The sequence below is a fragment of the Colletotrichum lupini genome, chromosome 10 (assembly GCF_023278565.1).
Source record: "Colletotrichum lupini chromosome 10, complete sequence".
In the NCBI taxonomy this organism is placed as follows: domain Eukaryota; kingdom Fungi; phylum Ascomycota; class Sordariomycetes; order Glomerellales; family Glomerellaceae; genus Colletotrichum; species Colletotrichum lupini.
Window position 1 is genome coordinate 3,971,576 of NC_064673.1, and position 72,089 is coordinate 4,043,664.

General features: G+C 35.0%; 10 protein-coding genes across 10 annotated transcripts; 6 read left to right on the forward strand and 4 right to left on the reverse strand.

Annotated features, from left to right (window-relative positions):
- Window positions 1-263: 263 nt before the first annotated feature.
- CLUP02_18322 (RHO protein GDP dissociation inhibitor) lies at window positions 264-1,829 on the forward strand (the record flags this gene model as incomplete). The annotated part of the gene is made up of 4 exons (XM_049297224.1): window positions 264-360; window positions 1,060-1,532; window positions 1,592-1,640; window positions 1,699-1,829. The coding sequence occupies 4 exons, from the start codon at window positions 264-266 to the stop codon at window positions 1,827-1,829; spliced, it is 750 nt and encodes a 249-aa protein (XP_049138448.1).
- A 756-nt stretch (window positions 1,830-2,585) lies between these two features.
- Window positions 2,586-3,749, reverse strand: CLUP02_18323 (calcineurin-like phosphoesterase; the record flags this gene model as incomplete). The annotated part of the gene is made up of 4 exons (XM_049297225.1): window positions 2,586-3,046; window positions 3,127-3,381; window positions 3,439-3,672; window positions 3,734-3,749. The coding sequence occupies 4 exons, from the start codon at window positions 3,747-3,749 to the stop codon at window positions 2,586-2,588; spliced, it is 966 nt and encodes a 321-aa protein (XP_049138449.1).
- Window positions 3,750-6,854: 3,105 nt separating this feature from the next.
- CLUP02_18324 (zinc knuckle) lies at window positions 6,855-9,454 on the forward strand (the record flags this gene model as incomplete). Its single annotated transcript, XM_049297226.1, has 3 exons — window positions 6,855-6,970; window positions 7,101-9,077; window positions 9,352-9,454. 3 exons carry the CDS (start codon window positions 6,855-6,857, stop codon window positions 9,452-9,454), a joined length of 2,196 nt encoding a protein of 731 aa, XP_049138450.1.
- Window positions 9,455-10,128: 674 nt separating this feature from the next.
- Window positions 10,129-11,574, reverse strand: CLUP02_18325 (cell surface protein; the record flags this gene model as incomplete). Its single annotated transcript, XM_049297227.1, has 5 exons — window positions 10,129-10,901; window positions 10,985-11,122; window positions 11,180-11,242; window positions 11,319-11,367; window positions 11,431-11,574. The coding sequence occupies 5 exons, from the start codon at window positions 11,572-11,574 to the stop codon at window positions 10,129-10,131; spliced, it is 1,167 nt and encodes a 388-aa protein (XP_049138451.1).
- A 133-nt stretch (window positions 11,575-11,707) lies between these two features.
- CLUP02_18326 (uncharacterized protein) lies at window positions 11,708-13,407 on the forward strand (the record flags this gene model as incomplete). Its single annotated transcript, XM_049297228.1, has 9 exons — window positions 11,708-11,802; window positions 11,921-12,189; window positions 12,269-12,402; window positions 12,464-12,520; window positions 12,583-12,686; window positions 12,740-12,766; window positions 12,830-12,858; window positions 12,913-13,152; window positions 13,235-13,407. The coding sequence occupies 9 exons, from the start codon at window positions 11,708-11,710 to the stop codon at window positions 13,405-13,407; spliced, it is 1,128 nt and encodes a 375-aa protein (XP_049138452.1).
- Window positions 13,408-19,160: 5,753 nt separating this feature from the next.
- CLUP02_18327 (uncharacterized protein) lies at window positions 19,161-19,406 on the forward strand (the record flags this gene model as incomplete). Its single annotated transcript, XM_049297229.1, has 2 exons — window positions 19,161-19,240; window positions 19,289-19,406. Coding segments are annotated over 2 exons (198 nt in total), but the record flags the coding sequence as incomplete, so codon positions are not given.
- A 3,275-nt stretch (window positions 19,407-22,681) lies between these two features.
- On the reverse strand, window positions 22,682-22,861 carry CLUP02_18328 (uncharacterized protein; the record flags this gene model as incomplete). The annotated part of the gene is made up of 1 exon (XM_049297230.1): window positions 22,682-22,861. A coding segment is annotated over one exon (180 nt), but the record flags the coding sequence as incomplete, so codon positions are not given.
- Window positions 22,862-31,018: 8,157 nt separating this feature from the next.
- On the forward strand, window positions 31,019-31,309 carry CLUP02_18329 (FluG domain-containing protein; the record flags this gene model as incomplete). The annotated part of the gene is made up of 2 exons (XM_049297231.1): window positions 31,019-31,164; window positions 31,228-31,309. Coding segments are annotated over 2 exons (228 nt in total), but the record flags the coding sequence as incomplete, so codon positions are not given.
- A 4,168-nt stretch (window positions 31,310-35,477) lies between these two features.
- On the forward strand, window positions 35,478-35,639 carry CLUP02_18330 (uncharacterized protein; the record flags this gene model as incomplete). Its single annotated transcript, XM_049297232.1, has 1 exon — window positions 35,478-35,639. A coding segment is annotated over one exon (162 nt), but the record flags the coding sequence as incomplete, so codon positions are not given.
- Window positions 35,640-42,251: 6,612 nt separating this feature from the next.
- Window positions 42,252-42,371, reverse strand: CLUP02_18331 (uncharacterized protein; the record flags this gene model as incomplete). Its single annotated transcript, XM_049297233.1, has 1 exon — window positions 42,252-42,371. The coding sequence occupies one exon, from the start codon at window positions 42,369-42,371 to the stop codon at window positions 42,252-42,254; it is 120 nt and encodes a 39-aa protein (XP_049138457.1).
- Between the last annotated feature and the right edge of the window lie 29,718 nt (window positions 42,372-72,089).

Sequence of the window (72,089 nt, forward strand, 5' to 3'; positions counted from 1 at the left end):
CTGGCCGGGGACAAGGCCATGGCCTTACCTCAACTCCATTCGCCCTGACCTTACTACCATCCTACCTTACCTGATCCTCAACTTCTCTCCTCCAGAGTAAACATTGTCACAGCCTTCCAATTTACGGCATCATCACACACCTGTGCTACTTTCCTCCCAAAGCCTCCGATACACCCGCTCCCAAACCAAGCCTCCACAGCTCAAGCTTCAGCTCCAGCTCCAGCTCCAGCTCCCACATTTACCCCACCATCACCATCATCACCATGGCTTCCCACGAGCAAGAGGACACCATGCCCGAGGAGACTCAGGGCTACAAGCTCTCCCAGCCCAAGCAGAGTCTGGCTGAGTACCAGAAGATGGGTAAGTCTTTGACTCTGTATTGATTCTTGATCCCCATTTGGTTTCTTTCCGTTCTGGGTGCTGCTGTTTGGGGGCGAGACAGCTCCAGCTGGGTCCCTTCAGAAATGCCCCTCACACCTTTCTTCACCTTGCCTTGGGATCGGTGTGTGCAAGATGTGAGCCTCTCTCATCTCTGCACTCACCTCGGTGACAGGAGGTGGCATGCTCGACATCCATCTCATGGCACAGTTCACCAAAGAGCCAGCAGGAGAGGGAAGGCACCCAGCTGCTTGCACCTTCCTCACCCACGCCCACACCCATTCTCACACTCACTCTCGCACTTCACTCACCCTCACCTTCACCCTTGCTGTCTTTCAACCACCTTTTTCATGATCCCCATCACCGTTGCCATCACCAATCTCAATTTTCACTTTCTCCTTATTATCACTACGATATCAATACCACAGACACCTTACATGTAATACCCTCTCATTACCATGGAGGCGTTATATAAGGGTATGCGTCGCATGATGCAGAGGCGCAACCGTAATAACGCCCTCGCCAACCGGAACTCCATTGAGGTTCCCCCTGTTCCTCTCTCGACTCCCTCGGGATCGCGTCCTCAGTCATTTAAGATGATGGAGGAGAGACACCTTCACCGAGCAAGAGCTCTATCATACCCTGTTCCTCCCAATCCTCCTAACTCACCCCGCCTCCAAGAAAACATGCTCACCCAAGATCTGAACCTGATTCGGGACTTTTATATGTCTCCCCTTGTCGTTAGCGCAGCACATGGTCTGGCTGTTCTTGAGCCCTTGGACCTGGAACAATACGAGATGAGAGACGACCGGCCGACTAACAGCACCACAGACGAGAACGATGAGTCTCTCCAGCGCTACAAGGAGTCTCTCGGCCTTGGCGGCGGCAAGGACCTCTCTGACGCTTCCGACCCCCGTGTCTGCATCATCCTCTCCCTGACCATGGAGTCTCCCGGTCGCGACCCCGTCACCATTGACCTGGCTGCTCCTGGCTCTGAGGCGACCCTCAAGGACAAGCCCTTCAAGATCAAGGAGGGCGCCAAGTTCACCATGGTTGCCAAGTTCAAGGTCCAGCACGAGATTCTCAGCGGTCTGCAGTACGTCCAGGTCGTCAAGCGCAAGGGAATCAAGGTCAGCAAGGACTCTGAGATGCTGGTAAGTCTTCCCTCCCCTCACTTTCATCTCATCACAGTGATGCTGACCGTTATCTCTAGGGCAGCTACGCTCCCAACACCGACAAGCAGACCACTTACACCAAGCGCTGTAAGTTTCGCGCCTGAATCAGTGTCGGTTGATGTGGTAATACTGACCCTTTGCACAGTCCAAGAGGAGGACGCTCCCTCCGGCATGCTCGCCAGAGGTCACTACAACGCCATCTCCAGCTTCGTCGATGATGACAAGAAGACTCACTTGACCTTTGAGTGGTCTTTCGACATCGCCAAGGACTGGTAGAGTGGACGAGGCCCCGATGGTTGAATTGCACTCTCGCCCTGTCATCCTCATCCTCATCGACCCGAAAAGCTGTCCTGTCTCTCTCGTCTTACAACTTCGTCTTCCGAGTTCGATCCCTTTCCCAGAAGGAGAACGCATGCATCGGCAGAATCGAACTCGATCGCGGGTAGGAGGACATACGTGGTGGAACTCGAGGCAGGCATGCAGGACCAACATCTCACTCGCTCACTCCCAACACGAAGAGAATTCAAGAAGGTCAAATTAGGTCGCGGCCAACACGCAGGAAACATGGGTGATGGGCGAGGCCGATGGAAATTCCCTTTTTGTTCTCTTGCTATACAACAACACACACTCACACAAATTTTGCTCTCAACCTCATACACTGGTTATTGCACATGAAGTCACGATTACAAAAAACAAAACAAAAATTGGACGGTTTAGATGGCAGATACTTTTTTCGTTCTGCTGGGCCATCATCTCTTGTGCCCAAGCTACAAAAAATACAGATCCCTTTGGATCCTCATCAAATGTTCGTCTATGGATCGTCCCGTGGCGTAAGGCGTAAGACGTGACACCTTTTCAATGTACTCTAATTGTGGTGGTCTCGTCCACCTCGCCATTCTGATAATGACCTTTCATAAGGACAGCTCGGTGATGCACCTGAATCGAGGCTCAGACCACACACCATTTTCTTGCTCTTGTATAAATCATCCCCTTCTAATATCGTCTAGGCATCGAATGCAGACTCCAGCCGCGTTACAGAAAGTAATCGGGAAGGGAGTTGCCATCTGCCTGCTTCTCTCCACCACCCAGCTGCATGTCTTTATGCTGGTCATTCTCTGGTGCTGCAGCAAAGACGTTGAAAAACCTCTCGCCGGTATCGCTGACCTCCAGAACACTAGCCATATTTCCACATCGGTAGCAGTAGTTAGGCGCACTCCATACTGTACTCAAGCGATCGTCGTATAGAACTTGGAAGCCCTCCTGGCATAGCTGGTGTGCTCTCAGAATGTGGTCCATATTGTTTACAGCCAAGAATTTCTTGACCACTTGTGCGCCAAAGGTATAGCCAGCTCCACGTGGACTGAGAGAGAACTCGTCGCGCTCGGGATCGGGATCAGACCAGACTAGGTCGGCCATGGGGCCTTCGTGAGGAATCTCGCGGAAACGGTCGATGATTACGATTTGGTCGATGGAGTGAATGGATGGGGAGAGGCCTGGAGCATACAAATTAGCAAACTGTCGATACGGGTAGGTAACGGCGTAGGCGCGCGCGTAGAGATGTAGGCTGTCTTACCGCCGTGGACGCAGAAGATCTTGTCGTTGATGACCACGCTCAAAGTCAGAAAGTCGAACATGTCGGTAAAGTAGTGCCATACGTTGGCGTTTCCGTATTTTCTTGAACATTCGGTATAGAAGCCATAGGACTGGGTGACGCCGCGAGACTCATGGTTGCCTCGAATCAAATGCACGCGATTGGGGTAACGAAGTTTCAAGCACACAAGCAAAGATATCGTTTCGACACTGAACATACCGCGGTCGACGTAGTCTCCTGTTGGGCAGCCAGTCAGTCAGGCTTTGTATTACCAACTTTTGATCCAAAGCGTACCCAGAAACAAGTAGTTGGTGTCTGGACACCAGCCACCAATCTTGAAGATCTCGATCAGGTCGTAGAATTGACCATGGATATCGCCGACGACGGTGACGGGGGCGCGAACGTGAACGACGTTGCTCTCGCGCATCAGAAGCTCTTTCGTTTTGGCGCAAATGGCCTCGATGACGGATTCGGCGAGAAGTTCCCTCTTATATAAGCGCGAGATGCACTCGTCGAGGTCGACGGAAGCTGTAGCAGCACATCGTGGTCAGGGAAACTGCACAACCTGGGGGACAAGAGCCATTCCTACCTGGGAGCCCGGGCATCTTTCACGTAGTGTTATGCGACAGTAGCTGTGAGGCCGGTGGTATCTAGTTGATTTTGGGGTGGAAAAGGTGTAGCAGGACTACAGCGAAGGGTTGTCGCAAAGGTCGGCGGTTCAAGAAGCAGGTCGTCGGAGACCACTTCTACTCAAGAGGCGGGCGATGTGTATTGGGGAGCTTCGTGGTTGTAGTAACATGATCGAGGACGACGTGTCTTTACATGCGAGCTGGAAGCGCGCGGCGGCAGAATGGACAAAGTGGACGAGTTGAAGCGCAGGCTGAATCGACGAAAGATGGGGGAGAAGGGGGGGGGGGGGGGGGGGGAAAAGGGGGCGGGCGGGTGGGGGGGGGGTTTGGGGGGGAAAAAAGGGGGGGGGGTGAGCCGACCCCGGCGTCTAGGGGCAGGGGGGGGGGGAGGGGGGGGGGGGGGGGGGGGGGTAAATAGTGCACGCCTGTGTTGGGTGGGCTTTGAGTCGTCAAAAAGGACTGGTGGCTCAAGATACCCAGTCGCTCATGGCACAAGAGAGGAAGAGAACGAAGGGAAGCCGTGGCGATGCCCTCGGAAAGAGAGCGTGGTGAGGTAAGCTACCTAAGGCAAGGTAAGGTAAGGGACCTTATTCTTCAGTCGCAGTTGAACATTCTTTTCTGGAATGGTATGGGTGGTAGCTCTGACGGCGGGCAGCGAGGGACGTCATGCTGCAATGGACAGACGACGCCCATCTCAAATTGGAAGCAGCCGGGGGACAAGCTCGGGCCCGGCTGAGAAATCCCATCCGAACATCAGACACTTCACCTGCTCACGTACCTGACCGCATGCTTACCTAAGGCAGAATGACATGGAAGATGGGATGTGATTGGGCTTGGTCACATGCTATGGCCCCGCATTCAAACCTGGCAGTTGGCAGACACGGCAGGCTCAAGGCGCTACGTACACATCAATAATTTAGGGGGTTCTTGTTCGCTACAAAGCCCCTACCTTAGCAAAAACGCCGCAGAAGCGCTGGGACTGCACCACGGCGCAAGGTGATTAATGGGCAGGAGGGCCACTACTGGCCAAGGAAGCCCCAGACTTGCCAGGTCAGCAGGGGGGGGGGGGGGGGCGCGTCCATCAACGGCTGCCCTGGGCTCATATAAAGTCACCTTCCCACCCCCCCGTCAGGTTTGTCATGCCGGGTGCGCCCTTTTCTTTTCCTCACCTCACGCAGTTGCGTCTGTACAAATCACCTGCACTACCATTCTGATGGTACTCGTCCCATTTTCACCGGCCCGACGAGCTTCCCCGTTCATTGTCACTTCTTCCCGCCAGCGGCAGCTTTGGGTCTGCGATTTCCAGAGAGACAACAGAATCTTGGTTGCTATTGCGAGCCCCGGCAGTGGACTGTAGTTCGATACTTTATTTCCTTGGTTGTTTTCAGACGCGTCTATCATTCACACACTGAGAGATGCTGGGCTGCCGACCCCGTCCGTTCAGATCAATTCCTCACCGTCTCCAGGGTTCAAACAGCACCTGATATCCGGATCGTCATAGAAGAGCAGCCACACTCTCCCTTCACCTTGGTTTTCCCTCAAGTTCTCAGGCACCGATATCTCTCTGGTCTGCCAGCTGGTCTTCTTGGATGTCGCGCCCGTCTATCTACCTTGGTCTCCGTTTGAATCTAGAATACCTAGCCTTTCTTTCATTTTTTGTCTTGACCGTTTCATCTTGCTCCTGGTTGAACTCAGATGCCCTGCGCCTCCGTATGCGCGATGGAACAGCATCTAGATGGTCCCAGTTGAGGTATTCGGATCTCTACCTTTTCAAGCCTCGCTCGAACAGCTCCAAATTGCCCTTGAGCGTGGCATAGCATCATAGTCTGCCAATCTAGCCCAATGACAGCAGATGCGAGCTCCTCAACATCTGGCTCATGACAACCTCGAGACTTGAAGACAAAACCAGTCCCAGATGTCCCATGAGATTTGTCATGCAGTCAGATATTGCCCCTCTAGATCCTAGTTTCTCAGATGATCTGGATGCACAAAGACAGTGCTTATTTGCTTCACTACTTATGCATGACATACCAGCAGTGTGTTCTTTGATGCTGCAGGCTGCACGTCGAAGTCTGCCTCCCTCAAGGCACAAGGCATGCATCCGTACGACATGCAGCAAATCAAGCTACATTGTCTGTCAGCTACTTACTGCCTCTTCCCAATGTTCTCGAGTCTAAGCCTGGCTGGACCGTGTCTCCTGCTGTCCTGTCCTGCCCTGAGGCGCCTGCCTTGCGAAAAAAGAAAGCATGCCCCATCCGGCCCGATGAATTTCCGGCCCCTTTCAGCCTTCTGCGCGGAAGGAGTTGCCGTGGGTGTTCAGCTGTGCCTCACTGGGCAGGTGCATTTGCCCCACTTTACGCCTGAGCCTGGGCGCGCAACCTCCGTCCTTTGGTCAACTTCGTCGCGCTTTCCCACAACCTCATCCCAGTTGCCCTCTCTGGAATGAGACAAAGCCCACGATAGTCGCCTGGTTCGGGCCTCGCCATCAGAATCCCTCACTTTGGAGGTTGGACTACGGCTTTCATTACCAGCCCATCTCACCTTTCCCTCCATACTTCGGCCATCAGCAGGCGATGCGCCACTCCAGACTGCCTAGGCGCATTCACTAGAGACCTTTGAAGGCTTCGAGGCATCGTCACCTTGATCAATAGACTGCCTGCCATCTCGTGTCTCAGTCAAATCAAGAGACCATCTCATATCCGCCACTACCTGTTCTGGGTTCGCCCATTATCAAGCATCTCCTTCACCTGCTGTAAGCGCAGCCCGAACACCAAGGTTTGCGTCTCTGACTCTCCTTCTCCTTCTTTGCCGAGCACCTTCTGATATATCAAGTCTTCTCTTATCCAGCTCGTGTTGGCAACCTCATCCGAATCATTTCTGCTGCTAGTATACGAATACTTTCACCCTTCTCTACTTCTTGTTTTCTTACCGGGCCACTCCCAGCTCATAGATGCTATCCAGTTTCTCGTTACCTTGGTTACGGTAACACTCCCTACACCCTCATTGATCTCCCCTTTCGGGCTTGGGCTTGGGCCAAAGCTGTACGTCGATCCAAGAGCCAAGACACGACCATCATCAACCATGGCCGACCACGCCCCAGGAATGGGGCCGTCCATGAAAGAGCCAAGCTGCATCAATTGTGGCGGCGTTGGCCATTGGGCTGTGGCTTGCCCGGAACCTGTCAGAGCGAAGCCCGCGTAAGTTTCGTGATGCAGAGTCTTGTCGGACGTGACAACAACTATCCCTTGCTTCAAGTTTGAATCATGGCTGACTCGACCAAAGTGGACTGTCCCGGAAAAATATTTCGAGTGGCCATGATCATCATAGCCGGGGTGGTGAATATCAACCCGGCGGACGCCGGCCGGGTGCTGTTGTGACCAAGTACTCGGCCCCACCAAGCGGCAATCCGATCGTCACTCGCTACGCTCCGCCCCCGGGTCAACCCCATGCTCCTCCGTACCCCGGCCCCCTGCCTTCATATCCTTCATATCCTCCACCTCCGAATGGCTACCCTCCCCCGCCAACAGGGAACTACCCCGGCTATCCCCAATACTCCCCGCCGCCGCCGCCTCCCCCGGGTGCCCACCCACCACCTCCCGCTCCTCCTGCACCATACCATTATCCACCATCTGGCCAGTATGGCGCGCCTCCGCCTCCCGGTCCGTCTGGACTGCCGCCTCCTCCTTATCAACCACCACCACAATACGCTGGCAGTGCTCCTTACCCTCCTCCTCCTCCTCCATCTTACTCTTCTGGGCCTGGATATCATTCCGGTCCTCCACCTTCAGGCGGCCAGTACCCGCCCTCATATAATTCCACACCTCCGGGAGGCTATCCTCAGCCGCACTATGGGTCTCAACCGCCCCCAACACCGAATACTTACCCTCCCTCATGGGCGCCGCCACCTCCAGGATATGGTCACCCGCCTCCTTTGCCTGGCCCTCCACGTGCTACACCACCGGGGCTCCCGCCAATTCCTCCTCAGAGGAACCAGCCGCCAAGAGACCGAAATGGGCGACATCGCCAAGGGCATAATAATCGAGATCGTTCTCGCCGAAATAAACAAGGCAATCAGTCGAAACGAGATCCTTCGCAGCCTAGACCAAAGTCGGAAAATAAAGCCAGACCAGTGCCAACACTGCCACAGCTCGAAGCCGTATCAAAGGCCGTCGAGGCGCCATCAGTCGCGAGCGACACACCTAAAAGCGTAAACATCAACAGTGCTTCAGAACAGGAAGCTGATGAAGAGTACGATTGGGACTGGGAAGAAGAGATGATCTTCAAAGAACTAGAGAAAACCCACCAGCCAGACCCAATTGCTAAGCCGTTACCGGGGCCTGAGGAATACCACGATAATATTGTGTTGCCTCCGGCGTGGAACGCCACTTGGATTCAGTCTCGATTTGCAACAGAAGGCAACCTCATGGAATTTTCGCGGCCGATACGAGAAACCGAGTTCTTCGTCACGTTGCAGTACGATCCAGCATTCTGGAAGTGCCCTGAGGGAAGTGCTCCTCAACAACCCCCTGAGCCACGAGAGAGGCCCAGCACGTTCAAGTCCAGTCGCCTTCCAGGTTTTCCGTCTCTCCCTCCGAAACCTCCTACTCCAGAGAACCGTGAATACCGTCTGGTCAATAATCGAAAGCGGACTTTGGACGATTCAACATACAAGAACCCTCGAGCCAGGGCCGTCCCAGAAGGTGGCGAATGGGCGGATCATCGTCACAAGAGGCACAAGGTTGACTCGCTTCCCGGCTATAATGCCGCCTCACCGCACAATCGGAGATCTAGGGAGGATTCGAGACCGACGGATCGCTATCGTCACCAAAGACCAGAACGCACTGATTCCGATCCAGGCCAGACGCTCCTCTTGTCCTTGGACGAGTCTCAAGACGCCGGCCCATCAAGGCGATTTGAAGACGCGGGACTCCAGGATTCTGGATACTACAGCTCTCGGAACGTTCGCAGACAGACATCGACCAACAATTTCCAGGAAAGGGGGGCATCACCACCTATGCTTCATCGCGGAGCATCACGACCAGACAGTCGGCCACATAGTCGACAGGCGTCTCGGTCCCGATCTCGTTCTCGCCATTCCCGCCGCCGTGGATCTCACAGCAGCCATGATGAATCACGTCCAGCTTCCAGGCAATCTGTAGCGTCCTTTGGTTCTGATGCATCGGAACTATCTGCACTAGAGGCCGAGCTCCTCGGCATTGCTCCCAAGTCCAAGGGAGACCGAGATGGCAAGCCGGATGGAATGAAGATGCGTAAGCGCGTCACTAAAGTTGATTCGGCTTACAGGTAAGTTTTTTTCAATGGCTATCGTTTTTTCTTTCTTTTGTTCTTCTCACTAACCCGGCATCGAAGTCGCCGATGGTGATTTTCTCCTTAGCTTCCATCCACAGGGGCGCACTTTCATGATTCAGCAAAAGCATAACATCTGGGTGTATCATCAATGCTCTACCCGTAAACAACGCAGACAGTTTCTGCGCAATTGTTCGCATCGTTACACTCTAAATGGCAGCAGCCTAGACATAGAGGCACCGCTATAATACATGACAGTCTGGCGGCATAGCATCAAAATCCGGCGTTGGGATGGAGTGAACCTGGCGGCCGAGGATTGGATCTTCGGCCTGGGGAAGGGCGTCATGTGGGTAGAATACTCGTTGAATGGTTGACTATCATCTCGTTTCTTGCAATAGACACCTCCCGTCCATCTCTTTTTCTCTCAGTACATGTATGGCCGAGAGAGGCATGCGAATGGCCAGGCCAAAATCAAATTCACAAGAGAACCACAACGTTTCCTCCACCGCTATTGGTCAAAAGTGTTTAGTTTCCTGTCCGCCTGACACAAGTCCGGTGTCAAGTCATTGCAAGACCGAGCAGAAGGGATATGGCCTGTGCATCAGAAGTCTATTCAGCTTCGGACGAGGGCAGTGATTGCCTCAAAGCGTTGCCTGATTAGTGTCCTCGGGTCATTTTGTCTGTTCGACTTTAAGCATCTGCCTTGCCGGGTGATGGAAGTATCGGTGAAGAGGTCTGACTGTCAGGTTGACGAATTATGATGTTTGTTATGCTGACATTATCACACAGGATCACATCACAGCGAGCGTGTAGAAGAGGTTTTTCAAACTCCGATCGGCGTCAATTGCCTATGGAAAAATGACGACCTAATAAGAAAAGTAGTATGTAGGAAATAAAGAACGGCCGTTTCCAAAAAGCTCTATACCCAAGTCTGGAATCCACCAAGCCTCAGAAGTCCCTGACTTCCTGCAGCGTCGATCGAGTCCTCCAAACTCCCAGGTTTGACACACCGAGAAGATCCTCATCAAAGAATCGCTGGACGAGTCGCTTATGCGCGGTTGTTGAGCTCCATGCGCTTCTTGAGACGGTAGGCAATGGCGCGCTTGCGGCCGGCGGCGGACTGGGTGAAGGCAGCAGAGCCACCGAAGGGACCGGCACCAGCACCGTTGCGGACACGTACGACGCAGACGTTGGAGGCCATGCCGACCGTGCCGTCGCAGGTCATGCCAGCGGGCATCTGGACCTTGATGGGGAAGTCGGTGTTGGTGGCAAGGGACAGACCCTGGACGCCGAGGCCCGGGACGTCAGTGGTGACCTGGGCGCTCTGGAATGCCTCCTCCTTGGTGCCGCCGGAGGTGCCGTCGACATCGGCGGTCATAGGACCGGCGCCATCCTGGTTGATCTGGCGGAAGGTCATGGAAATGGTGCCATCATCGGCGGCGGTGGGCATGCCCTGGGAGGCACCCATGCCGGCAGTGGCGGCGACGCGGGCCTCGGGGGGACCGCTCTGCTTGTTGCCCTTGTTCTTGCCACCGCCACCGAAGAGGCCGGCGAGACCCTGGCGAGCGTAGAGCTCGGCGCGCTTCATGTTGGGGATGTTGTCCTCGACACCAGTGCCAGATGCGGCGCCGTTGTTCTTGGGGGCGGCAGCACCACCCATGAAGTTGTTGACCATCACGGAGGCGTCAACGGGGCCGTTGCCCTGAGTGCGGCCAAGAGGGCCAACCTCACCGGAGGCGATCTCGCGGTCACGGATGATGGCAGTGTCGGCCTGAGAGCCGCAGCCGTTGGAGGAGCAGTCACGGGGGGTTCCATCAGCGACTGAAAGGTGAGTGAGTTAGTTATTCATGTGTAGGTGTGTGGAAGAGCAAACCATGTTGCTCAGGAAAGTGGTGAAGGCTTACTGGTGAGACCGGGCATGGTGACGCCGTTGGCGCCCTCGACGGACATCAGCGTGCCGTGGGCAGAGACGGTAGCAGCCAGGGCGGCGACGAGGAGCAATTGGGAGCGCATTTTGAATGAGAGATTCGAGCTTGAGGGAACTAGGTTGAATCGGAGTTGGTTTTAGAGATTAAGAGATCCTATTCGTGAAGAGCCACCGGGGCTGAGATAGGTAAGGAAAGTGGAAAGGGTGAAGAAGTGAAAGGCTTGCTTTGTTGATGCTGTGTGATGAGGTAGGAAAAAAGGTTAGACGTGATGGTGTGGACGGGACTGTTATATAGAAGGTCTCGACTGGACTTGCTTGGCATTCCATATCATAGTCAGGGGAGACGAATTTGACAAATTCCTTGGGTTGAGATGGGACGGATTTTGGGTGGGAGGTTCGGAATCAGATCGTTCCATGCTGGACCACCGTCGTAGCAAGCAAAGCAACGAAGCAGTGCGGTGCAGGCAGAGACAAGGCAAGGCCAGGCGGGTGGGCAAGCAAGCATGTAGACGATGAGGTTCCAGGGTCTGTTCTCAGCTGAACCTCACCTCCTTCTCCTCCTCCCATACACGCGCGCTCATACGTACACAGAGGTACATTAGCGGCAAGGAGAGACATAGACTCGCCCTTGCCGGCCTACCTTGCATCCCCGATCAGACCTTGCACCCTGCAACCCTTCGTCAGTGTCAGTGTGTTCCCAATGGCTAGGACCTTGAAGCCGTCAGTCGAAGTCAACCTCAAGCATGGCTCGGTATCGCGTCGGCTCGAGCAGCATAGGGAAACAAGAGGAGGGGCGTGAGTGGGCTGGCTGGGGGCGTGTGAACCTCGGATTCTGTCCTTTGATTGACTTCATAGCTGAACGCGAGGAAATTGGAATTGTGAAAACCCTTCACCGTGATTCAACCAGGTGAAGTTGGGACGACAAGACCATCGCGACGTCGGAGGCGGGTCACTGGACGGTAAGCGTGGACATGCGATACGAAGGAGGCTGGGGTTTAGAAGTTGAAGCATCACAAACGGATCGCCAAGAGGCAGCTCAGAGCAAATCGCATCTACGTTGCTGGAGTCGTCTTCCAGAAAGAGAGACGTGGAAGCGTCCCGAGAATCCACCCGCCCACATACAGATCCTGGGGGTGCTGCTAGGCTTGGATGGGTTGGGGCTACTGCGCCTCGTTGCCCTTGGTAAGGTAGTTGCTGCGCGCGCGCGTGTTTGGTGGTGTACGGCGTGTTTAGGAGACGGAATGATTTGAGTGATGTGCAGTTTGGATATGCGGCGAGGGGCTCGCGATGTGGAGGATGCGCGAGGATGTGTCGATGTGCTGCCGGGTTGCTAGCTCGACGCTCGAGGCTCAAGGGGGAGAGACATTGAGGGACGATGTGTGGGATCATTGGGATGTGAAGTTAGGTTCTCGGGTGCATGAAGCTTGGCGAATCTTTGCTCGCGAATCTGTTTCAGTGGAGGTCTTGGCGACGAATGGCCGTGCTGTGCCTTGAAGTTGATTTGAGTGACGATGTGAGAAGAACACAGCAACTCAGGGACTATGGAACTCTGCCAACTCAGGAACACGCGCGTAGCTTGTAGTCAGCAAGTCAGGTTTTAGGTGTAGGGGACGCACGAGAAGAGACAACCAGAGTTCCGATTGGTTCAAGAGTCAGAAACTTGATGCAGCCTTCTTACGGTAGCCAAGAAGTTTACGGTTTCGGTGATCGGACTGGCATGCTTGGGACCTAGGGAAGATCTGGAGTCGCCAGGCCAGAGGTGAAGGGGAGATCTTCTGTGGCCTACCGCTACGGAATGGAGTATCTACCGTGATGTTCACAGGGACTCTCGATGCGCAACCGTTGAGCTCCGTCCGCTAAGCCTTCGAGGACCCGTTTATTTTCCCTGGCTAAAAGTCTTGGTAGTAAGGATTTGTATCGCCTCAGCCCTGAAGCAGGCCTCAAGAGTCTCCGAGTCCAGGCTCGGAAACGCTGGTCCACGTTTGGGAGTCAGGAAGTGCGGCCGTTGCCCTGGCCGTGTGTACGGGGAGAAGTTCTTTTCTTTGGTTACGGAAGACATGCCATGGTTGGCGGTGATTGTGGTTTTACGCTTGATTAGCTGGCGCCGGATGCATCTCAAGGCTGGTAGCCCTCTCCACATCCGGGGTAAGTAGGTAGTTAGAGAGACACGGTCTCGGGGTGTTCGAATAAGCCTAAGATGAGATCTGCTGATGCCGCTGCAGCCTAGGACATCGATTTTGGAGTGTTCGTGTTCCTCCGGCGGGCGATCACCCGCGATGTGCGTCCGCGATATGCACCCGAGTGGTGCGAATAGAAGGTTTGCCTGTCGGCACCATGGTACGACTATCTGTTTCTATGGATCAAGGAGGGGTATATGGTGAGCAGAAAACCTTGTGGTGATGAGGTTGCTGCGTGGTGATGAACAACGAGCGAAGCAATGCATGAGAGATCGACTCAAGATCCCGCCGTTGTAGCCTGCACTAACGCGAGGAGCAAACGGTAGAACGCGGCCTGCAGCAATGGAAGCTTTCTAGCGGGCTTGGAGGGCTGTATGTCAACCAGAAGTGATGTAGACACGCTCTCTGTCTGTGGCTCCCCTTTCTGATGGGTGGTGTGTTATGACAGACAGCTCAGTGTGGTTGTCAGTGCTCCCCCTTCCCCATAACGATGAGTCTGACCTGAGGTGGCCGTGTGACCATAGGAGAGCGGAAGAGCGTCCGAGTCACGTCAGGCCGTGCGAGGGATACAGTTGTTTCTTCAACGTGGTGGCTAGGAGCTAGTGTGACTCTGCGAGTAAGAACGTAAGACAAGCAGGATTCGCAAAGACACGGAGAAGCAGGCCCGGCCTGAGACTGACGCGAGCGTTTGTGTTCGGAGAATTACGGCGGGAAGAATACCTCGGAGACTATGTACGGAGTAGGGGGGCAGCAGATCTCATCACCTCAGCCAGGCGTGGGCGTTGCAGGGGTTGTAGGTGAATCAAGGATAGCAACGTACCGAGGCCCCCTGCTTGAAGCTTGAAACGGGAACCAAATTTAGAGGCAAAGCTTGGACTGTTTAAGCTCGTGGCATCCGAGGCAGCGGACAGCCAACTAACACCCTCTCGAATCTTGATAGGCTCTCCAAGAGTCCTGCACATGGATGTACGTGTAATTATCTGCATACTTGCATACTTAGGTAAGGTAGCAGAAGCATGTTGATGCAAGTGTGTACGGAGTACATGAAAGTGTAAGTGTAAGTGTGTGCACAACGTACACGTTTCCTCCGCGTCATCAAACAAATATGCTTAATTGTGCATGGCAGTAGTCTTGTCTCTGCTTGGGCCAGTCCTACTTTACATAACCAAGTTGGTTGATTGCTTTCTTTCTGACCTTCGTTTTCGGCTTCCTTCCCGTGCCTGTGCTTGTTCCTGGTGGCTCTCTTATTCCCCGACCATACTCCATCATCCACGACTAATGCAGGCACAATGCTAAACCAATCTGTCATCCCGCAACTTTAACATAACCCGCCCTTGGCGCATCTTGTCTTCAGTCAGTTCAGCCTATTGACTTTTTCTCACAACTATACACGGGCTACTTCATGCCCTATGCTACCTTGCCATGGAACGATTGCTTGAACTTCTTTCCAAATCAATACGGTGCAACTGCCCGTTATAGTATCTCGCTTTCGTCCCTTTAGCCCCTAGCCCCTCGGGATGGTTCGCTCCCATCCTCATTCTGTCTTGACCTTTCTCTGCCAAGACGGTTCTAGATTCAGCGCCACCTCTCCTTCGGCACAGCCATGGCGACATGGCCCAAATGGTAGACAGCCCGCCACTTGACCCTCGTCACCCGTAGATGGGCTAGCCCTGCTCCCGGTGGCTGACATGACATGTGGCTCCCGTCCGCTCTGACATGCCACCAGCAGGCGCAACACGTCTCTCAGACCTCTTCTGTGACAACCTTGGTACACCTGGGCAGACGCTGCCGGTCAACGGCAAAATCAAACTTGGGATAGCTGTTTGGGCCACTCGCCCTCCGCGACCTCTAGCGCGCTTCTCACGTCCGCGACGGCAAGGTCACATACCTGCGATCTCCAGCCCTGTCGCTCACCGAGCTAGCGAGAAATCCGCAACGTTTGTAGGCCGGCATTGATGTTTCCCCGACCAACTGAACATCGGTCCGCGGCGATCGATCTCATCATTCAGATCCCTCTTCACCTTGCCTCAGCGCGGATCACGATGCCTCCGTTTCCTGCCGTCTCTTCGAGGGGCTAACCGGTTTCCATTCCTACGCCCCTTTATTTTCTGAATGGTAAGTAAATAGGTTTTCGCTGCTCGCCGATGGAAAGATCCTTGACGCACCCTGGCTTCTTGATCATTCCGGAGTCCCTTCTCAAAACTCAGGCTCTTGGGGCCTTGGGCAGAACGAACTATCGAACCAAAGCCAGTCGTTGACTGATTCCAGGCACAGTTGCCAGGTTGGCCCGGGTTTGCCTTCAGGCAACTCTACAAGGACTGTGCAAAATCCGACGAAATGATTTCAATTCCTATGGTTCTGCCAAATAACCTACGCGGAGGTCCCTGATCAGTACAACCCATCTCCCCTTTAACCCTATTCGCCCCAAACGCTCCCTTGTCTGACATTCGTCCCTTTGTCTAGCATCGCTCCCTTTCTTTGGCGAGCTTCGACGAATGCGAGCGTCGAGAAGACGAGATGGCCTAGCTGTTGACCAACTCCTTGCCGTCTCATTACCGCATCATCCTTACACTCCAGCTTACTGGTAAAAACGTTAACAACGAGCAAATTGAATCGATGTTCTGCTCATCACTGTGTTCTCCAACATACCTTAAGGTGCTGATTTCAGATTCCTGCACGTCCGTTCCAACCTGCATTACCGATATCCTGTCATCATTCGCTGACGGCGGTATCTTGACCAAACAGATGGCATCTGTGCCCACATTTGGCTTCAGACCGAACGTCAAACGCGTCGTATGATCCCAGAGAAAGCGACACCGAGTTTGAGGGTCGTGGAGTAAAACTGAGCCGGGCTCATGATATCAACAGTGAACGGGCAAGTTGACTACTGCGCCTGGTCATGCTTAATCACCTCATACACAGAGACTCCGGAGCTGAATGGGTCTGACAGCAACTTGTCAATTTGCGGTGCCATCTCAGAGAGCGGTTCAGATGATTTGGGCAATGAAGAAAGCTCGTGCAACGTTCGTCCACAGCAGCCATTTCCCGGGTAAGCTCGCTTGCGGTATGAGTCTCTTGCTGTCTCGCGGCTTCTGAGACGACGACTGATGGTGATAACCTGGTTGCCGCTTCTATTTCTGGCCTCGCAACCCAATCAAGCGTCAGGCTGTCTCTGATTGGAACTCTTTGATGGCCTCATAGGCCCATCAGTCTCCGTGCTTAGAAGTGCTCGTTTTGCCCCCTATTCACTCCTCTCCATCTGGACTTCATTCCATCCTCAACTGTCGCTCGAACCAATGCTACGCTGATATGAGATTGCTTGAGACCGTCTGTCATAGTATTCAAATTTCTTACTGCTAACTTGTCAGACTTCATCTTTTGTGATCTAACTGCGATGCATGCCATGGACTCGCAGGAGACGTTGGGAGTTACGGATGTAGCTCTTGGCTCCCCTGTCACCTTTCACTTGTCGAACGAATACGAGTACGTTAAAAAAGAAATTGCAAGAGAGGTACCAAAGCTCGTGTCGAGTACTGGTTGTCAGAGTGAGTATCCAATGTATAGTACCGTCACGTCGGATACCTTACAATCCTCTCAATCACGGTGTCTCCATCCCACCATCACTTCATACAAAGTGCTTTCATGGTGGCAGCCTTCGGAGGTGTCGGTCACGTTCTCGACGCTAGTTGGTCCTTCCTTTACAGCTTCTAGGCGAACGGACACAAACTTCGAAAAATCAAATTGGTGAAACGAACCCCTATAGTTTCAACCTTCCCCACTTGCGGAGGAGCGTATACAAATCCCCAGGCGGTTCTCCGGTTTCGACTTTCATCCTGTTCAACTTCGGGACGATTGTCCAGTGAGCTGGAATACCGAAACCGGACCGGCTGAAGGAGCCGAGGCCGCTGTGCGCCCGTTGCCAAGACTGCTGCTGTGGCGTTGAATCTGATTTCATGAGAGTCTGGTCTGGTGAAGAGGGGCATAGTACTTCATTTGTGAAATGCCGGTATGTAAGGTGCAGGTATTAGAGTTAGCCGTTCAAGGGAAATTTGACATTGCCGTTAGACTCGAGCTAATTGTTATTCTCTTCAAGATAGCTGCTTGATTGTCGTTAATAGGCTTCTATAACACTATAGGTCTTTGTATCGGATTAGAAGTCTAATTCGACCGCGGCATACGGCCAACTGCGCAGGGGCTAATTAGGGGCCCTATTTACGATTATAATAGCTAGCCTAACTTATAGTTAGAACCTCTTTTTTATACTTATTATATAGAAATTTATATAATTTAATTAATCTTTTTATTAACTTATAGTTTAAACTAATTATTTTATAATAGGGAGACTAATATTAATTAGTAATTAAATTTTATTATTATAAATTAGTAAAGTATTTTACTATATCAAAAAAATAACTTTTTAATACTATACGGGATAGGAGATCTATATTAATTAATTTTATAAAAATAAATAGAAAAAGAAGTAATTTTTAAATACTATATAGAATTAAATAATCGTAGCCCTTTATTACTTATAAAAGGTCGATATTTACTTTATAAATAGAAAAAGCGCTATTATTACTACCGGATTTAGTAAAAAGTGCTACTATTTTACGCGGCCTTAGTAATACGAGGTATTTATTAGAGCCGGTTAGTAGCGAGGTATTATATACTTTAAGGCAGGGACTTACGAAATCCTACTCTCTTATTAAAGTAGTACGCTTAGCTAATTTTAATATAATTTACGCGCCTAGATCCCCTACCTTATTTAAAATTATTTATACTTTTTATAAAAGCTATTTATTTATTATTTTTAACTTAGTAAACTATTCTAGCTTTTTTAATTAACTTATTAATATAATATATAATTACTTTAAATAGTAATAATACCTTATTCCCTTATTACTACTTAAAAATAATAAATTATTATACGACCTATTTAATAGCTTTTTAAAAACGATCGGTCGCTCGATTATTAACTTAATATAATATTACGACGGGTAATTATTATAATAAATTAAAATATTACGTTCTTAAAGTACTTTACTAACCGCGAGAATAAGAATAAAAATACTAAACGGCCAGAACTTTTATTAGCTAAGTAATATACTTCTCTCCGTAATAAGCTTAAGGATATTAACTTTATTTAATTAAAGCTATTATAAGAGATTAAAATTAATATTAAGGGGATCTTAAAAAAGTAAAAGCGGTATATTATTTAGTAAGTATTAGTTTTTAATAATTAAAGTTATTAAGGCTAGGTATTATATTAATTAGAAACTTAGTAAATAGAAAGAGGCCCTTAATAACCTTATTTAAAAAACGACAATAAGTTTTTTTTTTATATTAGCGAGCGGTTAAACCTTCGCTCTTTAGGGTCCTTAAGAGTATACTTTTATTAATTTTAATAGCTACATATTACTATTACTAGCTACTATATAAACCGTAATAATATAAAAAAAGTATATAAAGTATATAATAGCTACGCCTAGCCTATTTACTTTAATACCTACCCTAACTACGTTTACTTTAGTTTTATAACCGCGTTATCGTCCCCTATTTTAATTTAAAAATACTAAATATAAATAAGAAGCTAGTCCTTAGTATAAAAGACCTCTAAGCTATTTTAACCTTTAATATTACTTATAATATAGGTATTTTTTAACTTAAATAGTAACGTATTTGACTAGCTAAATATTATTAAATTTTATATTATATAAGAGCACGGCCTAGCGAGCTCGTTTAGAAAAAAAAAAAAACCCTTAAGATAGGTCTATAAATGAACTTTTTAAAACCTAAGGCCTCGAATTAATAAACGCTAAGTATTATAATAGTTTAAAAAGTATTAAGGGTAATAACGAGGTAAGAGCTAAGGATAAGGGCTCGCTATTATTTAATAAGCTTTTATTTTAAGAGATTATTAATCGTAGTTATTTAAAAGCTTTATATTACGAGGATATCCTATTTATAATCGTTTAGTACTTTATAATAAGTATACTTATATTAATAATAGCGATTAAGTTCGTTTATTATAAAAGAATAAATAATAAACCGAAGCTATATATTAATAACCTTTTATATACATACCGAGGGCTAATAAGTTATAGGACTATTTTCTATTTAATTTTAACTAAAAAGCTTATTTTTTATATAATTAGTATTATTATTACTCTAGCTCTTTATAACTACGCCTTTAACGCTATAAGTTTAACGTTCGTATCCTAAATATTATAAGCCTAAATACGAGGTCCTACTTAGTATACCCCGCTACGTTAAAAAGTATTTATACTTAAGACTCCCGTTTTTTAATATATTTATAATATATAGCTAGTAATAGACGAGGCTATATTATACTCTAAGTTACGGGATAATATAGGCTAGTAAAGTCTTAACGCTAGCTTTAAAAAGCGTTAGACTTTACGCTTTATGTAAAAAAAAGTAATAAATATAGCGAACGGTTAGTTAAGCTATAATCTATTTATTATAACTAAACTAATAAGTAATCCTAAAAAATATTCCTAACGCCGTACGTAATTAGATAATATACTACGATCCTAAATTTATAACCTTTTATAATACTTATATTAATTAAAATATTAACTTCGACTTATAAAATATATTTTTAAAAAAGGATATTAAAAACTAAATATATAAACTATTTATATACGTTAGCTTAATACGTAACCCTCGCGCTATAAATAATATAGTTCTTATAAAACTTTAAAATAACTTAAAACCTAATCGCACTATTATTAAAATATAATAACGCCGGGTAGAACTTAAAAACGGCTAATATTATATAAAAAATAAGGATAAAAAGATTAAGATCTATATACTTATTAACTAAATCCGCTTAATAAAAGCTTAATACGATTTATATATTATTAAAGAATATTACGATTACTATTTCTATAACTATCCTATATAGGATATCGAGGTATAAGCCTATAATAAAGAGTAAGAAGAGTATATAAAGCTAGAAATCGACCTACGGATTCCTAAATATAGGCATCTCGCCAAGATTTTATACTATTAATTTAATAATTAAATATAAAACGATATATTATAATAAAAGATCGAGGCTATAAACTTAATAATAGTTTTATATAATAAAAAAGAATTAGCTAAATAGGATCGCCTTTAGCTACGGGCTCGCGCAGAACTACTTATTATAAAAAATATTTATTTATTAATAACGGTTCTTTTTATTTTAAATACGAAATAATATCTTATTTATATTAGTAATAAGTAGCTTCTTTTAGAAAAGCGGACTTTTAAGTACTATTAGATAATAATTAGGAATAAATATTTTAATAACTAATACTTTAAAAAACGAGAGCGTATTATAATAAACGGCGGGGTTATTTAATATAACTATCCTTAGTATCGGGATAAGCTACGCTTTTAAAAAATAGAATTATTAAATACTTTTTAGAATTATATATAAGTTAAGTATAGGGTTTTATTTAGGACTATAGTCTAGGTTATATAAAGACGTAAGAATAAAGTACGTTATAAATAAATAAAATAAGGGTTTATTTAAAAATTAGTTTAATAATAAATATATATTGAAGTAATTAAATAGTACTAAAACGTATTATTTAATTAGAAGCTTAACCGCGCTATTTATAAAAACTAAACCTTAGTAATATTATAGTACTCTTATAATAAATAGAATCTATAGTTATAAACTATTTATTATAAATTAACCCTTAGGATATAAAAGAGAGTATTATAATAAGCTATTAAGTTAATAATTATTATTTTATTATATAATAATAAAAAGTGCGTTATTAATACGAGATTAGTTCTACTACTTCTATTAGTAATCTTTACTTATAATTTATAACTTTATAGATTTAATAATTCTACTATCTTTATATTATTAATAAGCTCTCTTACTTTTTTATTATTAGCCCTTTTCCCTCTTTTAGTAATTTTATTAACTTTAGTTTAATTCTATTAGCTCTAGGGGATTTTATTAATTATTGTAAAGTTTTAAATAAGTTCTACTACCTTAGCCACTTTAACTTCTTTTTTTTATTTAATTTAAGAATTTTATTAAAGTTTTCTACCGCCCCTTAATTTTACTTAATAAAGTTCTATTACTTAGAGCCTATTTAAGTTTTTATCGTATTTTTATTATCCTATTATTTATTTACTTATAATATCTATTATTCGTCGTTAGGCTACGATATAAGGCCTATAATATTAGTATAATATAATACTATCCCCCTAAAGTATATTTATTAAATAAAAACTATTAGGTCTTATTTATTAAAAAAGGGTAAGAGAGTTTTTACTTAGCTAAGTTTAAGCCGGGTTTTATCTCGTATCTACCTATTATTACTAGTTCTTATATACTATATAATATAATTTATTATAGCATCCCTCTAACGCGATTATTAACTTAGTATTATAGTTTATTACCGACTAGATAGAAGTTCTATCCCTTATTATATTAACTTTAAAGGGGTCTTTATAATAGACGCGGTCGATTTAAAGATAGTATTTAAATACTAAATAGTATAAAAAAGAAAGTAGATTAGCTAATAGGATAGGCCTAGTTACGTCGCTAAGTAACTAACCTATTTAATAAAAAGTATCTAAAAAGAAGAAGCGATATTTATATAAATTACGTACGCCTTATAATAAAGCTATATAAAAGTTTATTAACGCACGAGCTATATATCTTACCGATCTTATATAATAATAATATTACTATTTTACTTACGTATATCTATCGGCGCTTTTCTTATATTAAATAAATAAAGAGATTACTTTATAACTTTATAATATTAAAAAACTATAAAATTAGAAATCCGATAACCTTAGATAAAGCTATTAAAGCTAATTAAGTACTAGTATATTATAGCTAATTATTAATTAAAAGAAGGGGGCTATTTTATTTTAAGTAATATAATATAATAAGAGTTCCTTATAAATAGATTTTGCCTATAGTCGGGCCTAGTACTAGGTCTATATATATTAAGGTCTTATACTCTATTATTTAGCTAAGGAAGACGATTAGTAATTTAGTTAGTAAGGACGAGATTAAGGGGAGGTTAATATATAGTATATAATAAAATAATAAATAGGTTACGAGAGGGGAGGCGGTATTATTAACTTTAAAAACTACGATAACGTAATAATAAGTATATAAGTAGAGCAGTTATTTTAAAATATAATAAGTAATTCTAGTTACTAGTTTTTTAAAAAAAAGAACTAAAAGACGTGAGGATAGTAATAAATTAGAAATTAGTCTATTATAATAATAAGTTTAAAAATAAAATAGTATTATTATAACTATATTCCTTTACTAAATAGCTATATTCTAGTACTTAATAGCTATGCACTCTACTTTTATTTTAAACTTCGCTACGAGATTTTTTTTCTATATAATTTAGTAGCGACCTCTTTATTAAAACTAAGTAGCCTTTTTTTTTTTTAAATATTAACCTAAGGGATAGCTTTAAAAAACGGTAATCTAATTAAATATACTAACTCAGCTCTAGATTTAGGAAAATAGTACTTAGAAAAAGACGTATATTTATAATATTTATTTTTAAAATAAACTTAAACGTATACGTCGGCTCTATATTATCGTTATATTTACTTATAACGTTATATAATATTTTTAACCGCTTTATTATAGTTCTTATTAGTTCTATCCCTTTTTTTTAGTATTTATTAATAAGAAGCTATAATAGTTTATTAAATAATACGGACTACGATAAGCACTAGCTAAGTTCTAAGTATATAAGTAAAATAGTAACTCTATTGTATTATAATAATAAAATTAAGGTTTTTAATATAGTTTATATAATATAATATTATATTATATTATATAATAATAAGTAAGTTATCGTTTTACTCTTTTTAATATATCCCTTTTTAAATAAATATATTATATAAATATACGAGGTATATATAATAATAGAGTTATTTTTAAGCCTATTTTACGGTCGTTAATATCCTAGGCTTTTATTATAACTATCTTATAAGAGTAATTAGATTAGCTTTTATTCTATTTATTTATAAGAAATTTAGATATAAGTAAGCCTAACTTCTAAGTTCTAATAGCTATTTAAGAAGTTAATTTTAAAGCTAGAACCGTTAGCTTAGGACGGGAGGTATATACTAAATAGGGATCGACGCTTTATTATTAAATAAGTAAGTATATAACTTTTAGCTTTAGAAATATTAAACGTGTATATAGAAGAGCGTGTATATAGAAGAGGAGTAATATATACTTATAACTATATATAGCTATTAATATTATTAACTAGATTTATATTTAGCTACTTATACTTCTTACCCCGGTCGTTTTAAAAAAACGATCTTATTTAAGGGCTATATATATTATATAATAAAGTATAAGAATATAATTCGATAATATAGTACGTAAAAATAGCTATAAACTAATATAAATAAGCGAAAGGTATATAGGATAGTGCATAATCTAGTACTAGTACTTAAATATAAATTAAATAATTAAAAAATCGTATTTTATTAATAAATCCGCTATAAATTATAAATAGAAATTCTTATTTAATAAGCGTATATTATATTAAATATATAAAATACTTCTATATATATATTTTATAATAATATCCGGTATTATATATATAACGGCTATAATACCCTTATATAATAAGTAAGTCTAGTTTAAAAATTCCGTACTTAAAAAACGTTACGCTAAGACTATTTAAATTCTATTTAAAAAACTTAATAATAATCGTATTATCGTAGCTAGCTATTTTAAGATAAAGCGACCGTTTTTTAAAAGCTTTTTTATAAACGTATACTATTTTATATAAAGATATTACTTTATTCCTTTTATTTAGTTAATACCGAGCCGCTATAAAATAAGCGGTCTTAATTTTAATTATAATATCTAGGGACGTTATCCTAAGTATAGAGCTTATTTCTTAACGCGGATCGTTTTATAAAAGGCCCTTTTTTTATTTAGTATTATTACTCTCTTCGTTAGAGTCGTAGCTTAGAAAAGTAAATATATAAATTTATAAAAAATACCCTCTTAAAGACGCTTTACTTAATAAGGTATTTTTTAAAAATAAGAATACTAAATATAGCTCTAAACGTATAATAGTTATAAATAATTCTATTATACTAAACATTTATTATAAAATATTTAAATTACGTATTATAAATATACTAAGTAAATAAATTTATTATAACGTAACGCCCTATTACTTAAAAAGATCTCTTTTAAGCGTATTTATCTCTTGGGCGCGGAGGGTCTTAAGTTAATAAATAAACTAAATTAAGAAAAAATACCGTTGTTATATAGCTAAAAACTAATTCGGCTATACTTTAAAATTAATACCCCGGCTACTAAAGGGCTAAAACTAAATATAAACGTTATTTAAGTAGTAGTTTATAAGGGTTAGCTTTAGTTTAGTTTATAAAAAAAGCGTCTAAATAAGTAAATAGTATATAATTAGAAATTCTAACTAGAATCAGCGCTCTATAATAACTAAAACAAATATTAAAAAGGGTCCCTAGCTTATAAATAATATCCTTATTATAATAGGGGGTTCTTATCCTAGTTATTAAAAACGACCTATTATAATAAAATAGTAATAGCTTTCTAACTAAGTAAAAAATAGACTTTATAAAAAAAACACGTTCCTATATATATAAAAAGGCCTCTAATTACGTTATTAAGAATATTTACCTCTAGTTCCTAAGTATTAACGCTAGTTATTTAAAAAAGCCTAGCGTAGAGTTCGCTAATAAGTAATATAATAATATACGTAAATATATTTTTATAATAATAGATTTTTATTTTTAAAAAGTTAGTTACGTCTCTCGGATACTAAAAGTACTCGAGGTTACGGGCGATATTTATAGCTTTTATTAACTTTATAATTAATAATTATTAATAATAAACTAAGATAGGTTTAGTATTTAAAATAAATATAAAAACTATTTAAACGTCCGATTTCTAAGCTAACCCCTACCGTAGCTATAAGAGCTCTTCTAAATAACTTAATATTTTAGTTTTATAAAGTTATTTTTAGCTTATACTTAAATAAGCTAGAAATAAAAAGTATTATAGCGCCTAAGTAGTAGAAGTTAAGAACGTTCTTAGATTAGAGTATTAATTACGGGCCTATAATATATAAATAAAATAGTTCTAGCGTAGAGAGCTATCCCTTAGAATAGGATATCGATTCTTATATTAAATATAAAGCCGATAAGTTTAACTAAGTAATTACTTTATAGTTTTATAATACCGCACTATTTATTATAAGCTACGTCGTTTTACTTAAAATTATTAATATTACTTAGTATAAAACCTATTTTTATAAAGCCGATCTCCCTAAACGTAGCGTAGTATATTTTTAATTATAACGAACTTTATATTTAATTTAAGTTTATATAATACTCGCGCGCTTAGTATTCGTTTTTTAATCTTAAGTTTTATTAAAGTAATATTAAATCGGGGTAAAACTCCGCTATTTTTATTATTATTATTAATTATATAAATACGTAAATAGGCCTTACTACGCTCTAATATACTTACCGAGCCGGCGCTAATTATAATAGACCGGTTATTATATATATAACCGAGACGTATTAACATAGCCCTTTTTTTATTACGGCCCTCTATTTAGCCGCTTTAAAAAGTTATTTTAACATTATCTCGTTTTTTTTTAATTATAATACCGATATTAACAGGGCCCCGGACTATAAGCTACGTACTCCTATCTTTTTATTTTTATTAAATAGAGATATTAAAACGTTTATAATTCTCTTTTAGCGGGGCGCACGGCTTAAGTTTTTAAAATTTAAAATTAACGCCCTTTATTAAATAGCCGCTACCGGGCTTATTAAAGTAATTACGTATTTTATTAATAAGAAGTAAATAAATATAAACGAGGCTAATAAAAACGGAAATACGTTATTAATTTACTCCCTATTATTATTATTATTAAATATAATTATAAGTTACTTAGCGCGGTTCGGTATAAATATAAACTAACTTATAATAATTAATATATAGCGCATAATAGCCCTTAATATAGTATATAAAAATAGTATATTTATTACTACTTTAGTATTATTAAAGGCCAGAGCGGACGCTATAAGCAAGCTAAATATTTTAATTAAGGGGGCCGACCCGGCGCTCTATATTTTTAAATAGGACCTGCTTAAGCTAACCCTCCTAGCCGGGGTTAGAGAAATAGCTAGTAAGACGGCCGTAGTAAAAAAATACTTTATTAATCTTTTTATTAAGTCGGGTATTAACTTAAATATAATAATATATATATTAGCTTATAATAACTAAATAAGGCCTCTCTTATTAAAACTCGTATAAACGTAACGTTATTAAAAAGCTAAGATATTACTTTTTTAAAAACTTTTAAAAATTAATAAGTATAATTTATATAGCGCGACGAGTCTTAATTATACGCTTTTTATATATTATAAAAACCTTATAATAGCGTCGGTCTTATTATAATATAGCGCTAGGATAAATAATATAATATTATTTAATATTATTAATAAGCTAGCGTAGCTTATAAACGTATAAGACTACTAGAGTATAATTAGCTTATTAACGTAAAAACCGAAGTTATTAAAAATATTTTACGTATTATATTCGTACTATTTTTAAGTAACGTTTCGGAGTAATAACGCTACCGTATTATAGTTTTTATAAAAGTTACTAAGAGTAATTATATAACTCGTTACGGAAATACTAAAAAACGGTATTAGTTTAATAAAAACGGGCGTTTTATATATACTATAAAATGCAAAAGAGAGCTAGCCCGGGCCGGTAATTATAAGAGTTTTTTAATTAAAAAAAAAGAGTACCCCGCAGAAATAATATTAGTATAGTAAGCTAAGATAGTTAGGGGAGGAATATAGAGCTATTAATAAAATAAATATAGTATTAAGAGCGAAAGGTATAAAATTATAATAATAATTTCTAACGAACTAGTCCTTTGCGATATATTATTAATAAGGCCTAGTTAGTAATATTAGTATTTAAGTAAATAGCTATATTTAGTAAATATAAAATAACTCCTTAATAAAAGAATACGGTACGGTACATAGCTTAAGAAGGAGTTTACTACTTTAGATAGTATTTATTTTAATTAAATATTAAATATTTTATAATTACGTAAGTATATAAGTTCTATAGTCTTATATTTTTAATAAGCTAACGTTTATATCGGTTTTATCGTTTTTAAGTATACGACTATAGTCTACTTAATTAATTTAAATAACATAAAATCTATACTTAATCTAGTCGTCCCTCCTTTAGATTATTTAATAATATAGCTCTTTAAGGATTTATTCTTTAATAAATATAAACTTAATATAAGAGAGGAGGCTATTCGATCCGCAAAGAATAAACATAGCCTTATAAAAGCTCGTATTAATATATATAAGTTTAACCGTAGCGTACGTATTATTAATAGTATTTATTAATATAATAAAACTAGCACCGACCCTATAACGTCCGACGATATATTTATAATATACCTAAATACTAATTATATAATACTTAATACGCTATATATATATAAAGGGTATAATAGCCTTAAATAAGAAGCTAATAATAAACGTAACGTAACTATATTAAGTTCTGCCGTAGTTATATTAATATAGAGATTATAAAAACTAAATAGCCTATAGCTAATTTTATGAATATTAATAATAACGTAAAGGTAGTATTAGAGATACGTATTCGTTTTAGAATAAATATAGCGGAGCTCTTAAAAACCTTTTTATAAAATAGTTATAAAAAGAGTAGGAATAGGACCGGGGGGGGGGGGGGGGTATATCCGCTCGTTACGAAGGTCGTATTAATTAAAAATAGCGCTAATAAAAACTAGCTAAGTTAGCTTTTTTATAATAAAAAGTCTATTTTTCTAACTTCTATATACTTAAAGCTATATAAACTATAAGGACGTAGTATTATATTTAAGTCCCGCTATTTAGAGCTATAGTATTAATAATAGTCCGGGTTTAGGGCCCGAAATAGGGCGTTTATTAGTAAAAAGAGTAAATATATTTAACTCCGAGACGTAAAAGTATATAAGTACGGCTCTATAATACTAAAAAATATATATCTAATTACGTACTTATATAAGTTTAGGGTACTTACCGAGGGCCGCTATTTATAACCTAACTTCTCGTTATTAATTTTTAATAAATTTACTCCCCTAAAAAGATTATTATATACTTAAAGTACTGCGCATTTTAAAATATATTTACGTTAATATAAAAATATAGCAGGGCTTAATAATCTATATAACCTAGTCCTTATACCTCGAAGTAATTGAAGTTATTTATATTATTATAAATAGCGCGTATATATTTTATAATATAGTTATAAATATCCATAATACCCTTAAATAGGACTAGCTAAATAATTATTAAACTTTATAAGTTTTTAAAAATAGACAGTATATTAATATATAATAAGAATACGTCGAGCGACCCCGAATAAATAACGCTACTTAGGTATCCTATCTTTAATATATTATAAGCTATTACGAAATTAATAATAATAATAATTTATATATTATTAAATAGGACGGCTATGCGTATTTAATATAAAAAAGCGAAGAGGACCTTTTTAATTATAACTAGTTAATAACTAAGTATAATAAGACTTATTATTATACGCCGCGCTTTTAAAATTATTATAAATAAAACGAGTAGAACGGACGAAGTTATTAAAAAGCGGGCCGAGTCGCGCTATTTATTAATTTATAACTAATTAATATAGTTTTAATAATAAAGATCTAAGTCGGAAATAGAGCAAGCTTTCTTCGCTTTAAGCTATCGATTTACTTATATTATTATATAGAGCGTTTAAATATAATATATTATTTTTTATATTTTTAAGGTTACTAATCTAGCTCTAATATACCTAAAGGTAGCTAAATAAGTAAATTTAAAAGAGCTCTTTTTTATATATATACTTAATAAGAGAGTAGTTTTTAAATAATAAAACGATTTATTAATTTAGTAATAGCTTTAACGAGAGCTCTTAATAAAAGAACTATAAATATAAGCTAAATATTAATATTCTAATACTTAATATAAATACTATTTAATAATAGCATTTTTATTTTTAAAGCGTTACTAATTAACTATAATATCCCCAGAGACTTTATATTCTTTTAATATTATAAATAAATAGGTTTTTTTATATCGACTTATATAAAGAGGCCTTAGTTAGCGCTTCTTATATCTAGCCCCTAAAAAACGTTTTGCTATACGCCGGTTTTAAAGTTATTATTAAAGTAATTTTAATACTACGTTATTAATAATAACCGACCTTTATTTTATTAATTTATAATAGAGGCTCGCTTAGTTTTATACGCTATATTTTATAATAAAAAACGCTAAACACGGCGTCCTACGGAAACTACTAAAGTAAAAGTTACTTTTAATATATATTTTATTATTAATATAAATAAAAAGGTAGAATGCGAAGACTTTAGTAAAGCTAATTAGCCCGGTATAAAACCTCTTTAGTTTATTTAATATATAGACTTAGATAATATAGTAACCGGTTATTTTTTAATTAAAAATATATTAAAAAGGTTCTAAATTAATAATAAAAATAAGAATATAGCTACGAGCGCGGGATAGAAAATAAGAGTATTAATATAAATACTAAGGTTATATTATAACGGGGTATAGCGTATATAAATAAATATAAAAAGTAGATTATAATAGCTTATATTTAGTTAAAACGAATAAAAATAAAAATAAGGTCTATAAACGGAGTAAAACTTATTAGAGGATATACGTAAAAAACGTTTCGTAAAGTATTAATACTATTCCTAGTTCGTATGGGATATTAAGTTTAAAAACTACTTATAAATTTAAAAAATCGCTTTAATATAAAAGGGAAGGGATTTTTAAATCGCGGCTCTTTAAAGTATTTAGTTATTAATTATAATCTTATTTTAAATTTAGATACTACTACTTATATAATATAATATAGTATAGAACCGTACGTAAATAAAATATAAAATAAAGCTTCTTAACTATTTAAAGCGGTTATTTACTTAGGAAAGGTCGATAATAACCTAAAACTCTCCTTAATTATACCTTAATCGCCGCCGTTTTTTAAATTAAATCCTTATTACGAAATAGGCTAATTATTAAAGCCGTAGACCTATAAGTAGAGCGGTTCGTTTATTATAATATAAGTAGAGTTAGTAATATTTATTAAGTATTTATTTATATATCCGGTTTTAAAATACGTACTCTCTATATAATAGCCGCTCGGTATATTATACTCTATTAGCTTTAATAAATAATTACTATATCTAATATACTATTTATAATAATAATTATAAGCTAAATAGAAGAAGGCCCGGTCCTAGTTACTTAAAGTAAGAGCGTTAAAATATTATTAATTATATAGTAATCTAAGAACATAAGGACTTAGATATATTAATAATTATCTATTACTTTAGCTTATCCGGGTTAACTTATTTTATAAATATAATATATAAATAAATAGGGTATAACTTAGCTAAATAGCCGGCAGGACCCTTATTATTATAATTACTAAATATTTATTTTTAAAATAGTAGCGTACTTAGCTAGCTAGTTATTACTAGCTCTTTTATTATACTAGCGCCCGGCCCGCTAAAGTCGTATATATTAAAAAGAAAAAACCTAAAAATAAAAGCACGGACGAGATTTTTAAGCTCTAAGGCGTTAATTCCCTTAATTTTAAGTATAATAAAGACGTAGAGAACGTAAATTATAATAATTAATTATTATAAAATAAAAACACCCTTCTTTTTAATAGATTACTAATATAAGAAATAGCCGGGCGGGGACGTCCGAAAGCCTTATATTATAAAGATATACCTATAATAATTATTCGCTATTTAGTAATAGGACGAGCTATATTAGTAATAGTTATTAAGTTTATTTATTATAAAAGAGCTAATAATAAGCTAAGACCATAAGTATATATAGCGCCGCGGCTCTAATCGCTTTAAGTACTTTTTATATTAACTATAAATAAGACTATCTTTTTCTTTACGCTTATAAAAAGGCTTATTTTTTATACTATTAGTACTATTATCGCTCTAGCGCTCTATAACTAGGCTTTTAACGTAATAAGCCTAATAAATATAACTTAAGTACTAAGAATAAAAGTTAGGGGTTTAGTTTAGTTTATAGCTTTATAATAGAAATAGTTAATATTTAAAATTCTAATTTTTCGAAAGTTTAATAATAGTGCGTTAGCCGTTAACGAGGCTATAAGTTATTCTAAATTACGAGATAATATAGGCCGATAGAGCCTTAATATAGGTTTTAAAAAGGCCTAGACACTACGGTTTGCTTAAAAAGGGGTAGTAAATATAGTAAATAATAGGTTAAGGTAAATAGTATTTATAAGGACTTTAAATATTTAAAGCTTTAATTTTAAAGAATACGTTTAATACTATATATAACTAAATAATACGCTACGATCCTAAGTTCGCTACGTTTTAAAGCGTATACCTTACCGAGAACGTCTAGTTTAACTTTTAAAATACCTTTTTAAAAAAAGAAACTAAGGAGTAAATATATAAAATATTTATATATATTAGCCTTACGCGCGATCCCTAGGTAATAAGAAATATAGTCCCTAAGGAGGTCTAAGAGAACTTACTTCTTAATCCAGAAATTATAGAGCTAGAGTAATAGTAATAAGAGTTAAAGGATAGTTAATACTAAATATAAAATAAAGAGAACGAAACCGAAATCCGTAAGCTAACCGAGGAGATACGTATAAAGCGGGATTAACGTAATAAGAGTATTATAAAAAAGTATTTCGAATATTATTTTTATAACTACTTAATATAAAATATCGAGAGGTAAGCGAATGGTAAAGAAAACGAGGAGTATATTAAACTAAATATTAACCTCTAGATCCCTAAGCGTACTAAACTAGCCCATATCCTCTATTACTAACTAGCCGACTACTTTTATAATAAACTTATAGAGCTTTAGATTAACGCTATCGATTTAATAATTATATTTTATAATAAAAGAGAAATAGTTAAATAAAACCGTATTTATACTTATTTTTAACCTAAGCTAACTATTAAAAAGACTCCTTAACCTAAGCCCTTTTTATTACTCCTTAATCCGAATTAGTACCCTAATTATATTAAAAATTATAAGCTTTTACTAATAAAACGGACGTTTAAGTATTACCGGCTAGCGGTTAAAAATAACTACTTTAATAACTAATATTTAATAAAACGAGAGCGTACTATATAATATAGTAATCTTATTTAATATAACTATCCTTAATACTAAAATAACCCGAATTTCGTAATACTAAATACGTTTAGATAGCATATATAGATTCTTTATAACGTTTTATTAAAGATATTAAGCTAAGTTAAATAAAAACGATTAAAAAAAGTAAAGCGTAAACGGATAGCTAAAAGGATATAAGGCTAGGCCTAGTTTAGATTATATAAAATATTTAGTATTAATATATAAATAAATATATATAACTACCTCTTATATTTCTATTTTATATTTTTAACGTAATAAGATACTAACTTATAATCCTAAAGTCTAAACTATTTTAAAGGGGTACTAAGGATATAATTAATATAATATTTTAGAGTATAATTAGTAAGTTAAGATAATAAGTAATATATACGCCGCTACGTTTATTATAGTTATTTAGCTTAGTAAGGAATTAAATAATATTAAAATAGCTTTTAGCTAGCTACGTAAGTTCGCTATAGCTTAGGGTATATTAGATTCTAGCCTAGACTTAATTATTAAAAGTCGGGCTAAGGGGCCGTTATAAGTAGCGTTTAGTAGGTACCGAACTACTACGTTTTAATATATCTAAGCTTTACTTAACTATTAATAGTTTATATAAAAGTAGGTTATTTAAGAGCTAGTAAAATCGCAAAGGCTAAAGTTAATAATTAATAGATTATATTTTTTATAAACTACGCTAGTTTACTAAATTAGTTTTATTAAATAGTGCCCGAAAATAATAGAGGAGTTTATATAAACCTACCCTAATCCTCTCGAAGCTAGTAAAAAGGTATTAGGATTATTTTTATTACGAGCTTTATTTTTTTACGTATATAGAGGGTATAAAGAAGTAACTTTTATTATTTTTTATTATAAGGACGTAAGAATTTAAATACGCTAATTTTTATAATTATATTTTTATAATAATAAGTATTATATCCGATACCGACCGCTTTAATTTAATTAACTATAGAAGCCTAATAAAGAAGGTTTATTAATAGTCTATATATATTTACGTCGTTAATAATATAAATCTTAAGTTACTTTAGTCTCTCGTTTACTTTACTTCGTTAAAGTATTAGATACGTTCTTAAGTACTAAATATTTAAAGCGTAATAAGTAATAAGAACGGGGGTACTTTAGTTACTTAGTTCTCTATATAATAATATAAAAATTATAACGTATCTAGGGATACGGTACTATAAATAGTATTATATAATAATAGTAATATCCTAGGGATACGGGGCTATATTATCAATAGGGTTCGCTTTTTTAAATCGAATAATAAAAGTCTCGGCGACGCTCGTATTATTAAAAAATTATTTAATAAGGATTTATAACCCTTTTAGAAGAATATTTAGGCGATATAAAAGCGGAGATAGGAATAGCTTAAAGAATATTTATTTATTATAAAGGCCTCGGGCGTAACTAACGTCGAAGGAGCTTTATAAAACGTATTACTAAGTATTTCTTTTATTAATAAAGAAGTTCCTTAGTGTTTAGTAGTAGTTAGGATAGAGTTTGTTACTTAAATATAGCTTTATAAAGCTATGGCTTACGAAAGTAACTATAGTAAGTAGTTATTTACTATAATAATAAGTATGGGCCTTAAATCGAGCTATCTCCTCGAGAGTATAATATTAAAAAAGCTATACTAGCGGTTTAGTAATATAAAGAGCGGAAGGCTAGGCTAGCTAACGCTAGTAACTAAGGAGGGAGACTTTATTTATATTTTTAATAAAATAGAGCTTTTATATACTATCCGGCTATTTTTAAAAGGCCAATACCTCTTTATTAATAAATATATTATCTTAGGATTTATAACGGGGGATACGATAGGGTTATTTAGTACTACTTCGGAAATAATACTTCTCGAATAATCTTAGTTCGTTTATTTATATTATACTACTATTATATAGGTTATAGGAGTTTTCGCTAGACTATTTATAAATTTAAATAATAGCTAAAGACGATATATCTACTCCCTACGGTAGTATAAAGAAATGTATAAAAAAACGTATAGACTAACGCGAGACGTATTTATTAATCCGTACTAATAGTTTACTTAGTTATTTTTATAAGTACGTACTAGTAAGCTCATTAAGAGCTAACGTAAGGGATAGATTTAGTCTACTTATTATAGCTCTTTTACGTAACTTTAAATTTAGGGTACGATAGTTATTAAGGCAATATAGACTAAACCTAACGAAATATATCTAAATAATCTAGATTATTAAGACTTAAGGGTCGAATTTACTAATCGCTTAGTTTATATTATACTTATATCGGATTATAATAAAAAATAAACTCGTAAAACTATAATAATAGTTTTTAAAAGCGTAGTAACTTTATAATAAAAAATAGTACCGACGCAAGTAGGCTAAAGAATTTATAAAGGCAGTATAACTATAGACCTTTTTATATTATCTCGTATCTTATTACTTACTTAGCCTTATTATTAAAATAATAACTAATCGTACTTTAACTACGCAAGGCGATATAACTAATCTAATAAGCTAGATTTTTCCTTAATAAATCGTTTTATAAGATAACTTCGTAACGAGGTAATAGGAGATATAAGATTAACTTTTAAATTCTAATACGTTCGTTTCGAGGCTTATATTTCTATTTCTATATTAATTAGACTATGTTATATTTCTAATTAGCCCGATTAATAGCGAGACTAGCCTCCGGAACTTTTAAAATAATACGGTTAAGAACGCGGTTTAAAAACTAATTAATAAAGTAAATAGTAATACGTAACTCTAAAGTAATATCGGCTTATAAAAAACCGTAACTTTTAAGAGTTATATAAACCTTAGTTAGATAAATAAAGCCCTATCTAAGCTTATAAAGTAATTATTTATTAAGTAAAATAATATTAACGCTATAGTAATTCCCTTAAGGTTACTAAGCCGTAAGCCCTAATAAAGAGCTAGGGGCAAGGGTAATTAAGTAGATTAGTTTTATATATACCGTACTTTTAATAGGTAAAATAGTCCGGCCTTAGTAATTAAGTATAAGGTACTATATAAGTTACGACGTAACGAGGTTATTACCGATCTAAAGTTAAAAATTAAACCCGAACGTAATATAATAAATAAAAATAGTAAGGGGTTTAGGTTTACGTTAAGATCGCTTATTATTATTATCGCAACCTAGCTCTTTTCGTATATAATTGGTAAAAGTATTTAGTATAAATATATATATATAGGAAAGGTATACGTCTTCTTATATATTCCGAACGATCTTACTATTATATACTATTCCGTACGCGTACTTAACTTAGATATTTTTAATAATAATAATAATAAAAATAAGCTTTATAATATAGCTATTATATAAGTCTTTACTTTTATCCTTTAAGCTTTACGTACTAACCCGCTCTTATAATCCTAATATAATATTACTATAAGTCTTAATACCTAGGCTATAAAATACGACGACGTACTAAGAAATATACCCGAAATAGTACATAAGGGTAAGGAGGCGCGCATCTCTTTATATAAACCTTAACGCTAGTGAGGGTTTAAACGCTCGCTAATTTAAATACGGTCTTAGTATAAGTAATTTAATAATAATATAAAGTAATAAGATAATAGTAGTAATAATAAAAAAGGAACTCCTCTTTTATTAACGCTAATATAATTAATCCTTAGTAATAAAAAGGCTCTTATAAAGTCGAGTATAAGCTCGATTAGTAAATAAGTATAGGAGCACCGATATTATAACTAAAGGAAGTAAATAAACCTTAAGGATCGTTAGTTTTATATATTATAATATCTACTTAGATTAGTAAACGGCTAGCCCCTAGATAAACGCTACCTAAATTTTTAAAATTACGGATATTAGTACCTTAATTAACTAGATTTCCTCTAACTTATCCGCGTTTAATTAGCTAAAGACCGTAGTTATAATACTAACGTCGTACTACTTTACCTATCTAGCTCTATTAATATACTCTTTAAAGTTAGGATATCCTCTTATAGCTATACTCTTATTACTAAAGGCGTTAAGATACTCGACCTAGCCCTCTTTTATTATAAAAAAGAATATATATAATAAACTCCGCTTAATTTAAGGTAAATATATTCCCATTTACTTAGGGCGGACTAATTTAACCCTACCGTTATACTACGATAATAGTATATATAAGCATATCTTATTTCTTAGTTAGGCTAAAAAACCTCTATTTAACTCTACTAATTAAGTAATTAACGTAGATATTAACGCAGTTACCTAAGCGTATTAAAATCTATATTAATTAAGTATTCTTTATAGCGACGTAAAATTATATAATATATTACGTAATAAGAGTATAATAAGTAAAAGTATTATAATAATAGACTTTAAGCGGGCGGAATTTAGCTACTACTTACTTCTTAGTTTACTTAGTTCGAACTATTAAAATAAAAATAAAAAGCGGGGGATATTAAGGAAATTAACTATATTAAATAGCTAAGGGAACGAAAGATTTATAAAAGAGCTAGACTCTATAGTACGTTATGTATCGAGATATAGAAACGCTAAATAGTAAAAAATAGCCATTAATATAGCTAGGAAAGTATAAGACTTTTTACTCGAGGGTTCTAAAGAACCGTTCTAGGTTCTTATTAGCTTATATATTTATAAAAGCTAGGAATAGTAATAAGAAAATAGCTTACGAAGCGTCTAATATTAATAAACCGTTATAAACGTAACCCTCTTACTAGCTATAAATATATATATATAAACGTAATTACCTTATTCTACTAGGGGGCTATATTTATATTAGTATATTAGTTAATATAAAATTAGCTAATAGCCTTTATCCCATTATATTCGGCGTTATTATATAAATACTATAGTAATTATAAGCAGGCTCTCTACCGGTACCGTAGCTAAGATATTAGCTAATAGCATTACTATAGGCTTATATTAAGTTAGTAAATACGAATTTTTATACTTATATTACGTAAACAAAGTATATATAAGAGGCTCCCTAGCTTTTTAGCTAGTTAAGTACTACTTAGGTCTAGTACTTTAAAATACGGAGAATATTACTATTTTAGTTAAAACGCCTAGCTACTTTCTAAACTATAGTCCTCCTCAGCAATTTTACTATATAATATAAAAGAATACTAGCTATAATACCTCCCGTAGCCTAATTTAATAGGCCTTAGGGGTGCGTCGTATCCTTTATTAATTCTAGCTAAATAAAGTAATTATACCTTAGTTATCTAGTCTCCTATCGATCTAACGTTAATTTACCTAAGGCTAGCTATTTAATTCTTAATCCTTTACTAATATTACTAATTTAGCTTTTAATAAAACTCCTTAACGTTTAAGTAAAGATAAAACTTAGTTAACTTACTTATACCCGGATTATATAGCTAGAAAGTTACTCTTTAGAATGCTATTATTATAAATAATTAATAATAAAATTGAATTCTATCGGGCTATTATTTAACTATTAAAACGGAGGTAACCCCCTCCCCCCCCCCGCGCTAAGTAGTTAATACTTAGTATTAATACTAATAAGGTTTCTAATTCTCAAACCGTATTTTATAACTTAAAAACGAGATTTAACTAGCTAACTATATAGCTTTTCTAGCTTATAAGTACGAAGGATTTGTAAAAATTACGGTAGTTTATATTAAGGAGTAGCTAAATTATTAAGGACTTATCTTACGACTTACTTATAACGAGCTTTAGCTAAAAGAGGTAGTCGAAAGTATACGGGGTCTATTTCGGGTTCTAGAGGACTACGTAAGTAAAAGTATATTAGCTATTTAGTATAAAGTTCAATAGTAGCTAAGTAATTAAGGCCTTGAAATAAGTACTATATAGGATCGACTCTTCGATAAAATACTAAGAATTAGTAAGAATCGGATTTTATAAAAATAAATACTATCCTAGTACCCTATACTATTTTATTAGAATATAAAGTATAGTTAGGAAAGGGTATTACTATTTAGTAATTTCTAAGCTATTTAGTCTCGTTTACCTTTACGGCTTTTAATTCTTAAGGTATATATAATATATAATACGTATATAAGAGCTTTTTTAAAAATCCGCTAAAACTATTATCGTAATTATTTCGTATTATCCGAACTTATATTACTAAGGACGGGAAAAGGGCTTTATTATCTTTAATAAGTACTTAGTTTCCCCCGCTCTAAATTAATTTTATTACCCCTAAAATAGTTTAACCTTACTTATTTTTTTACTATCCTCGCGGATCTAATTCTTAGTTTAGCGTTTTTATTATACTAAGTTTAATTCTACTATTTATATAAGTTATTATACTTATTAACGAACTTCGATTTATTTTACTACCCCGGTTTTATTTTACTATTTTAAACTCTTTTTTTTACTATTCTTTTTTAAAATTCTACTATACTTTTTTATTAGCTATTTAAATCTATTTGCCTTCTTAATTCCGGATTCTACCCCCTTAATATTAATTTTTTACCGCTCTTAGCCGTGCTTTTCTATTTACCCGCCTTTTAACTATTTAAAAAGACGTTTCTTTATTTAGGGCGTTTATTATATATCCGTAATCCTTATTTCAATAAATACGGCTAAATATAAGCTCTGTTCTTTATAATATTATCTTAGTAGCTTATTAAGCTCTATTCGCGTCCCTCGTACTAATTAATTATTATAGTATTAAGCTAAAGGGAAAACCCTTACTAAGTACTTATAGTATATTTAGTTAATTATTTAAATAGAGGTACCCCGACCTTAATACGCTAAGCTTTAGCTAGTTAAGTTACCTAGGCTAGTAGGATACTACTTATAAATATATAGCTAGGAGTTTAACTTATTAATATAACTATTATAAGTCCTAGACAGAGCCCTCTACTAATTCCGTAATAATTATAATAACGGACTATATTTAGTATAAAGTCTACTTAGCCTTAAGTTATTACCTCTACGAATCTAACGAGGTAAAACGGTAGTAAAATTATTTAAATTATATATACGAACGAGTATTAATAGCCGGATATAGAATTAACCCCCGCCCTATAATAATAGGACACGTATATTAAGGCATTTCGATCAAACCTAACCATTACTATTTACCGAATAGTCCTAGCTAACTAAGTAAATATACTAAGGCACGATCGCGTTTATAGTACTTTACTTACTAATTACTAGCGTCATAATTTTACTCGTATCTACTCTACCTATATCTACGTATAGAGTATACTAACCTTAACAAATACTTTATTATATACCGTAATAAGGCTTTAATAAAAATATATTTACTAAACGATAATAGAACTTAAAAGTATCTAAATTAAGGACTAGATACTAATAGAGCAGAGGGACGTGCTCTTCTAAGGTATTTTATATTCTTAAGCCTACTTTACTAAGTATAAAAATCTAATAGAAATGACGCTAGTAGTATACTATATATTAGCCTCTTATTATATTATAAAGTGCCGTAAGAGGCTAACCTCACGGGCCTAACATTAAAACTAAATAATACTAACGAACTAGATATTTAGAGTACTAACTCTTAGTATTTAAAATAATAATACCTAAATTTAGGTAGCAACTATTCGTTTTACGCTACTATCTTTAGATCTTTTATATATAATATTTATTCTTATTATACCTAGCTTATAACTCTAGTTATATCGTTATTACGTATAGTATAGTTTTTACTTAGTAAACTATAGTCTTTTTTACTTATAGATCCGGGTTATTATTAGATAGGGAAGAACGAATACTTACGGAAAGGATAAACGGGGAAACCCTACCCGGATCCCACTTCCCCCGGGTATAACGCGTAAATATAGGAGACCGTAATAAATAGCCGGGGATAGTAGTATTTATACCTCTTACTTAGTAAGCCGAGAGTAATTAAACTAAAGGCCAAGTATTAAGTAACTACCGTTCGGAGGTCGGTATACTTAAAGTAGGCTTTTACCTCTATAAAAGGCTCTATTAAATAAAAAAAAAGCGTCTCGGACTCGCGCTAGTTAAGCCTTACGAACACGATTACCTTACCTATTATTAATAAACCGTGCTTAAATAAGCCTTTAATCGTTAGTAATAGGTTTATATATAATAGTAGCTATAGTAAGCCTCTCTATATAATACTAGAATTGCGCGTTTAGGTTAATTAATATTAATATTGTTTTCTAATTTATTACTTCTTCGTATATATTTATTAAGTATAAGTACTATATAAGTACTACGTAAGAAATTAATATAGTAATTTATACTCGGGAATATAAAGTATTAAAGAGCTACTCGAGTCGTTATTATTTTTAATATAATAAACGTAGATCTAACGGCCCGTAATTAGTAAGGATTAACTTATTATTATATATTATAAAGGGAGGTATTAATAAGAGGTTATGTTTAATAATATCCGCTATTACGTTACTAAGCATATATAAGTAGTTCTTAAAAACGAGTCCGTTAATTAAATTAAATACGCTTTAAACTTCTTTTACTTTTTTAAACTTATTTATAATTATTTTAACGGGGCCCTCGATAGCCTTCTTATTAGTAATCTTACGCTTTGCGATCTTACTTTCTTAGCTAAATAAGAATAATATACTCTCGAAATAGCGTTAGTTAGTAAGGGAGTATAATAAAGGGTATTAAAAGTAATACTTAGTTAGCGCGAAGTCGAGCTATAAATAGAAATTAGCGAGATATAACCTATTTTACGGATTTATAATAAAGCCCTTAGAAGTTAGTTTACGGTCTATTTTAATAATGGGTTTAATAAAAGCTAGAGAATAATAAATAGGGATATATTTATTAAGTAAAATAGGCTAGGTTTATTATTCTACTACCTCGGCGTATTCTTATTCTCTATTAGCACGTTCTTCTATAAAAACTTAGCTAAATCCTCGGTATCTCTTATTTAGCTTATAATATCTTTAATTAATATAGGCAATAAAATATATATTTAGTCTTTCGAAAGTTAAAAAGTAATAAGAAAGTAATAGGAAAGTGTTTTAACTAGCCTATAGTATAGAACGGATCTTATTATATCGCTAAGTAATCCCTAGCGTCCTTATTAATAAGTAAGTCGTCTTTTTATGAACTAGACTATTTAAAAAGAGGCGTCGTTATATTATAACTTACGTGCGCTATATATGTATATTATATATATAAAAAGGCCTATTAACGCACGAGCTATATACCTCGCTAGTTTAATATAATTATATTATAATCGTTTTACTAACTTATATTTATTAGCGCCTTTCTATTATTAAGTAGAAGTAGAGATTCCTTCGGGGTGGACTACCTTATACTTAAGGTATTTAAAATTACTATAGTTATATAGTTTATATAGACTTAGCTAAAAGACTTAGACGGATTAATTACTAGTATGTCTTAGCTAATATATGAGCGAATGGGTCTTAATTTATATTTTCTTATAAACCGCGAAGCGGTATAAAACTAATAAAAAGTAATAAGTTAATTTAAAGTGTAATATTATAAGTATATTGCCTACTACTTTTCTTAAGAAGATAATAAGGATTAGAGTATATAAGGAGAGTGATATACTAAGTATATACTAATTCGGGCGGTATAGTAGATATATAAAAAAATGGATATTAATATAACTACGATCCTCTACCGAATAGCTATATTATCGTACTTAACTACTACTTACGCTAGATTAACTTTTAACGTTATTTTGAGATCTTCTTTTTATATAGTCTAGTAGCGATCTTATTACCGGAACCGGATAGATCGTTTTTTTTTAAACCTTAGCTTTAGAAGTGGCCTTAAAGGGCTCTAATATAATTAAACTTACTAACTTATTACGAGATTTAGGGAAATTGTGCTTATTAGAAGACGTGTATTTATAGAACCTATTTTTAAAGCGAACTTAGACGTATATATTAGCCCCGTACCGTCGTCGTATCTACTCATAACGCTATATAATATTTTTAACCGTTTTATTATAATTCTCGTTAGTTCTATCCCTTTTCTTTAGCTATTACTAACGAGAAACTATAATTTATTAAGCACGAACTGCGATAGCACTATATTATTAACGTACTATAAAATAAATAATAAGTCTAATTTATTATTATTTTATCGTTTTACTCTACTTAATATATCCCTTTTTAAATAAGTATACCGTACGAACGCGTTAAGTACTAAGTAGTAGTAGAGCCGTATCTAAATCTATTCTATAATTATTAGTTTTTTAAACTATATCGTAGCTTTTTTATAAGGGTAGCTAAAACCGGCTTTTAATATATTTATTAGCGGGAAGAACGTGGAGTTATTACTTATAGATATTAGTACGTAGCTTTAAATGCGGGTAGCCTAAATAACGGGATTTAATAGCTATTTAAGAAGTAGAATAAGAAGCTAGAACCGTTAGTTTAGGACTAATTATATATACTAAATAATTATACGTACTTTATTATTAAACGGATAGAGCGTAAATAAAAACTCTACTTAAAGTACTATAATAATAAGCTTTTCGTTTTTAATTATACGGCGCGAAGAAGCTTATTATTATTTAGAAATAAGAGGGACTTTAATTAGAACTATCGACGAAAGCGGAAGAGGTATAACTCGGACTTTTTATTATCTAATATAAGTTATACGGCTGCTAATATTGCTAACTAAGCTTATATATCCGCACTTATAGTATTTGTACTGGCTATTTAGAAAAGGAAGAACTTATTTAGGTAGTATATATATAGTATGTGCTTTATTATATAAGTTAAAGATATAATTAAATAACGTATTGCATAACGATAGCCCGAGACTAGAAAAGATGAGCGGAAGGTATAGAAGATAACGTATAAGCTCGTGCTAGTATATATATAAATCGACTAGCTAGAATTATTGATACTATATCGTTTATATATTTATTATAGATCGTATAGATAAGTTCTAAATCGGTATATATATAATGTATTATAACCCTAGCGGACTAAATTATAAGTCTTTAATAAGCTAGATAGGCTTTAATAATTTATAAATATCTTACCTTATTACTATAGTCGTACGTAAAGTTAATAATATTAAAATTTATACGTTAACAAGTCTACGATCCTTATAAGAAGTTTTTATTCTTATATACGGGTTTATAAAACAGTTTTTTACTAATTACTAGCTTTTATTTTACTATTTATAGCGCGCCTCGATACGTATTTATTATAAGGACATTTAGTAATATAATTATAATAACTACGATACCCTTATATAGTTAGTAAGTCTGGCCTGGGGATACTGCACTCGGTAGACCTTGCGTAAGGATTATGCGAATTCTAGTTAAAAGAAGTAATAATCGTGCTATTGCGGCTAGCTATTCTAAGATAGAGCGAGCGTTTTATAGAGGCTTTTTTATAGACGTATATTACTTTATACGAAAATATTACCTCGCTCTTTTTAGTTAGATATCGAGCTACTATAAAGTAAACGGTCTTAATACTAGCTATAATATTAGGAGACGCTATACTAGTTAGAAAGCTTATTCCCTAATATAAATTGCCTTATTTAAGTCCTTTTTCTTTCTTAATACTATCGCTCTCCTCATTAGAGTTATAGAAGAGGAAAGTTAATATATATTCTTATAAAAGCCTCTATCTATAAGGCATTTTACTTAATAAGGCGATTTTTAAAAGTAAGAATACTAAATATAGCTTTGAACTTATAATACTTATAGACGATCCCTTTATACTGAATATTAACTGCGGTATGCTTGAGACTTATATATTATGAGTATGCATATTTTACTTCCTACTTACTATAAGTAATAGGCAAATGAACGTGCTATAGGTACTGCATCTTATTACTTAAAAAGGAAAAACCCTTGTTAAGCGTATCTATTAGGACCGAAGTGTCTAAAGCTAGTAAGTAAAGCCCGAGATAGAAGCTACTATGTATAGTTATACGGCTCGTTTAATTACTCCGAAAGCTAGGTTAAGTAAGTTAGCCTAAGTATAGTAATAGTACTATATAGTATAGATTAAATATTACTTCCTCTTAGTAATATACTACTTTTATCTTTTTAATTCGACCCTTATAGGCTAGGCCTAAAGTCGTTCTTATTATATATATATAACCTTAATTAGAAGTGCGAGAATAACTACTATTAAAGCCGGTTATAAATACTTAGGAATAGCTCTTAATTACGTACTACCCCTCGCACTATTATATACTATCCCGACCCCTCTTTTTAGTTTATAAACTAACCGCTATAGCTATTACTAGAGGTTTGCGGAGACCTATTATAATAACTTTCGGCTTTTTAAATATTGAGAATGTTTATAAAAGAGGAATCGATATATGTATAATATATATATATATATATATATATAGTTTATTATGCCTCGGCTAAGCTATTTAGGGCTCGTATAATTATTTATATATTCTCTACTTTTATTTATATCTTTACTTCCTAGAAGCCTATATAAGCCTTATCTGTCTCCGTATGTATTATTTTTAGCTTTATATACTAATATTACGGTTGCTCGTAGTATTAGTAATAGGCTATTTTAAGGTTATTTTTTAAAGTATTCGGCGTCTTATTATCGGTAGCCAAAGCTAGTTCTATTATTAATAATACGAGGGTGCGTAGGGACCGTATATAATAAAAAAGAAAATGCTCTACCGGTTTTACTATATACCTATAGGCATAATGCGCTGAGGTAGTTATACCGATTTAATATAAGTACTAATTTAGTCTTACTATACCGGTACGTAGTTACGCTAGGATACTAGCTTTTTTTTAAAAAAGCTTATTATATAGCTCGCGCGTATGCTTTTTTAATAAAGCTATATCGATCTTTTTAAAAAATGCTCCTATGTTATTAAGTAAAGCTCTATGCTTTTATTATACGCTTTATAAAGCGATTCTAAATACTATTAAGTAAGCTTTAGCCGGTCGTTTTTATAGTATTTTGTTTAGTATTATGCTTTCCCTTACTACTACTTTAGCCGCTTTTACTAGGTCTAATTCTATTATTAATAAAAGCTAGAAGAGTATAACTCTATTACCTTTTTTCTAAAGATCTTATACGCTAATATATAGTTAGTAAATCTCTTATTAGCTAACTACTACCGCGGGTTACGGATAGCTACTTTATTATAAGTAAATACGTAAAGAGCCTAGTAATCGAGCTTCTATAAGAGAGACTTAACTACTTTTACTAATACCGCTAGCTCTATTATATACGGGTTTTACTCCGTTCTCTAACTAAATATATACGAGGCTATTATTACGCTGCCGCCCCTTCTAAATAATATAAATAGTATTATAGCCGTTCTATAGCCTATAACCCCGTTTCTTACTAAACTTACTATCGCTATTCTTACTACTTACTTAGACTAAATTACTTCGGTAGCTTTAACCGCGTCGTTATTAATTACTATATTAATCCGGGCTTCTTATAAAATAATCGAATACCCTTCGATAGTCTTTAACTTATTAAGAAGTTAGTTATAATAAGCCTCTGTTATTAACTAAAAGGGTAATAGGAACTATTAAAAGGCTACTACCCGTAGACGTCGAAGCGAATAGGTCTTAAGAAGTCTTCGTATCCGTACACAAAATATTATTAATTTTCTATTATATTTCTCTTGCGCTAATTATATATTTACCTCCGCTTTAGTAACTACCGTAGCTACTAAGTTAAAAGTTCTTACGATTACTTAAGTACTAATCCTTTATACTTAGTTAATTACTTTTATCTACGCTACTTAATATCTATATTTCTAAATATTCGATACGTAATTTATTATTAGTACTACGGCCGCTATAAAAAGCTATTTAGCTATTACTAAAAATAGACCTTTAAAGTACTTAAGTCCTAGCGCAGCCTCTAGCCCTTTTATTATCGCGTTTGCGATATACTTTTTAAATCGTAGCTTCGTATTTATCGTTACCCCTAATACTTTAACATAGTCTTTTACTTAAATAGTATCCCTTTTAATAACGAAGCTACTCGAGTCCGGTAGTAGTTTTTAATTATATATAAAGTAAATAATAGCCGTCTTATCTATTTCGAATATCGCCCCGCTTCGTCGTTCCTATTCGAGTACTCTATTAATAATATTTTAAATACCTTCTTAGTTTACTTCTCGTAATTAGTTAATAACTTACGTAATATAGTCGTTAATAAAAGCTAGTGCGCCCCTATTCTCGTTAATATAGTATTATATAAAGTTAGTATTAAAAAAAAAAAAGAGTATAGGTAATAGTAATAAGCCTTAAAGTAGCCCGGCTTGCGGTAGCGGACGAGCCCCGGACTTATAACCGTTAACTAAAATACTTACTATTTTATAGGAGTAAAAAGTATTAACCTATCTTACTAACTTCTTAAGGATACCCCGCGCCCTAAGTCGTTAAAATAGTCTCTCTTTATATACCCTATTATAAGCTCTTTTAATATTAAAACTAACTAGACTAACTACTTTTTTCTTTTTTTACGCTCTATAAATATACTTTTATAATAATATTAGTACTTATTTTATTAACTTCTATTTACGAGCGCTAAAATAGCTTATAAAAAGGAGACTAAACGTCTCGATTACGTACGAAATACGTTCTACTAAGACCGACTTTAGTACTTTCCTAAGCGTTAATAAAAGCGAGATCGGTCGCTAGGCCTTTATTATATTATAATCGCTTTTATTTAGCTTTTTTAACGAGATAATCTTTACGTATCATTATTACTTTAATAATACCCCTTTATTTAATAAGGTTTAAAAAAGTATAAGTACCCTCTCTTTTATTATTAACTATATATATTTCTATATTACTATTAATAAACTATCTTCTTTAGGGGCTTTTTACGACTTCGCTATAAAGGGCTATTTTTTTAATTTTTTTAATATAAGGTTAGGGAAGGGTATTAGTAACCTCTATAGCCGCTCCCCCTCTTCTTTAATTATATTAAAAAGAAGAGAAAAGAATATAAAGAGTAGCTCTTTAGCCTACTCTACGGCGTCTCCCGTTTAAGAATTATTAGCTCTTTTTAAATAGGGAATCTTATTAAAAAAAGCCTCTTTATTAACGTTAAGGTACTTTGCGGCTTTTTAAATATTTATATCGTTAGTTAGAAAGTCCTCTTAATAGCTCTTCTTTTATTATTAAATAGTATTATAATATTACTTAGCTACTAAGCGTGCGCGTTTTTCTAACTTAGCTTAGGTATTACTTACCCTTCTCTCCGCCCTCGCCCGGTTCTTTTAATAAATATAGATTTATTAGAGCTATATAAAGTCGGCCGTTTACTATCTCTTTATATATAAAGATAGCTTAGCCGTCGGTATTAGTACTTTTATTACCTTATATATTACGGATATTAGTTAATCTATTTACTACTATATTATACCTCCCGTTAGCGTTCGATTTAGGTTTATTTTTACTCTCTTTTTAATTTACTTTTATAGAGCGTTCTTAAAAAAGAGCCGTAGTTAGCTTTTTATTTCAAGCGCGGCTATATTAAAAGTCGTCTCGATTGCTTAGTAATTTAATTAGTAATTTATTTTATATAAAGTATATTGTATTACTATTTTTATTAACTTTTTGAATATAAAAGATAAGTCGATCGTTATTACTATATCGTTCTTTTTTTATATCTTCGTATTATATAAAAAGAAGCTACGGAGCGAGTACTTACTTATTAAATCGATAATTAGGTCTATTTCGCTTTACTAGCCCTTTAATATATCGTTACCTCTTTATAAGTAGTCGTAGTAATTAAAGTCTCTTACTAGGGCTACGTCTACCCTTTTACCTATTCTTATTTAGATATTTATAATAGCTTATCTTAGTAAGTCGTATACCTATTATAATATCTCCGGCTTTTATACCGGCACGTATACTAATATTATTAATAGCTTTTAATTTAGAAGCTAAATAACGGCTATGGTAATATCCAAGAACGCTATTAATACTTACTCTACTTCTATTTTTCTATTTATTTATAATAAACTCCTAATTCCCTATCTTCTTTTATCCCTTTATTCCGTTAGTACTATTTTTATTTACTTATTATATCTTATTAGAATAGTAATAACCTTACTTTTTATCCTCTGCGCTTATAGTTCTTATATTATTATAATTATAAAGTCGCGTAGCGCCTCGTTATTTATTAAACTCTTATAAACCTTAGCTTATTTCTTTACGTTAAGCTAAAGGATCTAGACTTTTTTATTAATAAGAGCGCGGATATAGCTTTAGATAGTTCTTATTAAATAACTCGTACGGTCCGCTATAAAGTACGTATATTATAATCGTCTTATTATAGTTATAATAATAGTAATTTACCTTAGTATATTATTTATATACCTAGGGGTTTGCGCACTAATATACCTTATATTTAGTAATTTATTAGTAGTTATAGTATTATTAAGGACGTAGCTACTACTTAAACGCTATCGTCGTACCGGACTCTCTTTTTATATAAAAAAAGCCCTCGGAGATTAGTTTATACGTATTACTAGCTTTAGTTATAAATATAACTATCGACCTATATACCTTAGGTATATCTTTTTTACTTAGCTAAGATATTTTAATAATAGTAGTCTCGTTTTCTTAGCTAAGTACCTCTGCCGCTTTAGCCTTAATATTACCTTTCTTATTTAGTACCTCGGTTCTTTTTATATTATTAATCTTTACGGAGTAGAGTTCGTCCTATAGAACTCGTATACTAGGACCGAAGCTCTTTTTTATAATCTACTTAATAAGCCTATATTTAGTATTGCTACGATAAATAATCTAAATCCTATCCGCATTCCTTAGGTTTATTATAATAGCCCGATAGTATTAGCTACTCTATCCGTTTATTATACGTATCTCCTTTTTTACTATAGCCTAAACCTGACTTATATTAAGCTTATTACTACTTTTTTTAATTCTTAATATATTAATTATATAAAATAGAGGGTCGCTATAGCTTAGTAGCGTTACGTTACTTATTATAATAACTTACGAGTTACGACCTTACTTACCTAAACTACTTTACGTAACGTCTATATATAACGTACTTAGGCTATTCCGTATTATTATTATTATTACGAGTACTTTAAAGTTTTTATTTATCTTAGCGCTTTTATTTTCTACGCCTTTTTTTATTACTTATAGCTCTTTTTTAACGGCTTATAGCTCGCTCTTAACTATTTATAGCTTTATAATAACCGCACAAAGCTCTATTTTAACGTTTTTATTTTACGTTTCTAACTTTTTTTATATATTAATTATAATTTTAACTACGCAATAGGCTTTATAGAGTAGAGTATACGGATAAATACTAAATAAGAAGCTACTAATAAGGTTAATTTATAAAAATAAGTCTATTAGTTTATAAGATACTTAAGTACCCCGTATAATAATAAATAGTAATATTAATAAGATCGCGCTTAACAAATATATTACTAATTACTTAATTATTATATAAAAGATCTCGTCCGGTAGGTATAGTAAGGCTATAGCTTAGATACTTATAATTATATTTTAAAAAAGATCTAGGTATAACTATATACTTAAGAATAATAGGGTCGTAAGTATAAATAGTAGGACTCGGGATCGGACTTTATTAGCTACGTCCCCGTAATTATTTATAACTATATTCTAAACTATATAGTAGCGTTAAATAGAGCGTTATTAAATCTTAATAGCTTAGTTAGCCCGCTTCCCCGTTTACTCCCTTTTTATATAACTAGGCTAAAGGATAATACTATCGAGGTATATTATAAATAGTATTACTTTAATAAAAAGCCTTAATTAGAAACGATACTTTAAGCTTATATATAACCTAATACTTAAGAGGGGGCTAAATCTTAAGCTAGTTTATAAAGATTACGATACTTGGTTTTTTATTAACTAAGGTATACTAAAAGGTATAGCTTACCGATAGGTACGGAATATTTAGGTCTATTTCGAATATAAATATAATATTATAGTAGTATAATATTTATATTTAGTTAATTACTTTAGTCTAATAGCTCGTTAATAAAGATTAAATAGTAATAGAAATAGCCCCTAGTACTTTTCTTTTACCGGCCGATAATCGTTATATATTCTTTTAAGAATAATTAGAGATTAGCCCGTATAAATCCTTAATATTCGTTTTAAACTTATTAAATAAAGTTTTTTAACTTACTAAAGTAATATTTAATAAGAACGATATTTAGCGAATACGGCGCTAAGTAAAGTAATAATACTCCCGTTATTATATATATCTCTTATATACGGTCTAAGTAATAAAAAGAGGTATTATTTATAATTAAAATAGACCTAGGCTCGGGCTAGCGACCGTAGTATAATAAGAGTATCTCGATAAAACTCTTAAAAACTTTCGTATTTATTAATTTTTTATATACCTAAAAGTATATTACTTTATTTTAAGTATACGCTAGTAAGATCTAGTACTTCTAACCGTAGTAAAATCGCTTAATTTAACGTAGCTACTTCCCTCGAGGAACCTAGCTTTAATAGCATATATTAATACTCTTATCTATACTAGATTCGTTTATAAATACTAACTACTTAGATAGGTACTACGAAATATAGTATATATATTCGTCTTATAGGTCTAAGTTATGCTCTTAAGTAATATTCTATATAGCTTTCTAAAACTATTTATCCCTCTTTAAGTGCGCAGTTTTAAGTAAATTCGGCGTACTATCCGTAAATAACATTTTACTAAATCGGCTATACTATTATTAATAAGCAGTCGTCTTACGTAGTAACTTATTATAAATAATATTTCGAAAATTACGTAAAGAACGAGTAAGATAAGGCGCTATAATAGCAAAGCCTAATACTAAGCTTACTAGCCTTTTTAAATTTATTAGCGGTAAGTTAAAAAATTATTTTAATTAAATATAGTTATTATAACTTAACGGAGAGGCTACGGTATTTATCTATTCCTAGCATAAGCTATTTTTAGAGTAATTAATTTAGACCCCTTATTAATACTATATATAAGACTATTAAAATTCGTACTATATAAAGGCGTCCGTGCGCTTAGAGAATTAAAAGAGTTTAATTTAATAGGATATGCTTTTTATATATAGCTATAGTTTACTACTTTTTTAACTTCTTTTTAATAAGTATTTAGGCAATAGCGCAGGTTTTTAATATACTACGAGACGGCGATATATTACTTATTATTAGTATTCTAAAATACGAAGAAGCTAGTACTTAGAAAGAACCCTAGAATTGCCCCGCCTATTAGCCTAGGTATTCGTTTTACTAAGTATCGAAAATCTACTTATAAATTTAGTCTTAAAAATTAGGCACAAACTTATATTAATTAACGGTCTCCCTCGCGTATTTAATATAATATATTAGGTAGGAATAAGCTTTAATATAACTAAAATATAATATAATTTATAATCTAGAGACGCAATATACGATAATTTAGTTTATCCTATTTATATAAATAGTTTAAGGCTTTATTATTAGAAATATAGTAGAATGTCCTTGGGGTATTTAACTAGCTCTTATTCTTTTAAAAAAGACGGTATAGTTTAGAAATAAGTAATATATAAAATAAACCGAAGCTAACGTAAAGTAAGCCGAGGCTAATTAGTTAGCTAAGGCTATATACTTTATTAAAGAGGTTAATATTAGCTTCTTACGTAGCGTTTTACTAAGTAATAACGATAAATATAGTTCGCCCGGCTAAGTTTAAACGCTAACTTAGTAACGAGACTTAGTAAAAGATCGTATAATATATAATTAGTACTAGAGGATTAACGCTATGTTACGATAATAGTCCTATATTTAATACTAAATATACAAGCTCTTATTAGATATAAATAGCACATAGATATAACGGACCTCTTTATATTATACTTTAAGTCTTATAATATAATTTATAAAGGATAAAGTTTATTTTAATCTAATCTTATTAGGACTATTACGCTTTAAGGCGGAGAAGGGGTCGTCTTAGTAATTTTTAAGAGCCTTAAATATTAAGAATATGCGCAAGAGAGGAAGCGATACGTAATACGACGGTATATATAATAAGCTAGTGCGTACGTCTCGTAAAGAGTTACGCTATATTAAGAACGACGATAGCTCTATAAACCCGCTAGCTTTAGTAAGTACTTAATAAAACGTTATAGCGCTAAGGTTATTAGCTAAGATAACGATACTTATTCTAAGTTAAATACTATACTACTAAACTAAGATCGCTCTTAGTAATATAATAATAATAAGCTTAGTTACGATATTTACTTTAACTTATATATAACGTACGAGGTAGTTTATAGTATTATAGTAACGTAGTTAAAGCTACTTATTAGGCCTATTATTTTATAGCTACTTATTATATAATATAATATAAACAAACGTAGTCCTCCCTTTACTAAAGGGTTATAGTTATATAAAAGAGTATTTAGCTTAACCGGAATTAAATAGCTCGTACTTAGTAAATAACTCCTTTATAGGCCTACTACTCTATTTCTTAAGTATAAATAGCTAGTATTAAGGCGCGTCGAGGTAATAAATACTTTAAATATTAATTAAGTAAATCCTAGTTAAATAGTAATAATTTTATAAATAAGTAATAAGAACGAGATTACCGTTAGCTAAATAGATATTAAGCTAGTATAGTATTAATAAATATAATTTTAAAATAAGGTTTTAAAAGAGAACTAAATAAGGATAATAGAGCGTTATAAATATAATAGACCTATAGTAAGCTAATTTTTATTATTATAAGACGTACTAAGTAGTACTAATATACTTCGGATAAATATAACGCTACTTAGTTAATTTAGTTCGATAAAATAGTCCCGACGCACTAATTAAGTAAGATCTTATACTCCCCGAACCCGTAAATACTCCTTCTTACTTTATAACTAACGCTAATAATAAATTACGCTTTTCGCTTTTTTATTAATTACTTTATTTTTATATCCGTTTTACTCCCCTTTAAGTTAGGTTTATAGCCTTACTACTTATCCTAAACCCTATTCTTTTTATAAATACCCTACTACGTTTAACTTAACGGATATTATGTTAAGCTAGTAGAGGATAGAAATAAGGAATCGTATATATATCCCCCCGGCTTAATAATCGTTACTTAGTATTATTTAATAGGTTAGCTATTAAGTACTATATAACTAATTAATTTAGAGTACTAGTCTAAAATGCTCGCTACTTATAGTATTCGATTAGTACCCCCCTATAAATAACCGTCTAACCTACGTTTAGTATATATTAAGCTATAGCTTTTTTTTATTTATATTATACCTACTACTATACCTTTATCTAAACGACGGATAATTTTTATTACTTTACTACTATTTAGTATAATATTACTACCTACTTATATATTCCCGCACAAAGATAATAATAAAGCAAGCTATTTACTACTCTACGACTATATTATTATAAGGAATACTAAAGACGTATACTTAAATATTAAGTTTACTTTTATCCGCGAATATATTTCTTACTTAGAAACAAATAAAGACTACTTTAAAGCTTAAATACGCTAGTTATATACCTATATTTAATATAGTATATTAAGGAATTTTACTTTACTTATTTAATTATCGTCGTATATAATATAACACTAAACAGGGCATTTTCGGAATAAACCCCACCCACTTCCCTCGAGATAAGACCGGATTTAACTTTTTTAGACTCGTAATCGGAATATTACCGTTCTATTTTTTCTTATCTTGCCGTTTTTTATAATATTAGCCGAGGCTACCGATAATTTAAAAAGGGAAAGCGACGAAGACGAAGTTCTCTTAGTTAGCCCGGTTTAATAATAGAAAAGCTAAAAGGTATAAGTAAATCGCGACGCAAATAGTATATTAACTAAGGGCCTAACCTATGCTCGAATTAGGTAGGAAAGTTAACTAGCTCTTTTATCGTAATAACTTAGAATTATATATTATTATAAAGAACCCGCATATATCTTCTAGCTAAATAAAAATAATTTACTACCTCAAAAGGACGAATAACAGAGGCTAAATAATATTAGTTATAATCTAAATTAATAAATAGGAATTGCTAAACTAAAGTATTTTTATATCTACGTATTTACGATTATAATAGTATAGGTACGTATTAATAAAATAAGCTAATATTAAAAACGAAACTTAAACCCTTTTTTAAAATAGCGTCGCTTAGTTAGAATATTAGATAATAAATTAGGACGGTATTAGTAGGGCTTAGTTTATATTCCTAAACTATGTACTTAGGGCAATAATATAGATTACTAAGCCTAGTTAATATACTCTAATAGTTTATAAAAGACGAGGTCCTAGTTATTATAATAAAACCCCCGAGTAATGTCCTATATTAAATTAGTTAGTAGTTTCTTAGTTAGTAATTATTAACTTACTCGCCTTAAATACGCAGAGTATTATAATTATTAACAAGCGCCCTCGCTTATTAAAAAAAGTTTTAAAAATAGTAACTAAAAATAAGCAAATTCTAAGTATTAAGTAGGCATCTCTATTAGTTAGATCTTATATATTAGAGCAGTAGGGTACGTTTACGATTACTTATAGCTATTTTTACTTATTTTATAAATAATTCTCATAATCCGTAGCGCTTAGGTACTAATAGTTATTATAGTTAAAGGGATCTCTACTAGCGGCGCTAGCTCTTATAAGTATTTATTTAATATATATTATAATAAAATAAGCTAATATAGTCTAGAAGTTTATTATTAAGTATATTAATTAAAGTACGAGAAACTAACTTATTTAATTTTTAGCGATTATTTAGAGGCGCTAGTTTTTAACCCGTTCTTTAAGCTTTATAAAAATTCTAGATTAGAGTAAGAAAAGCTAAAATAAGTAAACTAAATAAGTTAATAATATTATTTTAACGTTCCGATTTAATAAGGCCTAAACTAGCTATTTCTAAGTAATTTTACTAGGATAAGGGTAACGTCGGCTAGCTAGTACTAAGTAAACTTTAATTATATAACGCTTATTTTTTTATTAACTAGCCTATTCTTTAGGTATGCTTTTATAATATTAATAGTAGTATCTACTAAAAACGGGTTAAACTAATCCTATTTTTTGGGCTTTTTATAATAGTAGCTATAATAGGACTACTAAAACTTAAATAAGTAATAAAAAATATAAAATAAGGGTCTCTTTACTTAGCTCTATTACTACCCCTTCTCTATTTTAAAATCTCTACCTACTTAGTAATTTAGCTCTATTTACGTATTAATAATTCGTATCGTACTATTCTAAGCTAGCGTTTTATAAACTAGATTCTAACTACGTCCGCGCCTATTTCTTAAAAAAAAAAGGAAAATTAAATTACTTTAGCTTACTTTATATTAATATAACTAGACCGACCTTTAGTATAAAAAAGACTATAAATATAGAACTAAGTAATATTACTCGCTCGTAGGCCCGCTACAATACTTAGTAACTATTTATAAACGATATGTATAAGCTTTATTATATTATTCTTCGGATTATTTATATAAATTCGCTTCTCTCTTTCTTTTTTTCTTTCTTTCTTTCTTTTTTTCTCTCTTACTCTCTTATACTCTCTCGTAACGACTAATCCTTACTAACGTTAAATAATAATACCCTCGGAGTAGTTTATAAAGACTTTATAATAAGATCTTTACTACGTAATTCTAGACTTACTTATGGGAATCCTGCGGGATTATTTATTTAAGAACTTAATAAAACCGGTACTTCGATTTAAAGCTCTTATCTAAAATAATAAGTAAGTAATATAGTATTAAATATCTTATATACTTATAATTTCTATATATTACGTATTTATTCTAATTATCGAGGGCTAGAGCCCCCGGTTTTGTAAGTTATTTACTAACCGTTTAGCCTTTATATACTACCTATATAACTAATTTATAATAGTAATAACTACTACGATACGGAATAAGTATTTTAAATAGATAAAATAGTAGATAAGCCACTATTGAATGTTACTATTCGGTCTATTTCACGGCTCTTCCGTAAATATGCTATATAAGTAATAAGGGGGTAGCTAATAAAGTACGAGAGGGACTTATACTAACTATTACTATCGATATATAAAAAATCTTAAACTTATTTAGTATAACTTTATAAAGCGAAAATAATAGGCTAAGTGTGATTTATATAAAGAAAGGAAATATTATTAAGTAACTAATACTACCTACTTTTAGTACGCAATTAGTAATAAATAGTATTAGCTAGCTTTTTATCCGAGCGTAAAGGATACTAACCTAAGGGCTGCCGTAGTTATTAACTAGGACTAGAGCTAATACCTTATTTTAAAAATAGAGGGTCTTAGCGCTATAACTAGTTAAGAAAACTATAAATATAAAAGAAGAGTACTTAGAAAGTTAGCGGTATACGTAGTTTATTAACGGTTTCCCTTATCCTATAAATATCTAATTAAACGTTATTTCTAACCCATAGTAGTCCTCTATTAATAAATTTATCGTTAATATTTAGGAGCGGATTTACGGCTATATAGGCTTAGATTCTTAATATTTACTTAAATAGTAATAGCTTATAATAATAGTAGCAAGGGCGAAAACGGAAAGTATTAATAATATTATTAAGATTTACTTTCCTAAGTAGCTAGGGTTTAACTAGGTCTAGGCGTCGTTAATATAAAGCACGCTATTTAATATTAAGATCGAAGAGATTTTTAATTACGGTAATATTTTTTATTAGAAAATTATATAAGTTAGCCGCGTGTACTACTTAATTAAGGTTATTATTTAAACGCGGTAAATTAAGTATTTTAACTCGTATATCAAGCTACTTATTATTACTAAACTTAGTATATCCCGCGCTAAATATTATAAAGCGACGCTTATTAAAATATATAACGATTTTAAATAGTCTAAAAAGGAGTTATAAAATAGGATAGCTATTTAGCGCGGTTATAAAAATATTAAGGACGCGGGAGGCTAAGTAGTACTTATCTTTTTTAATATAGGATTTTACTATTTTTATAAATATAAAATTAGATTTAACCCGGATAGTATATAGCGACTCCGGTGCCTCTAGCTATAAATCGAGGTCATTACTAATACGCTATACCCTATATAGTAATATTTATTTATAATTATTAGTAAATAGACGTAGCGTCGCTTTTTTAGCTACTTATATAACTAAGTAGTTTATAAGGACAGTTCGGATCTAGTATTACTCCGGTTAATATACTTTAAATATAACCTTAACTTTAGCTTTAAGTAGCTTAAATACTTAGTTATAAATATAAGCGCGTAGGGTACCGATAACTTACGGTAAGTACTGCTAGTAAATACCGTAGCTTGCGTCCTAAGTATATATATATATTAATTATATAGGTAGGAATAGTACGAAGACCCTAAAACTAACTCGTATTACTACTTTCTAATACTATTTAGGTTCGGATACCGGTTCTTTTATTTAGTATAAGTATTCTAGACCTCTAACGGACGTAATAACGGCCTAATAGCTCTATATTTATTTAAGCACAGCGCGGTAATAAGAGAATTTATAGGCCTTATTATAAGAGATTTATAAAATATAAACGTTATAAATAGCTCGACGGGTAGCCGAGCTTATTGAATTTAATAGGGTTAGTAGAGTAACTTTACGAGGTTTATTAATTATAATTACTAATTTAATATATAATTTTAATAATTTATATAAATAAGTACGTAACGTATTATCTTAGTAAATAAGGGTATTAAAACGGGGTACGAAATTATAATAGAGTATTCTAAAGCTATTAGCGTAATTCGGATAAAAGATATTTTTATAAAAAGTTAAATTATTAAGAATAGAGTATACCTCGGCAGGGAGAAATAACTTTGCGGAGTCGTTAGTTTAAATATAATATAAAAAAATAGGCGAAGTAGTAAATAGGGTTTAAATAAATTATATAAATAGACTAGTAATAAGAGCGGAATAAATAAGACTAGATTCCTATATTTAGTCAAAGATAATTCCTTTTTTATATAATTCTTTTTTTAATTTTTTTTCCTATTTTATAACTTCTATAACTTATTATAATAGCTTACGTTATCCCGTTAACTCTATTTAGTTTTAAAGTATAGTTTTCGGGCTATACTAAGCTAGCTAACTTCTTATAAGCGCCCTGAACGGGGACTACTCTCGTAAACCGCTCGTATATACTAATTAAAAAGGCTATTTTACTTACTTAGGCCGTGCTCTACGTTTAACGTACTACCCTAATTAACTTTTTATTTAGAAAATAAGGCTTATTTACCGCTATAGCCGATTTAAAAAGGGTAAAATAGCGTAATATTACGAGGCTATACTAAAATAACGCCCTATACTTATTAGTCCTTTAGCTAGAGGGGCGAGGACCTAATTACCTTAAGAAGGAACCTTAACTTTAGTAAACTTATACTCTCCTACCCCCATAGCTACGGCCGGTCCTAATCCTCGGCTACTTTTTAATAAATAATAAGGGGACTTTTAGCCTCTAACCTCGTAGTTTACTTAAATAGGTCTATACTTATTAAAAGCGTATTATACTATAAGTATATAATATACCGCGGCCCTTAAGTTATTATAAAAAGCTATAGTTATAGAGGTCTTTAATACCGAAGCTAAAGGAGCTTAGTAAGGCCTATAATAAGCACTTTACTTAGCTACTTCCTTTATTATACTAATATATATTTATTTTAAATATATTTCTATTTTAAACTTTATCTTAAGCTTCGGTATTTCTCTAAGTAGCTTATAAATAGTAATATAAGAAATTATTAACGCTTAGTAAATAAAGAATATAAATATTACTAGTCGTTCGGATATACTTAGATTTTTAAAAATAAATTAGCTAATAAACTTATAAAAAAAGAGGTTACCCTCTTAATACCTAACCCTCTATTACTAACCTTATACGCTAGAATAGTAAATAAAGTTAAAACGTATACCCAGAGCTATTCTTAATAATAATAAAATAAGTTTAAGTAGAAGTATAAACTATATACGTAAGAACTACCGTAGTCCTTAGATATACCCTAAAACTAGACTTATTTTATACTCTTTAGTATTACCTCTTAGCTACTATAAGAGATTAGGCTATAAGCACTTAACTAGCGAGGCTATAATATAAGTATGGGTATATTATAAGACTAAAGCTTATAGAGTCCTTCGTAAGGGCTCTACTTCCTAAAAAGTTCTTTTATAATAAGATCCGTATATCGTTCGCTAAGTTATTAGCGTCCTATCGCTAGCCGCATCCCAAATCTATTATAATTACTCCCCCCTCACGTAACTTTAGTCCCTAAAGTTATTACGTAATATCTTCCTTTAACGCTAATAATAAAGCTATTAACGTCGTTATTCGTAATAGATTCCGTAAGGTATTAATAATATCCTTTCTTACTTAAGAATAAGGTATTACTCCTATCTCCTTATCTAACAGATACTTTATTATTATTATTTAGTAATAGCGCGCCGACTAGTTACTAAGTTAGTAGTATATATTCGTAATAAAGTATTCCGACCGTCGTAATATATAAAAGCCCGCCCAGCCTCGCGGTTATTATTATTACTAGGCTATTGATTATAGTAAAAGATTTTTCGTCCGTTACTAGTTGCGTATTTACTTTTTCTTCCCTCCTTTTATTCGGCAACTATTCTACGAATTCTTTTCTATATAACTATACTTTTCTTCTTACGATATTCTAATTCCGTATCGTTTCTTAATTACGACTTTCTTGCTATACTATTACTAAGTATCTGCCGAAATATCTACTATTTTGCGTATTTAGGATATACTTAATATAGAGTATAATCCTAAGAAGGGCTTCCGCGGTCTCTGCGGCGGTGCTCCCTATATACGCTACTTAGCTAGTTTATATTATAATATCGACGAGCTTGTCTATATTATTAGCGCTTACGTTGCTAAGTATATTATTTATTAAATTAATAAGAAGAAGTATTCTATTATAAGTCGTCGAGTCCTTGCTAATCCGTTACTAAAATATTAGCTAACGATGTTTTTTAGGTTCCCGAGGAGCTATATAGCGCCGCCTAGTTTACTTAAAATACCCTTATAGAGTTTTATAATACCGAGGAGTAGGGTAGCTTTAATTCTTATAAGCGCGGCCGCGTTCTCTATGCCTTTAGCTATACTACTAGCGCGTAAGAGAAGGTAGCTACTTATATTACTAACCCGTCGGTAGGTAATAAGGTAAAGAAGGTTTACTTTAAATAGGCTACTCTTTAGGAGCTCGCTACTAACCGCGAGTATCTAAACTTATTAATCTCGATTATAGTAAGTCGTTAGTAATCGTTTAGCGAATTTTTTTTTTACTAATTTAGATTTCTCTTTTTAAGCTAGTATCCTTAATATTAATAATAAGACTAAGATTATCTCCTACCTTAGTTATTTCTAACCGGCTTATTTTCGTAATAATAGCCGTGCGACCGCTTTACGAAATAACCTCGATACTCTAGCTTAGTACTATAAAGAGACTCCTAAAGGCGTTACTATTACGCGTATCTAGGAGTTTCTTACTTTCTTTACTTTTTATAAACGCGTTACTAAGTTCTTAGCGAATAAGGTGCCTATTTATACTATTATTATATATAGCGCTACCCCTATTTCTTACGGTCCCGAGACTCGGACTCTTATTAAGAAGCGTGCTCTTATTACTAACTATATTCTTAATAATAACGACGAGCGGGACGACTTTAGGTTTAAGTTTAATAAGTCCTAGCGCGAGGATACCGAATTTAAGGAGCTTAGTAGCGACTTAGAGAATTCTCTTTTTTAGCGTCGTAATAAGCGCTGCTACTTTAATATTAATAACTCGCCGACCCCTACCCGCAACGCTCTCTTTAGTATAAACGAGGGTACCCTGGCCCTTAGTTATATTACTCTAGATCTTAATAAAGCTAGTATTACGCTCCTCCCGCTCTAGGTAAAGGCTCTGCGACGGCTTAACGAGGCTATTACTTATACTAAGGTTAAAGCTACGGGTCGTAATAAGCAGTTTAACGTTACTAAGTTCTTTACGAATATTAATATTACTAAGGTCCCTTAGCTTAACTAGGACTACGAGAGCGTTACTTTAGATAACGTCCCCCGTCCCTAACCCGTCGCTAATGATAATAGCGTTACGGCCCCTACTTTACTTCCTATTTTACTTCCTATTATAGCTCCCGTTATGCCTCTTATTATAGCTCCCGTTATGCCTCTTATTATAGCTCCCGTTATACTTCTTATTATAGCCTTTAATAATAACTAGGTAGCGAACGCTTTGCGAACCGCTATTATTAATATATATAATACTCTGCGCGACTTTAACTACTTCCTTCTTACCCGTTATAATATTAATAAGGTTAATAACTTTACTCTGAGTAATTAGCTAAGTACGCGTACGAAGCCTCCCCGCTTCTTATTTACCGAGCGGACTGCTATTACTAATTATTAAGCTTTAGAGGTATACGCTAGAGCCGCTACTACTATTATTAGTATTACGTAAGTTACTCTCCCTGCGTAGCTAGATCTTAGCGATCTCTTAGCAACGTATTACTAAGGGTTATAATACTATATCTTTTTTTTAAGGATTGCGCTAAGCTAGATAAAAAGGGTTCTATAGTATGTTATTAATTAACTTATTTTCGGTAACCTTTCGCCGCGAACTTAATATTTATTATCCTATTTTATATATACCCTTTTCTTATAGCGTTCGAATCTATTAACTACTTCTACTACCCCTTTAAGATACTTAATAGGCTTCTACGTATTATACTTAATAGGCTACCTAGCCTATTTAACGAGATATCGTAAGTTTCCTCCCTCGCCTTATATCGCGACGATTTCTTTAACTTCTTAAACGTCTTACTTATCCTCTAACTCCGGGAGATTCGCCGTCTAGTTACCGACCGTTCGGCGATTTTTCTATAGCTTAAGCTAGGAAACTAAGAAAATATTATATATTCTCTAATACTACTCTAGTAAGTGCACTCAGTAAGCCTATTTCCCTACCCTTTCGGCTATTACTACTTTAATATATTTTAGCGCTAGTTTATTATTCTTAAATCGCATATTCTTTATTAATAAGCTAACGACCTCTCTACGATTAAACTCCTTTAGGGTATATCTTCTATTATAATAAGCTACTTAGCTCTTAGAGGCTTATACTTACGCTCGCGTAGCCTAGGCCCTAATCTCCCTAATTTTCTAAACCCTTTCCCGAACCCCCTAAACTATAGCTTTATAATTAGGTATATATTTAACGTACCTAGGGTAATAGCCGTATAGTGCTATATACGGGGATACCTTTATAATAAAGTATTAACTATTATTATATATAAACTCGGCCTCTTCTAGTTGCGCTACTTACCTATTTAGCGAGCCCTTAGCATAGATCCTCAAATACTTTTTTAATATTTAATAGGTTCGCTCCGTTTAGCCGTCCGTTTATAAGTAGTACGCGGTAAATAATCGGCGACGTATCGCCCGTTCCTTAATAAACTCTTCTTAAAATACGCTTATAAAGAGCTTATTTTTATCCGTAATAATACCTTTAGGTATACCGAACTTATATTCGACCTCCCGGTATAGGATGCTTGCTATTTATACTACGTTAAGTGTTTTAATAATGGGTAAGAACTTTGCGAACTTTGTTATACGATAGATAATAACTACGATACTATTATACTCTGCGCTATTATTACGAGCGCTCGGCAATAGCCCCGTAATAAAGTCTATAGATATTTCTTAGAATGGGTATAAGGGTAGTAGTAGTAACTATAGCTACCTATACGGCTTATATCTTAAGGTTATAACTCCTAAATAATACTTATAATTCTTAACGTATTTTTAGGTATCTCGTTAAATATTTTCTTAGTAGAACTTCTTCTAAATTAGCTCGAGAGTTTTCGTAGCTCCTATATAACTTGCCCTATAGTCGTCGTAGTATTAACAAAGGATCTCTATCCAAAAAGACTCTACTTAAGGAATAACGAGTCTTTTTTTAAAAAATAGTATACCCTATTCGTTAAGCGAATATGCTCTTAGCTCGCCGGCCGTAGCGCGAACTCTTACTAATTATAATATATAAAACTCGTTTTTAGCCTATAGTCCTCTAACGAGCTCCTTAGTCTTTAGTAAGAAACGGGAAGCGAATACCGTTTTGCCCCTTATAAGCTCCTTTATAACGGGGCGTAAGATATACTATTCCAGTATAGTAACCCTAGCTCTATTTAACTCCTCTTTATCCTTACCGGACCGTTAACGAGCGTTTACTAATAACTCTCTTACTTTCTTACCTCGAGTCGTTATAGTAATAACTATTACTATTTTATTAGTACGCCCTATAATACGCTACTAATATAAGAGAGAGGATTCCCCGTCCCTAGAGCTAGTTAATATCTAGCTAGGATTGCGAAGGGAGGCCTTAACTATTTAAATATATACCTTAGTAATATTATTTTATCTTTTTAAGCTAATTATCCTTTGCTAGACGTCGGGCAGTAGTTCGCTAATAAGACGTAGCTTCTAAGCTAGCGTAGGGAGGACGTCTTTATAAAGCACTTCCCCCTCTATATAGTCTAGCCTTTTAAATAAACCGTTTACTAAGTTCGTTTTCCTTAGCTAGTATTCTAAGTTAAAGTTAAATACTAATAGTTTATATACCTACCTCGCGAGCCTTTTTTAAAAGTCCCGCGCCGGTGCGCCGATTACTCTTTTAAGTACTTAGTAATCCGTTAGGACTATAAACTTTTATAAAAGGCCCTAGAGGTAGTAAGCCCAGTACTCTAGCCCTTTTACTATAGCGAGCAGTTCTTATTAGCCCGTAGCCTATTATTACTCCGTATCCGTAAGCTTCCGTAACTAATAAGTAACGGGTCGCTATTTTCTATTAGCCTATTATAATAAGATTACCGCAATAGCTTTAACTAAAGCGTCGGTTTCTACCCATATAATACGTTATAGGTTCTAGTACATAAGTACGGTTACCGAGGTAAAAGCGACCTTTAGCTAATTAAATACCTCGTCTACTTCCTTAGTCTACTAGAAGTCCCTTATCTACCCCTTTTCTATTTTTAATAATACTATTATCGGTATAACGATGCCCGAGTATTTAGTAATAAACTTCTAATAGAAGTTATAGAACCCTAAGAACACTTAGATATCCCTAATAGACTCTGGCGCCTTTTAGTCGGCGATCGTTCGCACTCGTAATAAGTTAATCTCGATTCCTTTTAGTATAATAATATAACCTAGGAACTCGACCCTTTTTTAATAGAACGAGCACTTCTTAATATCCTCCGTATGCTACTCCTTTGTTATTAAGTAGATTATTAAATCGTCTATATATACTATGTAATAAGTATTTAGTAAGTCGGCGAGCGCTTAGTAAATATACGCTTAGAACGTCGCGGGTACGTTCGTTAGTTTAAAAGGTATAATAATATACTCGAAGTAACTATATCGGCTCCGGAACGCTATTTTCTATCGGTTTTCTTTTTTAATTCGGATACGGTAGTAGGCATCCCTAATATTTATTTTTAAAATCTATTTCGCTCCGCGAAGCCTATTTAGGAGCTCGCTAATGAGCGGTAATAGGTATTAATTCTTTACGGTTACCCTATTTAGCCCGTAATAGTTTACGTAGAGGCGTAGCGTACCGTCCTTTTTTAGTACAAAGAGGATTAGTACCCTAGCCTTACTAACTAAAAGTATAATACGACCGTTCGCTAGGTTCTTAGTAATATACGCGCGAAGCTTATTAAGTTATTTCTTATTTAACGGATAGATAGGACTATATAGTAGTTTAGTACCCGGAACTAGGTTAATAGAGTATTCTACCCTACTATATAACTGCGGTCCCTTTACTAACTACTCGTTAAACGTCTCTATTTCTAATTAAAGTTCTAATAGTAGACCCCCTCGTAGTTTAGTCTCTATTACCCCTACGATACTTCTTATAGTAGCGATATATAATATATATACCCTCTCGCGATTTTTAATAATATTACGAGCTATTACTTCTAGTTCGGCGACCGAAATGGGCTCGTATGACTATATATTCGTTACTATATTAATACGAATGCCCTCCTAGCCTATCGATAGTCGTAATAATAAGAGGTCTGCTATTCTTTTATCCTTATTAACTATAGCGAATAGTTACCGAATCTTCCTTAGCTACCTATAATAGTCGATAAGGAAGAGCGTTAACTAGTAAGCTTTCCCCTAGCCTACGGCTTTACTTTAAAAATCCCTTAACAAGGGAACTATAGCAGTAGCCGGAGTTAACCCTAAGTAGGTTACGAGCCTAGTACTAATAATATTTATTTCGGAGTATATGTCTATGTTAACTTCTACTAGCCTTTTGGTAATACCTCGTAGAACTATCGCCCTACCTTTCGTAATTATTCTTATCGGTACCCTCTTAATACTTAGTATAAGCGTATTAAGTATATCGCCTACGCTTACTCGTTTTCTAACGAGTCGACCTCTATAACTCTCGGCTCGGTAATAACCCGTTAAATAGTTATTAACGTTAGCTTCGATTGGGGGTACGTCGGCTTATCGTCGCCCCTACTTCCCGACTTATTCTTTTAGTACTTATTAAATATATAGCCTGTTTTGTTATATATAAAGTACTTAATATTATTACTACGACGCTTTTATAATAGCTCGGCGCGAGCACTCTTATTATACGGCTTTTATAATATTACTCCTAGTAAGTCCCTAGAACCTGGCCCCTTAGAGCTCTCCCTACTCTTTTTTTTATAAAAGGGGGATATTTAACGCGGTTACTTTAATAACGGATATAGCCTCTTCTTACTATCTTTTTACGACTAATCGCCGCCCTTCTACCGATTTAACGACTATAATCTATTAACTTTATAAACTATATCGCGTACTCTCTTAATTAAGACCTTATAACGAATCAGATCGTCCTATAGCTAAAATAATAGTTTAAAAAAGAACTAATATACCTCTACCTTCGAATTCTCTATATCTTCTATACCTAGGTTATAATAAATCGCTAACTACTCGGCGAGGAACTAAGTAGGGGTCTAGCCCTCTTTTAGCCTTTTCGTCCTTAGCTCTCTATAATATTCCCGTTCCTAAGTCTCGGGGTCTACGTACTATTAGCGAACAAACGCTAAAAAGTCGCCCTAAGAGAGGGGATCCTAAAGGCTCTTTTCGTAATTATACTATTACGTTTATAGTAATAAGGATATCTTAGACAGGGCCTATTTAATATGCTATTCTATAGTGCTTTTTGCGCGAAGCTTATTACCTACTTCTATAGTAATAATTTAGTTTACTACCTAGGTACTCGTAGACTCTTCTTTAATCGGTTTATAGTTATAGAAAGGAGGCTTTTCGTATTCTCGTTAACTTAGACATATCGCCGGCCGCTCAGTAAGCTATCGGACGAGCTCTTTATATCGATGCCGTTCTTAGTTTCGATTTTTAACTATTATTTTTATCGTCTTATAGAAGTAGGTTATTATTAGGCCCATAGGGTCTACTAAATTAGCTATCTTAGTACTACCCGCGCTTTTATACGCACCTTAACCTCGTACGTCTAGTAATCGGTCGCTAATAAACGCCCCGTTTATAACGAATAAGGTCTTCGGGGTATTAACGGGGTAACTAGCCCGTAAGGGTAATCTACCCCGATTATCTTCTTTATCTAGCTCTTTTATAAACGCTAATATTCGGGTAGGACTCGCCCTATAATAGGCTCGTTCTCCCGGACGGAATAGGGTCGAGTAGTCGACTCCGAATAGCTATAGCTCGTCAGTACTAACGGCTCTTTACTAACGGCTAAGCGTCGTTTTATTAGCGTTCCGTTCGTTTCTATAATTTATTATTACCTATACTAGTTACTTTATAAAAATAAAAGCTTTAGAATTATAAGAGATTAGGCTATAAGTACTTAACTAGCGAGGCTATAATATAAGTATAAGTATATTATAAAACTAAAGCTTATAGAGTCCTTTATAAGGGCTCTGCTTCTTAGAAAGTTCTTTTATAATAAGATCCGTATACCGGTCGCTAAGTTATCGGCGTCCTATCGCTAGCCGCATCCCGAATCTATTATAACTACGCGCTCTAGCTACGGACACTTCTACTCTTACTATAAGCGCTTTAAATATAAAAATAACTTTAAATAGAACTACGGGCGGAAACTATTACTAACCTATTTAGTATATTATTTAAAAAACCGCTATATCTAAGCTATATAGCCGATTCCTAGGACTGCGAAGGAACCGGGGCTACTACCGCCGCCTTTAATAGGCCAAGCCGAAGCCTACTAAAATACCTAGTATAAGACCCGGGCACGTTTAAGAAGTTTATATAAGTAACGTACTATTACGAAGCTTACTCGCTATAAATATAGCGTTAGCGAGCCTAAGACGATGCGCTTTAATATTCTTTTATATACTTATTAATAATATTAAGCCCCTATTCTTCCTTACCCCCGTCTTTTACGCCTAGAATTCCTAAATAATTTAAAATAGCATTAGAAAATATAAAATTAACTCGTAGGTAATTAAGCCTATAGGAGGAGGTTTTTTTTTAGTAGTGCGTTACTATCTATATTTAGCACAGGGCTACTAAAGAGCTATTCGCTTTAACTAAGCTAAGAGACCCCTACTAGTATACTTTTTAAGACTAATAGGGCTAGAGGATTAGTAATAAGTCCCTAATCTAGGTACGAGAGGAAAAGTATATTAAATTGCTATTAGGTAGTTACTAATATAACCCGACTCTACTAACCTATACTAAATTCCCACTTACCTATAGATCTACTTACCGAACTACTCGGGACGATAGAGCAATGCGAATAATATATTATATAGGAATATTAGACTCTATATAGAGGCTTACTAAATCGGGATTATTTTAACGCTATAGAGGCAAAGCGGTCACCTCCTTAAAATAGGAGAGAAAAGGACTATAGTGATAAAAGAAAATTTACGTCGCAAAGTACGAGTAAAGATAAATAGGGAAATCAACTTTTCTAATTAACTTCTATCGAGTAGTAGTTAGACAAGTAGGGGTCATTTAGTATATATTAATAAGTACGACGAAAGAATAGCTATAAGAGCAAACCCCATATCTATATAGTGAGTATATAATCCCCTTATATAAGGATACCCTTGCTAGCCTTATTTATACTTCTAGTTAAGCATAGGTTAGATTGCTTAGGGCGAAATAAGTACCGTAACGAATATCCTAGGGCAGTCTAATAACTTTAATAAATTGCACTAGGACTTTATAGGCTAACGTAGTATTTAATTTAATTAGGAAGCCTTATTACTTATACTACCTAGCTCGTATATAATATATCCTACTTAATAATAAACACTAGCTCTAATAGAGTTCCTAAGTACTTTACGAAGATTAATTACTAAAAGGCCTCTTGAAACCTAGAATCTAAGCTAGAGCTATATAATACTACTCCTAGTTTACCTTTCTAAACTCGTAATAAAGCTAACGTCAAAATAGGCTAGTCCTTTATAATATTAAGTTAAGGACTAAATTAATATTACTAAGTTTTTTTAAAAACCTTAATATAATATATTAATATTATGCTTAATAACTAATCCCTAGAAAAGAAAAGGAAACTTAACTATTTTAAATATCCCTTATATTTTAATATAAGGACTCGGATAATAATAGAACGTATAAGTAAACCTAACGAGAATAAGACTAGTCTAAGTAGCCTAACTATTCCTAAGTATTATATACGAGACTTATAAAATATAAGTAATGAAACCTTTAGCTACTCCTATTTAATATAATATATAAGCCGTCCTTATATTCTTATAGTATATTTATATAAACGCTTTATTAATTATATCGTTCGCTTAAAGAAGTGCTTATAACTATTACTAATCCCTTAAGAGCCGGTACTTAAGCGAATTTAGAGTTACTAAGTACGATCGCTACCGAAGGCTTTAAATTAACTACTTCTATAGCCCGCCGCGTTAATTAAAAAGACTAACTAAGTAGCGTCGTAGTAAAGCAGCTACTTAGTTAACACCGTTAGCCTCCCGTAACTCCTCAAAATTATTTAGTATAATAACTTAAATAAAACTACGTAATACTGTTCTATTTAATATTAATAATCCGAGTGGCCTTAATATTAGGCTAGAAATAATACTAAGATATCCGGCGATATATATAGTAGGGTTAAATAACTTTAAGAATTTATAGCCCCTATAAGCTAACGATTTAAGTATAGCCTCGACGAATTAGATTAATATATACCTACTTAGATACTCGAATTATTAACCTAATACGGTAGAGATATAACTTAACGAGATATTTCCTAGAAAACCTATAATAATTAGCTCTTTAACTAGTAGCGCAAAGGATAGCTAGATATTAGTATACAACCTAACTTCTATTAGTAGTTACTTCGAGTCGTTTATTTATAATACCCTCTCGCTCCCGCTAGAATCCTCTCGAGAGCCCTCAGAAGTAGCGCTCGGAGACTTATTAATACTCGATCTCTAGTATTTATAAGACGTATTACGGCTATGTATTATATAGAAGGCTTCTTACCCTCGATTAAAATGTTTTATAGCCCCTCATTGACGTAGTAAAACATCTTTTATAATATACTCTAAGCATAAACTAACTACGGTTAACGTATTTACCGTCTTAATATATTACTTATGCCCGCTCTCTTAGTTTTATTACCCCGATAACGGGTGTTTTTTTATAGAAGCGTCTATAGCTTATATTTAGAGAGGACTTCGTATATAGAAGTCGTACTAGAGTATATTACGTAGCTTAAAACTCGCTATATAATTAGGAAATAAACGACTTTAGCTTCGCAATCAGTATATGATTAAATAAAGTAGGGACAGCCTATGGGGCAGATAGGACGTGTAGTAACTACTAAGAAAGATTCGGGGGACGTTAGGAAGAGACCATAAGGCAGAACCTGGAACTGTACCTTTGAGCTATGTATACAAAAGAGCGGACCCCTCCTTTATATAAGGCTATTCTAAGTACTTAGGTAACTAACTCTTCTGCATATCACGTCAGACAAGTCTACGCCCGGCTGGATGGCTTCTCGTAATAAATATGACAGGAGCTCGCCTAGGCATGCATGCACTGCTGCGGTCAGAGAAGATAGCATGTGGATGGTATTGCAATAGACTAATTTTCTTGGGGACAAAGGGTTCATCAAGTTCAGCCCAACAGACTTTTGCCTAGAATCCACCTCTCATCGTGTCGCGATGTACGCATGCTCGCTGGGGTCCAACAGTGGTTGGGGCGAGACGGGCTACGTAAAGAGAACAGCAAACAGACTGCAGAGGCTCTAAGCCAGAGCAGCCAGGGTAATGTGCGGAGCATATAAAGCAACCTTGTTCGTAGTACTAAATATGGAGATACGTCTCCTGCTAGTCGAACAATAGATTTGAAAACATAATATCGATACTATTAGTAAAGTAGGCACGGCCGAAGTTATTGTGCGTAGAGGAAAGAAAATGAGCCTAAGATAGATGATAATAAATCGAATATACGACGGATAAGATATAATTAACGAATAACACGAGCACGAGCGTATACTGCCTTTTACTACTCCCCCGTGGTAATAGGAACCACGAATCTATATTGCCGGAGGTACGAAGCAAGCTAAAAGGGAACACGAACGTTGTCTGAAGAAGAATACCGACGCAGCCCACATATATATAGACGGTAGCCGCATCGACGGTTAGATCGGAGCCGCTGCCGTCTGCATAAACATATAACAAAATAGAAAACCTCATATGGGAGACGATATAATATCCAAAGTCTACGCGGGAGAGCTTACCCTTGTGTGGGCCAAGCCAAAAGGACGTGACATAGCCGACTTCTCCGAGATGGTCCGTAAGGTAACGCTCTTCGAATTGAGCAACACGCTCCTCAAAAGTCACCTCAGATGGCGAGCTGATAATCAGATGCAACGACTTGTAGAGCTCTTCACAGTTCTGAGTCGATGAACCGGCGCTGCAAGGCCATTAGTTGTCTTCGTCTTAGCAAGGTCGAACGCCGAATAGCAACGTTGAAGCACAGCCTTGTTCGTTTGCCAGAGGCAAAGTGACAGAATCTAGGATACCCTCGCTTAGGTGAAACTCAGCGCATACAGTCATTACTCAGTTAACCACATAGTCGGGCCAGGATTGCCCTATAAGGGTTAGATGCCACTCGTTTATATAGATCTACTGCAGGCCCAGCAGATCAATCTAGGAAATACAACCAGGCTTATCCCCATTCATTATGCCACTACTAACCATACTGAAGATCTGTCACTCATCTACCCCTGGCGGACACCAAGTGTAGCATGCGGTTCACTACTAATGCACACATAGCAACTTCCCTCTCGCCTAATTTTTCTTAGCATCTGCTATTAGTAAATGAATAAGCCTACTACTAAATTACTAATAGCCGAAAACTCTTTACCTCTCCTCGCCGGAGCCCGCATCCGTAATAGCCTTATAGCCGCTACCGGGTACCGGACTAATATTAGCTAACTAAGCCGACCCCGGACTAGGCTCTAGGATGCCTCCGGAGCCGAACTCTACCTTAAGAGCTAAGTAATACTATAATACCGAGGCATAGCCGACCCGGCCTAGCCTAATAAGAAGCTAGCTTAATACTACTACCGACGCCCTTACCTCGGTCGAGGGGCCCGTAACCTCTATAGCATCTGCTCT